The sequence below is a fragment of the Pinus tabuliformis genome, chromosome 5_1 (assembly GCF_031772625.1).
Source record: "Pinus tabuliformis cultivar Carrire ecotype Pingquan chromosome 5_1, CPIR1, whole genome shotgun sequence".
Taxonomy (NCBI): Eukaryota; Viridiplantae; Streptophyta; class Pinopsida; order Pinales; family Pinaceae; genus Pinus; species Pinus tabuliformis.
Window position 1 is genome coordinate 581,763,878 of NC_142305.1, and position 72,089 is coordinate 581,835,966.

Genomic DNA, 72,089 nt, shown 5'->3' on the forward strand with positions numbered 1-72,089 from the left:
ATAAAGACATGCACAAATAAATAAGCATAGACATATATATATATATATATATATATATATATATATATATATATATATATATATATATATATATATATATATATATATATATATATATATATATATATATAACCTAACACCCCATTTTTATTTATGTTAAAAAAATTAATGATATAGTCTTACATGAAAAAAAACAAACTAGTATTACATGAACCAAATGATATAAAAATTTCTACAAATACAGGCCTCATTTCAAAATGAAATAGAAAAAAAACTATAGAAATAGAATAAAACTGTGGCCGATATTCAAAAAATGACTATTGGCCATGGTGATGGCCAATATTCAAGACCTCCATTTTTCATTTCATGATGTAATATGAATCCACAATATTAATGTCAATATGAACTAGTTATAGAAATGATTTGGAATAATTGATTCATATAACTCATTGTTTATGTTTGAATGGTCTGTTGCAAAGAAAAGAGAAATGAGCACTTAAAAAAATAAATAATTAAAATGAACAACATGAAAAACGATGTAAACAACTTTCTCAAATATTACTATGAATATGATGAATTTATTAATCTAATAAATATATGAAAATGATTATTATATTAAAAGTAAATCAAGAGAGTAATAAAAGCAATTCAAAAACAATACTATAAAGAAGGTCACAATGTTATTAGTTGTATTTCATAGTGATATGGACTTCAAATGCTCCTCTTCCTTCTTCCTAATTGTAAGATATGTGCTATCTTTCATCCTCGCATAACCTTGGAAAGAAAAAGGCGGTACAATGCGTAAACCATCTATTGATTTCACTCTTGATATGGTTGTGAAGGTAAGGCCTTGCTTCTCTTTATTCTAGATATCAACTAACACTCATTCTATAGTCAATCCCCGTGACTTGTGGATTGTAAGAGCCCATGCCGTCTTCAAACGAATTCATTTTCGATTTTCTCTTATCACTGGGGTGATAGGGACAATGTTTGGATTGCTTTCATCAAATGGAACACCAAAATACTTATCAAAAACAATAGTTATGAACATTGGAAGTTGAGATGGCTTAGAGGTAGGCGGATAGAATATATCCATAACAAAACCAAGTGCACCATTCACCAAGCCAGCTTCAATCCATAAATTACATGTCAACATAACACGTTGACCACGACACAATAAAACTTCACCGTCCAATTGATCATCATCAACACCACTAATTTTTGAACGCCTTGAATGCTCAGCAACACATCATGCAATTGGAGAATTTAATGATTTTAACATATGCCTATTATGGAAGGAGACCAAATTATTTGTTGGAAACATGTGAACTGTTGCATTAAATAAATCTCTTTCTCTAGGATGCAACCTCATATCAGCCCGTGACATAAGAAACTCCCAATCTTCAAGAGCAGGTTCTACATTTCTTATGTTATTGAGGACTCTATGAAAACAATATTGTTTCTCATTATTCCCTTGTTGGTGAAAGATTTTTTCAAGAGTGACAACAATGTTGAATTTATTCCACAAGACTTTCCCTATTGTATTACCTGCATACAAAGTCTTATCTCTAACAGGAGGCAGTTGGCCAAGGTCACCCATAAGGATGATGGATCTGCCACCAAAAGGACAATTCTTTTTCTCTGGAAATGCTTCTCGTAATCGAGCATCTATTTGCATAAACAAACTTGATCCTAGAAAGCTCATTTCATCAATCAATATATATTTAACATGTTACATTTATTCTTGGAATACTAGAAGTGAGCGCCCCTGTAGTGGCTCAATATCCTTAATTGGAATTTTTAGAGTTGAGTGTATTGCTTTTGCATGTATATGAAAAGCAACTATTCCTGTTGGGGAAAGAAGAAGCAAAGGGATTCTTTAATTACTTGAAAAATTAGAAAGAGCTTCAAAAATACAATGGATAAGGAAAGACTTCCCAGTGCCTGTAGTGCCCTGAATAATCATAGGAAGAGCTTCAAGAATCTCATATTCAGCAAAGTGCCTTAAGACAATTTCAAAAGAAATTTGTTGATTTTCCGACAAAGAATCTGGAGATGCAAATGTTCTATTTGAAAGGTCAACAATATTACCTGTTGATTTTGCATTCCTTATAAAATTAATTGCTACTTCTGCAACATCATTAGAAATAGTTGTACTTTCCCAGTCAAAGGATATATCAAAGTCCCTTTGACCAAGGGTGTGAAGATCAAAAACATTCACATCATTTGGTGGAACCAAATGAGAGAAAATCTACCATTCTTGAAAATCATCTTCAAGATTAATTTCCTATTTAAAAAAATTACCATCTTCTTCATCTTCAATATTGTCTATAATTGATGGATGTCGATCAACATGCCATGCTCAATATTTAAAATTCCTCCAACTTTCAATAATAATTTTAGTTGAAAGGCCAATTTTTGCAGGAATGTCATGAAATGGCTTGTACAATAGCAATTCTATCCAGCAAAGGGTTTCAAATTCCTCTAAAGCCTCACGAGGAATAGAATAAAAATGTGGACAAACTTGAACAATAGCATGAACATCTCTAGGATTCCATGGATCTTGTTTACGCTTGCTATCAAATGTCCAAGATCTTGTTGTTTCTATCAAAGATAGATGTTCAAAGAAAAAAAGACTCTTCTAATAATGTTGAACAAAAGTATTCTCAGATGAACCTTGCAAGCCATCCCTTGATATTTTCCTAAAAGCCTTTCTTCCAGCATTTAAGGAAACAAATTTTTTACTACAAACAACATGAGGTAGCTTAAGCAACATATGGCATGTTTCTTGTGCTCCAATGTCATGGTCAACAATTGTTTCTGCAAGAAACTTTCTATATGCACATAAAGCATGATCCTCAGAGCCAATACAATTTTAAATTCTAGTTAACATATGATGATAACTTTCAGAACTTTTTTCTGATTTTGATGCATACTTAGCAATGTATTTCAACATAGCATAGCGATAAAGCACTGGTTGGAAATCAAGGTTTTCACACCACATTGTTATAACGTCAATGTTATGTACATTAAGCTTGTCATTATTTCTTGTTGGCTCATATTTTTTTTCCTCCTTGAGCATCTATGAACAATCTTGATTCATCACAAAGATCCCATTGAGCATTGTACAAACATGTTAGAATAGTGCCCTTTTTGCGTAAACAAGAATCTACAGTACACTTGGTGTGCCTTTGGACATGGTTTAACAATTCTTCGTAATCATTATGAGGATTAGAAGAGAAAATCTTACCAGTATTCAATAGGAAAGGGTCATCATTGAGGCTTCATGGAACCATTATGTTGCGATGATGTATGCTACGCGGATTCGATGCAGTTACAAACTTATCAAGGAGTATATTTGCAAGTCGTACATTAGAACTATTTCACCAATCAAGTATTTCCATGTCAGGAGCACCTTCCAACCATAGGAAACCATGGATATGTGCTGAACGTCTATGTTGCCACTCATATCTAAAATAAATGAAGATATAGTTACTACAAACAAAATAAATAGAATCATAATAAAAGTTGGACAAGTATAGAAAAAAAGTTGAACACAAACCTGTACCAAAATTCTTTAGCTTTAAGATATTTTTGATAACTTCCTCTCAAAAAATATTGAATCTATGGTGCATAAATATTGCAACAATATGAGGGTACTGGATAACATTCTCAATTTTCATACGATTCTCATTTGAAGAACGAGAATGTGAATGTATGAGCATGAGGTTATGTAACTCTGGCCACTTTGTGTCAGCTGCACTCAAAGTAAAAAATAAAGATGGACATCCTAATTGAGTAATCATGTCCTTCAATTCAGATTGAGACTTAGTCCAGTATGCCCTTGTACCTCTCAGAGAAGAACCAAACCGCATAAGATGCTCATATGACTTATTATCTGTTAAATCAGAGAGTTGGTGATGAAACTCCTCAACTGTTGTAGGTGAGTTATCATGTAAATGTTTCTTTGAAAAAACTACAGCACTTGCTTGGCTCTGATGCCGCATTATCAAGTTTAATAGGTAATATTGAAAGTGAGGATGGATTCCAAATCTTTGATCACAGTAACTAAGAAGAAGCAATGCATACTCATGAGGTTCAACACTACAAATACGTGGTTGCAACCAATCAGCATCACCAGTGGGGAACAATGTTGGGAATTCCATATCTAATAACCCCTCTGTATTATATTCATTCACTAGAGAGGTTCCTATATAGGGTCAATCCATGTCTTGAACATGTAGAGGATCAACATTATCAAGAAATGATCTAATTTCTTCCACTTGTCTTTGTTCATTCAGTAGGCAAGCAACCAAAGAAGAAGAATGAGAGGGAAAACGCTCAGCATGAAACCATTCATTATTAGTTTCATTGATCTCAGATTTTTCAATATCACAATCAACAAATTTTCACCTCGAGGAGACATCTGTTGATCTTTCGGGCAGAGAATTCACTGAATCATAATCAATTACAGCATCTCGATAATATTAATCATGTTGGATTTTGAAAAGCAATGCAGCAATCACTCTAGATCTTTTGACATAACATTCATAATATTTAGACTGAGCACCATGTCTCCTCACAATTCGAAAGTCAATATCTTCAACATGTCAGGGAAGGCTTTGTACAATTGTTGAAATATCTTGAGGAAAGCTAATTGTATGACCACTATACTTATGTTGCCCACCTCGAGCATGTGTCACTTGCAAAATAGGATTCACATGTGTTATTAGCATTTCTTCGACCTGACTAAGAACTCTTAAAATATGAGGTTGCTCACCAGGATCCATGTTATTATATCAACAAGAATGATGGGCTCCTCTTTCACTCTTACATCATCTACAAACAGGTCCTTCAGAATGTCTCACAACATGGATTTCAAGATATGGTTCTTGGCAAATGTGGAACATTTGGACAACTGACAAGCTACCTATCTTTGCTCGAAACCTTTTATGCATTGCAATCATTTTTTCATCAAAATGAATATGTTATCTACGCACCGAACCATGTTGAAAACCATTTGTATGAGTAAAATCTCTTCTAACATTTACTTCATCTTCAAGAACATGAGATTCCCTTCACAAATTTGAGCCTTGTGGAATGGATCTATGAGAATGTCTTTCCAAATTTATGGTGTGCATTTTGTGAACCTAAGAGGATGTAAAGGTATCTTGGTCATAAAAGACTTTAAAATTTAATTTCCAACTAATTATAAATGAAGAAAATGAAAAAGAATCAAATGCATTCAAAATTTACATTTGTGTCTTCAGTGGATGAGGGTTATGAGGTGGTTGCTCTTGGATTCTAAGATCAGTGGATGGAACATTTCTTATGTAGTTTCCTTGCCTCTATTCAAATGAGTTGTTTCCTGTTTCAAAAAAGTAAAATACGTTATAAAACTAAATGTCCAAAAAAGAAAGATTCAAAAATTGAAAATAAATCAAATACATTGAACATCTACATTAGTTTTACAATTTGATGTTTTTGATTTCAATTCTCCAACCTAATGAGATGAGATCATGGTTTCTCCATGAAAGGTTACAAAACACAAATTCCAGGCAATTGTAAATGAAAAAATGAGAAAAATATCAAATGCACTAAACATTTACATTTGTTTGGCAATGTGGATGAACGCTATGACATGGTTCCTCTTCACTTCTGACATCAGTAGATGGAAAATATACGAAGTTAATTTGTATGCTTATATTGAAATGACTTGTGTCCTATTCAAAAAAAATAAAATATGCCATAAAATTGAATGTCTAAGTAACTAGAAATTTAAAAAATGAAAAGAAAATAAAAAACATTGAAAATTTACATTAGTCTAGCAATTTGATCGTCGAGGAGAATGCACAGGAAGATTATGACATGCTTCATCTTCACTTCTCAGATTAGTAGATGGAACACTTTGGGAGTTAATTTGTAGACCTCTATTAAAACAAGTTGTATCCTATTCAAAGAGAATAAAATAACATAAGATTAGTAAACAAAACTTTGTAAATATAGGAATGTAATAGAACAACCACTATTGCAGCGAAAATCAAAATATAATTGTGTTACCTCCATTGTTCCACAGAAAATGCTATTAGGGATGACTAATTCTCTTGGTGAGACCACATTACTTTGAGAAGTGGTATTTGAAGATATGATATTTCGAGCAACTGGATCCAAATTATCAAACAAATGGCCAAGTAAACTATCATCCAAATCATCACAAAAAATGTCATCATTACCTCCACCATGGATGTTGTGCAACCTTTTGCCATCAAAACATGCAATTGGACATAGAAGGGTTAGGGTGGACATTTTCATCCACAATATCAATGTGTTCTTCCTGATTGCAACATGTTTCCCCAATGTTATGAAAATTTTTAGAAGAACATCGAAAAACAAGATTATGTTGAGGAGGAGCGTATCCTGATAATGAACTATCAATAGGAAATGTTCTTTCAATTATATTGTCCATAGTATGATACTTACGAGGAATTATAAAATCATTTTAAAGAGTGGCTTGACTCGTTTTTCTGTTATATGTAGCTCTCCTATGCTCATTTATGGCATCCTTATTTTGTTGATACCATAAACAACAACTTTCATTAGACCTCTGATGTGATTTTGACCACAAATTTATTTTTCTTGTATGCTTGCTTATGCCTTCAGATGATATGTCTATAATGGATAATAAAATATTCATCATGGAATCATAAACATGGAACATAAAAAGTGTATATGTTATTTTTTTCCAACCATATAAACTTATCAAAATATATAAGGATTTTTCCAAATGGCTAAAAACAAAAACAAAAAATTTCAAAGTGGCAAAAAAAAGAAATCAATTCTTCCAAATAGCTTAAACAAAAAAGTCTAAATTCCATGTATCATATTATAATTAAAATGAAACCCATACTATTGGGACACAATAATCTAAGAATTATATGAATTGGAAGTATGTCTAAAAAATTGGAACTATATATACTATCAAAATATAAATATAAATATCAAAATGAACATAAACATATAACATTGTTTGAGAATCAATGACAAAAACCAATACCAATAATATGTAACATAAATCATAGAAATTATATTTATACAAACAAAGAAAAATGCATAACATCGAGAAACATTTACATGTAAATAAGAAAAATTAAGGGGAAACAATATTAAATATTTTACATCACAAAGATCAATGTAAACATAATTTTAAAGTATTACCATAAAGACACATAGTATGTATAGAGACAAAAATGGAAATATTTTCCACAACCATAGACAGTATATAAAATGGAAATATTTATAAGAACTCCTAAGAATCCATAGCCATATCAAATGGTTGAATTTTATCAACAGGATCCATATAGGGAGCAATTTCAAAAACATCTCCATACTGAATCAAATCATCGCAATCCTCCAATGCTAGGTACCAAAACCGATACATATACTCATTAGTTGAATTATCAATATCTATTGGAAAACAAATGTGAGTTACCATGTCATATAGTAGGAAAGGAACTTCACTACAGTTGCACATAAGAACCAGACCATAGATTGTTCAGAATGGAAGATAGCCAGGGCATTTGCTATTTATATCTATAGAAATTTCTTCCAACAACTGCCATCTGAAACTCCAATCATCTTCAAAGTAGTCAATTCTTCATTCAACACATGGTTGACCGAATTGGAAATGATCTAATTCTTCAATTGACCATACAGAAGTGGAGCCATCATTGACAAGGCATATCAACTGATTCATGTATATTGCTAACGACATACAACTTATGTCACTAATTGGAGCAAATGAAAAACCGCACTCATTTTTTATTACGTCAAACGAGTAGATTCTATACCCATACTGAGGATAATCTTCATACTCCTTGTCAAGATACAACCAAAACAATTTACTTTTATAAAACACTACATTCTTAGGGGGTGAAGTGCCACCAAATGGGACAACATCCCTTTTCCATACCCTATTAAGACTACTACAAACATAAAATTTAGACTGCATTCTATCATAGATATGTTTTAGAACAACCTAGTCATATTTTCTGCTGCTTACATTTTCCAATAATGAAAAGAATCCCGAGTCTCCAATTCGTATTGGCCCTATGTTTTTAAATGTCTTTGTAAATGGATTCGTTACAAAATAGTTGCATGTTTAGGAGAATTCTTTTGGTAAGGATCAAACCATCATTGGTCCAACAATACACTCTACTATGTATGTTGAATCTATGAATCCGAAATGAAATTAATATATGTGGCCATTCTGATCAAGGTATTGAGGAGCAAAACAATTGTCTTCACTATTGAGGAAAGGAACTAGAAATCCAAATTTGTTCGTAGAGACATTCTTGCAACATAAAAAGAAAGAAGGGTTTTGCAAAGCATTCTTCCATTTTTTACAAATAGTGCCAAACTTTATCACAGCCGATAAAGGGAGCGACAGGAAGACAAGTTCAAGAACTTCGAATGGAAGACAACTCCAAATAGCTAGATCCATGATGAAACAATGAAATCACCTAACAGTAAAAAAAAAGGCATTTGATATCATCAAAAAAATTTAATGTTGAATAAAATTAAAAGTAATATAAATACATAATTTACCATACACAATTTTCCATTTTGTTAAGGATAAGAAATGTTAATGGTTGTGTAAGAGTGAAATTTGAACTAATAAAAATAGTTGGTGAACAACTTGGTTTTTCTTCTAGCTTCAAGATCACATGGCTACCTATTTTGTATAGTATTTTATTTATATGTTCTAATTATGTATGTAATGTGAATGACGTAAATAATTTCTGGTTGGAATTTAATTGACTCAATCATAATGAATCAAAAAATATCAAATTAAAATTATATTACTAAATTTCTAAAACAACATATTAGTATATATTAATTTTTTTCATATTTAGAATTAATCTAAAATCACTTTACTTATTTATTAATAAAACAATAGATTGTTAATATGGTCAGATAATCCTTGTAATGGACTGCATTAATGTCACAACCTAAGCATTCTAATGGACTACATTAATATCTACACGATTATGATTATGTGGTATATGGACCTTAAATTAATAAATATTAGGAAATTTAAATAATAAAAAATGTAATATGTTTTATGTTTGTGAGATTTTTCAACATAATTTTATATATTTATAACATTTTTTTAATTATTTGGATTTCTTAATATTTATTAAAATAGTATTTCTTACTTAATAATGTAATTTTTAGCGATACACTAATCATAATATTTATAATTTAAATGTTCTTAACCATTAAGAAAATGTGTTTTCTAAAACAATTAATTCTATGTCTCCATTGTTTTAAAAAAATAATGATATATAACTTGATCTTAATCTTAAAACTGAATTATTATTTTTATTTTATGTGTTTATAAATATTTTTAAATGGTTGTCTAACAAGTAGATGTTAACCAATTTTTGGTTGGAACTAACTACATCTAACTTGTGATTCCAAACAATCTTTACTCAAATTTACTTGTATTTTTTTTTTGAATCAAATTTACTTGTAATTCCAAAGAATTTTGGCCAAATTAAAAATAATAGAAAATCTAAAAACACATGAATTTAAACATATATTAAGTAAGGTGTTTAAAGTTTCTTTAAAAAAAAAATTGAAAAGATTTGTTTTATTGAATTAATCTATTCTTATACATATTTTTATTATACAATATTTTTTTTTGGTAATTATAATTTATGAAAGAAATAATAAAAAAAAAACGTGTTTAAAGTTTCTCAAAAAAAATCAAAAAGATTTGTTTTATTGAATTAATCTATTCCTATACATATTTTTATTATACAATGTTTTTTTTTTAATTATAATTTATGAAAGAAAAAAAAAGGGTTACAGTAAGAGATTTAATAACACTTTTTATAATATAATTTTATAAAATCCATATCTTATTTTTCTAACATATTGTAATATTTATGTAATATAATGAGAAGAGTTTTTCATTATTCTGTTATATAATTATATTATTATATTTCTTTCCAAAAAAATGTTTAAACAATTCTTAATAACATATTAAATGTATTTATTATTTAAATTAATACATTCGAGCTAAAGACATATACATTATACATTACCCATATTACACATATACATCATGGAAATTCCTACAATATTAATGACAACCAATTATTTTTAAATACACATGTAAATATTCATAATTATACCTCACACCCTTTTTTTGAATCCAACAAAATTTCCTCAAGCAACCACACACACATAAGATTTGACATTATCAATTAGCATGAAAGTTGGGTTTCTTTATCCACTTGATTATGATTATAGGGTATATGGAGGTTAAATTGAAATATATTGATGGCTTGCTAATAGAGGCAATGTGAGAATTTCAAGAGTAAGTGTAACATCCCTACCGCGTCGTAATAAACCGTATGAGATATTTACGGGTCAGTTGTAAACCGAAGGTCCGTAGTAACTCAGCGTAAAATAACAACTATGAATAGTTACTAGTGCGTTCGGAACTAATTCTTGGTATTTTGGTCCAAAGGGTGAAAACGTTGGACGTAGAATGGTTTTTTGGAGGAAAATGGTGGGTTTTCTCTGAAAGGTACAACGTTTTCTTCCATCAGAGTTCGGAATGGACGTCGATCGGATGCACCATGTTATGGAGCCGACAACTTATTATTTGAACAGAAGAGGCAAGTTCGGCGTGCAACGGAAGCCGCAAGGATTCCGTATACATACGTCTCTGCAAACTGTTCGCAGGCTATTTTCTGGCGGGGCTTGCAGTTTTGGTTTGGCGTTATACATATTCCACGTCGGATAGTTTGGTGCCACACATGTCATATGCGTGGCGGAAAGAACTTGGCGATAAGACGAGTATACCTGTTGAAATGAGAAAATGACAGAATGCCAATTTGACCACAAATAAATTTGGCGATTGAACGCTATTGTTTCTTGGTAAAAACAGTGCCACTCGTTTAGTTAGCCAAGCGTTAACTTAATGGTGTTTTAATGGTGACTCCTGTCTAGGATCCTAGGATCCGTTTTTTTGGAGATGGTGGGCTATGTGTAACCCGCTAGAGTCTCCACGGCAACAAAGAGAGGAGTGCCGTAACAAAGTTCGGGAGAGGAATCGCTGAGAAGGAGGCGGTTATTGCAGCTTCTTCTGCTCATTCGGTTACAACTATTAAATGAAGGCAGTTGTGAAGTGACAGGTGGGAAAACCCTGTAATGGGAAGCGTTAGAATAGTGAGAGGAGGGAAAAGATCCACAGGCGGGGTTAGTGTGTACATCCTGAGACCATTATTCCAGTCGCAAGCAAGCTTGTATTTCTCTTCTTTGCATTGTGTGTCTGTGTTTTGAGAGGAGGGAATGAGCTTGCGGAGCGCAAGAACTCGTCTAGGACCTCAGCATGCGCTATGGCGACCAGTTCCTGAAGAACGTGGAATAAACGTGTGGACATAAAAGCTAAGTATATGTAGCTTTTCTTCTAGAAAATTACATGTGAATCTTGTGTTAAATGCTTTAAGAATCTAGTTAACCATCGATGTTTTGAATATGTCTTACATGCTTGAAGCTATTCATGTAATTATGTTGTTATAGTTCTGTTTGCAAGACCATGGGAATACTCGTGTACGGAAATTCCGACTTGGTTTTAGTATGCAGTTTAGTATACAAGAACGACCATGTTTATTCACTCTTTTGCTGCTATTTACGAAGATTTTATCTTGGAAAATGGGAATCTGGTTTTGATTCTTTTCTCGGTTTTACATGAGCTAATGAGTTAGAACTCTTAAAGAGAGTTATGCATTAGTAAACATTGTGGAGGTCAAACAGTGTTATTTGGGTATATATATATGCTAGTTAAATAGTAAGTCATGCTTGCTCATGCACATGAGTAGATATTAGAAGATCTCTTTAGATGTTGATTATTGATTAAATAATATTGTAATTAATCTTGTTTCCAAGATTGTTATTATGACATGCTTGCTCATGCATATGAGTAGATATTAAAAGATCTCTTTAGAGGTTGATTATTGATTGAATAATATTGTAATTAATCTTGTTGCCAAGATTGTTATTATGACATGCTTGCTCATGCATATGAGTAGATATTAAAAGATCTCTTTAGAGGTTGATCATTGTTTGAATAATATTGTAACTAATCTTGTTGCCAAGATTGTTGATGACTGCATTGACAGGAAACGATGGCAGATGGTGCCAAGGAAAGTGATGTTTAATATTATGGCAGGAAAAGGATTATTCGTCCATATAGATGAGTTCAAGCTGCAGTATTTTCCATTGCTAGAACAATTATGCCACAAGGAATGATGCATGTGGCGGTATGTAAGTGAAATATTACATGGAAATTCTATTAGCTTTAGCTAGTTATGTGATGACATAATGATAACTTATTGTAATGATTTTTAATAACAATGGTTAAGGGATGGAATCCCTTATAAGCCATTGAGTGAGGGGTGAAAACCCTCACGAGCGTTTAATAATAAGATTAAACGTTTGCTGGTTTTCACCCTACGGGGTTTCTAGGGTAAATTGGTGTTCAAATGGTGTGATTGCCTTTTGTGTCCATTGATAATGATGAGTCCTTGATGATGATGGTTCTTTATTTGATGTGACAACCATAATGTCTTAGTACATGTTTTTCTAATATGTTTAAGGATATCAAGAAATGGATGCAAGGATTCATGAGACAGTTTACGTTATTACGGTAGTGGTTAAAGGTTATGCAATGGTTATGAAACTACTCTCTTTGTTGGCAATTTACTTGTTGTACTAATGAATAGCTTATCTACGGTTAATGATGATTTGTGGAGTTGTGAATTTATTAATTACGTGTGGTAATTGTATAAAAACTTCTAACTCCCTACTTTTACATGCGAGGTTATCGGGGTATGTGACAAGTGGTATCAGAGCTAAAGGTTGCAGTACTGGCGCCTTTGGGAATTGGTAAGCGGAAAAGAAATTGAGGTACGCTGTTAGTGGGCATTAACTCAGGTATGAGTTTAACCATTCACATATTGATTTACATAGTACACTATTTTGGCATGATATGTGTGATTCATATTTATAACTGCTTGAGTAGTAAGTAATAAAGTTGTTGCATAACTACGTTCATAACGTTAGATTCCTGATGAGGATAAAAGACAATGAAACTTTTGTCACACTTAAGAACAAAATTGAACACTCATTATTGAGGGAAGTAACAATCAACTACCAAGTTTTGATTTGCACATATGGCAATAACAATAATGCATTTATTGAACTAGATTGAAATTACAATGAACGAAACTTAATGAGCCAATGCATGAATATAAATTAGGGGAACATCCTTGAATAGGATGAAAAATTGCTTTAAAAAGGACATTAGAAGAACCCCTTTAGATATTGAAAAACATGCAATGAGTCAAGCAGCGAGACTTGATTGTCATAACTAATTTTTGATTAAGTTTTGCCATGGTTTCATTAAGATGATTGGTAGTTGAGATTGGTTAGTGTTGTATGACTAACCCATAGAACTTATATGCATTAATTGAATTGGACTAAGATTGTTACAATTCGTAAACAAGTGAAGGTTGATTGATGTCACATGCATGGAATGTGTGTATGAAGATTCTTACTCTCTCTGTGCTATAGTTCCAGTTGGTTATGAGAAGAGTTCTTAATTTTATTCACCATGAAAATGCATGATGAATAGTATATGCTTATGTCTTAATAGATTTAATGATGTTACCCTCTAATTAATTGAAATCCATTAGCATGGTATGTGCTTATGTTAATCATTACTTGTTGGGAGATAAAAACCATTGGAGCCTTGATTTAATGATGGTTGAATTTATCTCTACTATGGGAATGATGGATTTCTTATGCATGTTGCATTCCAGTGTGAAGTTAATTGTAGAGGCATGTTCAGTGGGTAACATTTCTAGGACCCATTCATGGTATAACAACATGTGATAATTATTCATAAATAGACTACCTGTGTTAATACAGTTGTCAGTAAACTCTAACTACCTTCCCCAACTATAGATGCTTCCAAAGGAAAAGGAAGCAAGGAGAAGGAAGAAGACCGTGCTGTAGGGACAGACGGAGATGGGAAAAGAAATCGCTAAGTCTGGTGATGACCAGATAGCGCAAGCTTTGGGTGTCAGAATCTTGCAGAAGACTATAAGTCTGGGGATGACTAGATAGCGCTTGATGTGCATGTGAGTATTCCTTTGACCATGCTTAAGGAGTTGGAAAATGATAACTATAGTGTGTTGATGTTAATGATTTTCGTAATGTCTCCTTGAAGTCATTATCCTGAAAAAGTCACATAGTAGGGTTATGATAGTTGTTGCATCTAGCATCAAGCGGTAACTCTGGTGCATGTGTGACACTTAGGAGATTATGCTTCTAATTGCATAAGTAGAGCAATTGCTTCCGGTAAGGGTGGTTTAATTTGTTAGTTATGCATGTTGATCCAAGGATAAGATAAGTATCTTGCTCACTTTCTTGAAGAACATGTATGAATGTTTTATATGATCTCTTAGTAGAGAAAGTATGTGAATGCATGCAGTAAAAGAATGGTTCTTTTATAGATTTTCTTGGTAAAGAAAATGCGTTAATGCATGCAGTTCAAGATTGATTATTTTGTATGTTTCCTTGGTAAAGAAAATAGGTAGTTCCTCCTAGTAAGACTACATGTGAGTCTTGTGAGAGAAATGTTTGTCTCTTGTCGTTTTTCTTGGAATAAAATCCTTGCTAAATATAGCCAAAGTATCTTCTTGAGAAAAGAAGATGAGGCATATAAATGTCCTGAGGACATAGCATGGGAAGTGGCCAAGTTTTCTTGAATTAAAATATATATATGTGCTAATTGCATTATGATTCTAGTTAGTTTCTAAGTTCTAGTGTAATGATTATGCAGTACATGCATGATAAAGATAGCTAAAGATGTGCTTCTAGGCACATAGATATTTATTTCTAACTCTTTGAAGAAAGAGTATATTACATATATACATAAATATAGTTTCATTCTAAGAGTGTGCATACTTCATTTATGAAGATAAAGGAATTTTATGAGAGTTTTCTTGAAAATAAAAATAGAGGTTCTTTCCTTTAAAGACACATTAGAATAGTGTTCATACAAGAAACAAAATCCTTACTTGTTTCATGGAAAGAACTATGTGCATTGAAGTAAAGTAATTGTGTTAGGAGAACACATGTTGCATAATGGTAGCTATTGTGACTTTGGAACTATGACTCTGTGTGTACATAGAGAAAGTGATCATGTTAACTTTCTTGAAGACAATAATCTTTTGAAGAGATTGTCTTGCTAGATGAGTTGTGTTGACTTCTTGATTTTGGATGGATAAGTAAATCTTGTTCTGTATCTTGATTTTTATACATAAAGATGGATATCTTTGATAATTCCCTGAAAGGGAAGATAGAAGAATGAGGTTAAAATGACTTCCTTTAAGAAAGAGGTATGTGGTTTGTTGTATGAAATGATGGTAGCCTTCTAGTGAAGGGAATAGGTGTTGCATACATTAAAGAAGGGCTTATACGATAAGCAATGGTATGCACAAAGATTAGTCATTGTGATATAGAGTTATGATATTTGTATGTTAGAGAGATTATGTTTAATTACATTAACAATGCATAGTAAACGTAAGATAATACTCCATTAATGATGATTTGAATTGGAACAACAGACTATGGCAAAATTGGGAATGCTGAGAGTATTAACTCAACTGTTGTTGACATTTATACATTAATGAGTATTTGCATATGCTTTTATACATGACAACATTGTATGCATGCACATTCTCGGAAATTGAATATGTGTTAACTGATGCATATTTATAACTAACATTGCTGATGGGATTAAGTAGGGGTAGCTTAATGGCAACAAGAAAACTCATCACATAAATTGCTGCAATGTGAAATGCAATTATAAATGAGGAAGAATGATGTTATATGATATGCATGAATTATGTTATTTGGAAAAATTTGCATGCATACAACGTGTATGATAGATATGTTTCCCATCAATCTAGATGTTGTGGACCCATGTTGAGGGTTAAGTGTAGATGCATGGTATACATGCATGTTTTTTGTGCTAATGATAATGTTCATATGGTTCATTGTGTAAATTACTTTGAGAAAGAGTAATAAAAGAAAAATTTAACATGCCAAACAGTTGCGGATAGTTGGGTTGATGACAGTTACCTGCCCGGAGGGGTTGATGGTACTTGTCTGCTCGGATTGTGAAAGGCTTGAATGCCTTGGGTTGATGACAGTTACCTGCCCGGAGGGGTTGATGGTACTTGTGTGCCCGGATTGTGAAAGGCTTGAATGCCTTGGGTTGATGACAGTTACCTGCACGGAGGGGTTGATGGTACTTGTCTGCCCAGATTGTGAAAGGCTTGAATGCCTTGGGTTGATGACAGTTACCTACCTGAAGGGGTTGATGGTACTTGTCTGCCCGGATTGTGAAAGGCTAGAATGTCTTGGGTTGATGGCAGCTACCTGCCGGAGGGGTTGATGGTACTTGTCTGCCCAGATTTACTCTCCCTGGAATTCTTGAGCTGGTTGGTCAGTGGAATTCCATGTTAGACCTGGTAAGGTCTCTATCAAAGAAACTGTCTCGATGTGAAAATGACCGGATTTGGTTGTGGGAACCAGTTCCCATGGGTTGGGAATTCTTTAGTCCATTGTGGTCTCATGGCTAAAGGAATTAACTAATCAGCTATATGTTATGTTAAAATGAATTTTACATATAGTTATGTAAAATATGTTATGCGCATTTAACAAGAAATGAGCTTAGTGCTCAATAAGGAGTAATTGGAAATTTTAATTCCTTTATTGTATTATTAATTTTGTGAACATCTTAGTGGGAGCTAAGACAGTTTTTGCTTGATGCAGTGATTGACTGTTTTGATGATTAGAGAGCTAGGTGCTCTTTTGGTACTTTTAGAAGTACTTTGCGGATGTCTTTAGTGAGAATTCGTTCAGTGTGCACGTGAGCAGTGATTTATCATTTGATAATTAGTGTTAGTGCTCTTTAAGTACTTGTAAAAGTACTGTGATTTAGAAATCATTTAGCATTGCACCATTGATGGATAGTCAAAAGTATTTCATTGACTCAAAATACAGTGACTAATGCGATTGAATTTGTCAGTCATATATTACAGGAATTACTTACCATGGAGGGATGAAGAGTTGTCCAACCACTATTAAAAGGCTTACATGAAAGTATTCATGATTTCCAAGAATAGATGGTAAGTAACGGTAAGTTGACACAGAGAATTGGTTATTATGAATGAATAAGGGCCAAGTGGTGGCGATTAGAGGTCGCATATTTCTGCAATTATGAAAGCTTATGACTATTGATGTTTATAACTAATGATCTTTCTTATGATTATATCATTACTATTTGGTGTGGATTCGATGGTGGTACCATGAGTAAAACCTCAAGTTCTCAATGAAAGATGAACACCGAGGACGGTGTTCCTGTTAAGGGGGGGAGTATGTAACATCCCTACCGCGTCATAATAAACCGTATGAGATATTTACGGGTCGGTTGTAAACTGAAGGTCCGTAGTAACTCAGCGTAAAATAACAACTATGAATAGTTACTAGTGGGTTCGGAACTAATTCTTGGTATTTTGGTACAAAGGGCAAAAACGTTGGACGTAGAATGGTTTTTTGGAGGAAAATGGTGGGTTTTCTCTGAAAGGTACATCGTTTTCTTCCATCAGAGTTCGGAATGGACGTCGATTGGATGCACCACGTTATGGAGCCGGCAAGTTCGGCGTGCAACGGAAGCCGCAAGGATTCCATATACATACGTCTCTACAAACTGTTCGCAGGCTATTTTCTTGCGGGGTTTGCAGTTTCGGTTTGGCGTTATACGTATTCCACGTCGGATAGTTTGGTGCCACACATGTCATATGCGTGGCGGAAAGAACTTGGCGATAGGACGAGTATACCTGTTGAAATGAGAAAATGAGAGAACGCCAAATTGACCACAAATAAATTTGGCGGTTGAACGCTATTGTTTCTTGGTAAAAACAGTGCCACTCGTTTAGTTAGCCAAGCGTTAACTTAATGGTGTTTTAATGGCGACTCCTGTCTAGGATCCTAGGATCCGTTTTTTTTGGAGATGGTGGGCTATGTGTAACCCGCTGGAGTCTCCACGACAACAAAGAGAGGAGTGTCGTTACAAAGTTTGAGAGAGGAATCGCTGAGAAGGAGGTGGTTGTTGCAGCTTCTTCTGCTCTTTCGGTTACAACTGTTAAATGAAGGCAGTTGTGAAGTGACAGGGGGGACAACCCTGTAATGGGAAGCGTTAGAATAGTGAGAGGAGGGAAAAGATCCACAGGCGGGGTTAGTGTGTACATCCTGAGACCATTATTCCAGTTGCAAGCAAGCTTGTATATCTCTTCTTTGCATTGTGTGTCTGTGTTTTGAGAGGAGGGAATGAGCTTGCGGAGCGCAAGAACTCATCTAGGACCTCAGCATGCGCTATGGCGACCAGTTCCTGAGGAATGTGGAATAAACGTGTGGACATGAAAGCTAAGTATATGTAGCTTTTCTTTTAGAAAATTACATATGAATCTCGTGTTAAATGCTTTAAGAATCTAGTTAACCATCGATGTTTTGAATATGTCTTACATGCTTGAAGCTATTCATGTAATTATGTTGTTGTAGATCTGTTTGCAAGACCATGGGAATACTAGTGTATGGAAATTCCGGCTTGGTTTTAGTATGCAGTTTAGTATACAAGAACAACCATGTTTATTCCCTCTTTTGCTGCGATTTACGAAGATTTTATCTTGGAAAATGGGAATCTGGTTTGATTCTTTCCTCGGTTTTACATGAGCTAACGAGTTAGAACTCTTAAAGAGAGTTATGCATTAGTAAACATTGTGGAGGTAAAACAGTGTTATTTGGGTATATATATATGCTAGTTAAATAGTAAGTCATGCTTGCTCATGCACATGAGTAGATATTAGAAGATCTCTTTAGATGTTGATTATTGATTGAATAATATTGTAATTAATCTTGTTGCCAAGATTGTTATTATGACATGCTTGCTCATGCATATGAGTAGATATTAAAAGATCTCTTTAGAGGTTGATTATTGATTGAATAATATTGTAATTAATCTTGTTTCCAAGATTGTTATTATGACATGCTTGCTCATGCATATGAGTAGATATTAAAATATCTTTTTAGAGGTTTATCATTGTTTGAATAATATTGTAACTAATCTTGTTGCCAAGATTGTTGATGACTGCATTGACAGGAAACGATGGCAGATGGTGCCAAGGAAAGTGATGTTTAATATTATGGCAGGAAAAGGATTATTCGTCCATACAGATGAGTTCAAGCTGCAGTATTGTCCATTGCTAGAACAATTATGCCACAAGGAATGATGCATGTGGCGGTATGTAAGTGAAAGATTACATGGAAATTGTATTAGCTTTAGCTAGTTATGTGATGACATAATGATAACTTATTGTAATGATTTTTAATAACAATGGTTAAGGGATGGAATCCCTTATAAGCCATTGAGTGAGGGGTGAAAACCCTTACGAGCGTTTAATAATAAGATTAAATGTTTGCTGGTTTTCACCCTACGGGGTTTCCAGGGTAAATTTGTGTTCAAATGGTGTGATTGCCTTTTGTGTCCATTGATAACGATGAGTCCTTGATGATGATGGTTCTTTATTTGATGTGACAACCATAATGTCTTAGTACATGTTTTTCTAATATGTTTAAGGATATCAAGAAATGGATGCAAGGATTCATGAGACAGTTTACGTTATTACGGTAGTGGTTAAAGGTTATGCAATGGTTATGAAACTACTCTCTTTGTTGGCAATTTACTTGACGTACTAATGAATAGCTTATCGACGGTTAATGATGATTTGTGGAGTTGTGAATTGATTAATTACCTGTGGTAATTGTATAAAAACTTCTAACTCCCTACTTTTACATGCGAGGTTGTCGGGGTATGTGACAGTAAGACATCCATCCAATTGAATAGAATAGTGTTTAAGAGCTATATCTATTTTTTTTCAAAAAAATATTTTACAAGGCTTTTAAACAACTAGAAAAAGCAATGACATTCTTTACAATGAACATTTAATAGAACAACATATTCCACTTGTTTGAGTGCCAAAGTTAATTTATACTACCACATAGTTAATTTATAGGGAAAAAAAATTAGGTTAATTATGAGTAATTTAGATTAATGAATAATTATGATTAATTATAAGTAACTATGGTTTACTTTCTTATGAGTAATTCACTAATTCTATGTTTTATTTAGGTTTATGAGTAATATACTAATTCTATGTTTCAGTTTTTAGGTTTATGAGTAATTTCTAGTAATTCAGGTATACACCATTAAATAAGTTAATTAATAAATAGTTATGATTTAAATATTTATTAATTATTTGTGATTTAAACAATTTCTCATTTAATAAATATAGTTTTAATCATTATTGCAAAACTTATCTCATTTCATTAGTATAAACATTAAGATCATTGTCAAATTAAATCATGAATTATAACTAACTTAGATTTATGACTAATTATCATTAACTATGAGTTATTTAGCTTATGAGTAATTGACTAATTGTATGTTTTAGTTTTCAGCTTTAGGAGTAATTTATACTAATTTAGGTATGTGAATAAACAATTTCTGATTTAATAAATAATTTTGATATAAATATTTATTAATTATTTAGAATTTAAACAATTTCTCATTTAATAAATACTTTTTTAACCATTATTACAAAGCTTAATTAATTTCATTAAAATTAGTCTAAATAATTATAGTATTAAAAGATTTATTAAAAACAAAAAAAAGAGTAATCTAAATAAATTTTAAAAAATCAATAATTATATATATATTTTTACTTCGAAAACAAAATTGAATAAATTTAAAAATATTTTACAGTAAATCACTTTCTCTTTTAAAGAAAATAATTGGTATCATATTTGTTCAGCTATTAATATTGAAATTAGTTTAATTATATAAATCAAATACCCAATATTTTTTTTTATCAAAATCTTTTAATTTAAATTTTTTTTTAATATATTTTATATTAATATCTTATTAACTTATCAAAATCATAAAACTACAAATTTATTGTCATAAATTTATTAAAAAATTTTAACAATACACCTCATAAAGTGTAACCTAATCTACAATGAGAAATATATGATGAATGATGTTAGAATAAATTTGAAATGACCAGAAAACAACTTGATCAATTTTCTTGGTTCGATTAAATTGACTCCAGTTCCAAAATATTCTGTTAATTATTGGCTGCGGCAGGTGCCTATTGGTTCGATTAAATTGACTCCAGTTCCAAAATATTCTGTTAATTGTTGGCTGCTGGCAGGTGCCTACCTTGAGATCCTTTAGCTCTCATATTATAATTATTCATAATAGTAGATTATATATCAAAAAGAAAAGAAAAATGTTAAAAGAGAAAAAGATAAAAACATGTTTATGTTAATAATTATTTGTGATATTTTTGAATTCTTATAATTCTTGTTAATATTTTTAAGTTCTTTTTTATATTACTTTATTAAACAATTACCAAAACCAAAATACAAAGATCAAAGATATAGACCAAGACCTAAGGAGGCCTTCAGCAGAATGGAATTTGCTAGAAGATCTGGGCAGCTTTACCCCTATTTTGCTTTCTTGTTTATTTCTCAACTATGAAATTACTTTATTAAACAATTACCAAAACCAAAATACAAAGATCAATCGGCTACCAGTAAACTTAACAATCGGCTAGGTAGTTGATACCAGTAAACTTAACAATCTGAATGTGATTTTTACTTAAAACTTTCTTGATCACCTATTCTATTACTAGTCTCACTAATTCAGTTACTTGTTTGGAAGTGGATGTAAAATTTCATCAAAAGAACGACCCAACTTGCATCAAAATAACAACCGGAATCTTCTGACAAAGTCGATACCTCTACACTCATATCTTAGTGTCTGTTTTCGCCTTTAGCATAACTCTTCTTGCTGCAGTGATGTAAAGCAGCTTATATGAAATAATTTATGGCGTAATTTTGACTCAATGGCTGGTTGGGCCTCACAGTTGCTTTTCTCTAACAGATTATGTATTCACTATTATAATTATTTACGACCCGAATCTGCTTACAGAGTGTATAACCTGAGATCTAGCGGTCTGCTCTCTGCAGTATAGCTAGTCCACATGTTTTTCTATGAAGATTCCCAAAACAATCTCTATTTTTTTTCATTCAAAAATAATTTCGTTGTCATCTTCTTTTCTCTTTGGTCATGCATCACGGTTGACCACTGATTCAGTTTGTTGCAAAATATTTAGTCTTTTCAATGAAGCTTCCCAAAACAATCTCTATTTTATTTCATTTTTTTCATTTAAAAAGAAAAATCGTAATCATCTTCTTTTCTCTTTGGTCATGCATCAGTTTGTTGCGAAATATTTTGTGCAGGTGTTTGACTCGCTCCATATGAACTGAAGTGATGCGTTGCTCCATTATGTTGTTTAATTGCTCGATGGTCTTTCCACCTCTGGTTATATTAGGGTTTTACTCACCCATTTTATAAAAGATGGCGTGAGCAGTTTAGTTTCATTATAAAGAACTTTTACGCTCTCTCTATGTATTTCGGTTAGCTGGAATTTGCTAGAAGTCCTGGGCAGCTTTACCCCTATTTTGCTTTCTTGTTTCTGATTTATTTATGAAACCAAGGTGGAGCAATGGAATGCCTTCTCTGCTTTCATAATGGACGTGGAGGAGACTACAAAGGGATTTTCCTTGGCATTTGCTATTGTAAATCATTTTCGAATCAAAAATATATTTTTAAAATGTAAATGAACTACATAATCATACAGTACGATATGTTGTGCAAACATTAACGAAGATAGGCATGGTTTATATTTCAAGATCGCTATTTTCATATTTCTCAATTCATTTCAACTTACAATTTTTACGTTTTCATCTTGAAGTGCAAACATTAACGAAGATAGACAGGGTTTATATTTCAAGATAGCTCTTTTCATATTTCTCAATTCATTTCAATTTACATTTTTTACGGTTTCATCTTGAATCCATGACGATAATCAAATTAGTATGATAAAAACAATAACAGAGAAAGCAAAGGCAAGACACCTTTTGACAAGAAAAACTGTCTCATGAGTGCAGGGTGACTATTTACAGTGTAAGACAGTACAGGATTTTCAGGCGTAGCCAAGGAGGTGGAGGGCACTGAAGGACTGCATCCATTTCTCCTTTCAGAGTTTGAGGGACAGCAATAAATTCATTTTAGGGTAAACCCAACCCTAAAAAGAAATCTCCCACAAATATATATACTCAAACCTATCTCTCACATCGATTTGGACAATTATTCTGTTCGTTCTTATGTTCTTTCGGAGCGAAGCATAACTGCGGAGGCGAATCCATTAGATCTACTAAAAACCCATCTTACGCCTTTCAGAGCCAAGCGTGACTGCAGAGGAGAATCCGTTAGATCTACTCAAAAGCCATCGATTAGATCGCTTTAGGCGTTCGTGGGTTAATATAGTCATGATTATGCATGAAATGAGCACAATAGGATTCGGTGGAGTATTGATTGGGATTTTGAATAACTGAAACGCATTATCCAGGCAATCGATTGAATAGTTGACAAGAAAGTATTCATGACAGCATGGACCATATCGATTCTTGATGTTTTTAATTGAAAAGGCGACTCTGGTACTGGCAGAAAACCAATCAGACATGCATGGCATTATGTCTTGAAAAGTAAGATGCTGCCCAACATTTGGGCCCTGTGAGTTGTTCCCTTCCGCATTTTAGAAGTACAATCTACGATAAACTTTTCTCCGTGCTACTTAGTTATTTCCTAGTTCTAAAGCTGCTTCATTGTAAACTGAATGTCTATTTATTAATTGATCGATTCCCATCATCAATTCAATGGTTTTGCATCTGGTTTTTTTTAATAGGGTAAGGTTTTGGTCTTGGATTTATGTTGATTGTAAATTTTAGGAATATCTTAAAACTTGAATGTCACGAGAAAAGGTTAATTGTTTGAGGTACAACATATCAATTACTTAACCTTTCTCAATTCCAAAATATTTCAGATGCACTTGTTTTAGAAGATAGAATTAGAGAAAAGCTCTTTCAAATAGTTACAGTAATCTTTGCACAGATCTTTTTAGTATTCCTTTCAAAATTATAACAACGCAATCACTAAGAAAGGTTTATCGAATGGGGAAAAGTGAACAAATACAAGTATAGAAAAGGAAGGTTATGAAAGATTTTTCACCTTTTTTACTAGATAGAAGCCGAGAGAAGCTCTTCAAATCTTTAGAGTAATCCTTCTAGCCTTCCAATAATCCTTCAACAATTCCAACAACCCAAGTGCTAACAAAGAAATGCATACATCCAAGAAACTTTTGATTATAGTATATGGAATGGTAATGAATAATAAGTACAATAAATATTTAATAACAATTTGAAATGCTTAAGATGGAGTGGAGGTGTTCTTCTATTATTGCTCAAGGTTACAATGGGGCATGGAGTGGGAGAGTTATTCTATTATTCCTCCATTTTACAATCAGAGATGGAGTAGAGGAGTTATTATTAAGAGCATGAATGGTGAAATTGATGGACACCTGTTTTTTTGGAGTTATTATATTGGGCATGAAGTGGGAGACTTATTCTATTATTCCTCCATTTTACAATCATAGATGGAGTAGCGGAGTTATTATTAAGAGCATGAATGGTGAAATTGATGGACACCTGTTTTTTGGAGTTATTATTTCCATTGCAGATTAATAGAATGATGCGTGGAATGGTGAAATTGATGGACTTTTTTGGAGTTATAAAGACACCTATTGTTTTTTATGACAAAGTTAGTAGTGTGAATTCAATCCATTGATATTGTGGCAACTACGAGAATATGCTGGCATCTTTTAATTGAAACCATCCTATCAATTTTTTTATTAGTAAAATCATTAAAATGCCCTACTCCAATAGGAGGGATGCCTATCGCCTTAATTATACATTATTAAAAATTTAATATATAAAAATAAAAAAATAGAATTTCAAAAATATGTCAATAATTAAATAGAAAATTTTAATAATTATGAAATGTATATCTAAAGACTAAATATGATCAACATTACTTATTAGACTATTATCATTTGACATTTCTACATTGTAAATCTAAATTCAATTACTAAATTGAATCTATTTTTTGACATTATACAATGGTCCTTCTAAATTCATCACTTGATATGTTGCAAGATAAATTTAAATTAAATTAATCAATTCATCATTTGACAATTGAAATTATGCAATGATCATCACGTTATTTTGAAATCTAAAATAACAATAAAATACTAGTAAACTTCTCAAAAAATACTAAATAATATTAATAAATTTTAAGTCTTGAATTTTAATACACTTTAACATTTCTATTTTTGTTATTGTTGTGAAGGAGCAGCGTTTCCTCGCCACAAAAACGTCCCCTAGAGCTTTCCCTAGTTTCCCCAAAAATAAAGGCGTGGGAAAACATTTGCCGAAATGTTTTCTCGTCCCCGAAGCATGGGAGTGTGCCACGTGTCCTCTACCTTAAGAGACACGTCCCCATGGAACAATGGTTTTTCATTTAATAATTTGAATAATATTACACTTCACCTAAATAATAATAATTAAGGTATTTATAACTAATTTCAGGTGATTTTGACTAATTAATACCTTACAAATCAAACTACAAATTAGATAAATTAGTCATCTCAAAAGCAAAATAAATTATTTATAACAATTTAATCTTAACGAGAGGACACAAATTATGTTTTAAAAACAGTACTACTATTTAATTTTACCATGTAACATAGATGGATAACTGGAAGAACAATTTATTTTTGAAAAAGGATTTGGCCAATGGCCAAACCTTACATTATAATACCATATGGCTTGGCGATCCACATTCAGAACGATAAACGTTAAAAGCCATCAATTTCAACTTTGATCGGTTTTCAAATTACAATACCACGCGCCCGTCCAAAAAATTAAGCAAACACATGACTAAATACAACATAATCATTTGTTCTCACTGCGGTCAATTTGCTTATATAATCCATGTCTAAAAACAAACAGTGTGTTGCATGTGTTGCAAGAGCTCAATGCCTTTATTTTCGTGCTCAACAGATCGCCAAATTGAAGAAGAAAGCGCTGGCAGGTCACTTTCTCTTTTAGTGCATGGAATGATTCCACTTTATTTGTAAACATCAACTCCATGAAACAATCATTCCTATTTCAATCTTGGAATTAAAATTCTTCCTTGTGACATGCTATGCTGAAAAACACAAAACTGTGGGGTTTTGTCTCTGTGTTGCATTTATCACTCGATGAAGATTACAAACAAAGAGATGTTCTCCTCTGCTGTAAACTCCATGAATGAATGCAAATAGAGGGATGTTCTCCTTTGTTGTAAACACATCAGCGGGCTTACTCGCTTCTAGTTTTTGCAATAAACTTGTACAAAGATTATGACTTTACTATAAATTCATATGTAAAATGCGCATTCTCTAGAATTTAAATCCCTTGAAAAATATGGCAAAAAAAACCTTAAAAAATATTCCAAGAAACGTCCAAAACGAATACATTATGGCTGTAAAATTTTACAAGTCAACTTTGATGGCCGAAGATCTACTTCCAATGCAAACAACACGCTTGACATGGATTTACAAGCTGTCGAGCATGGATATTAATCGACCACAAAAATCCACCATTCTTTAATGTTACGGACTCTATTGATTTTTATCTTTGCTGCAAGAGTTATAAGGGTTTGAATCGGCCATTTATATGTGACTTCCTAGAACATGACTTAAATAAGAGTCCATGTCAAGTGAGATGGGTCCAACTTCTCAGACATGTCTCTCAGCGCCCAGCATTTCAATGACTTCTACCTGTCATTACGATGCCCGTGCCCAAGCGTGATATGTTTTACGTTACCGGAAAACATCGAGAAATTGTAATGGCTCACCATCGTATACATCAACATGGACATGCACTCAGGCTTAGTACATTGTCGTTATGAATTGCCAAGAAGAGATGAATTGAGGTGGGCAGCTGCGGGTTATATAGCCGAATGAGAATTCAGATTAGGGAAATTTCGTTAATTTGGCTCCTCGGAGGCTAGGATTTGGGCTTTTCACCAGCTATTTCCTGTATTTGAGGAATTCAAGTGGCCTGTTGTAGGTTCTTGGTCGCAGCATCTGGTGCGTGTTTTGTTGGGCAGTGGCATTGGCGTTTGGCTCGACAACATCTACAGTTAGAACTTGGGTTGTGAGTAAACATGGTTGCATATGAGTTCCCTTATTTTCTTGCTATTACCGTCAGCATTGGCTACAGTTGGATCATCATTATCCTCAACAGTCCTGATAGTTACACCGTGGGTGCCTGGTACGTCTGAGGTCCCTTGTTTGCCTGCTACAAGCCAAGAAATCAATCTCAAGGAGTTTATTATTCTCTTTTTTGTTTTCTTGTGATGCAATGATCACCCTATTAGAAAACATGTAAAATATTACGAAATTTTTCTGTGCTAATGCTAAATGTCCTGATGCTAAATCAGCATTGGCTAAATCAGCATTGCGTCTCAGTGCATCTCATTCTATAGAAATTTGATTTTGACTTTTAGATGGCAAAACTTGGGGTTTAGGTTTGACTCTGGTTACTAGGAGATAAAATGTGAATAGAATTGAAAAGAAAGAGATGTAGCTCTCAGGTGTGCCTTGCACCTTGGGACTACACTCACAAAACTTGAGAGATCACTCTCGTCCACTCTATTTATCAATCAATCAAAGATTACATCATTAAATAAAATACTAGGAAATAGAAAGTTGCACCCAAATCCCATAGCTATAGAAACTAATCCTAAACTAGCGAGAAAGTTACAACAATATAACTATTTTCTCCATTAATATCAAAATAATATTAATTATTCTCAACTCCCCCCTTAATGGAGAAAGGGTTCTCTGGACTCCTAGCATCTTTCTAAACAATTCAAATTTCACTCGTGCAACAGCAATTTCTTTTGACTGTATTTTCTCTCTAACAAAATGGAACTGAGTGTCTATATGTTTGGTGTTTTTGTGAAACACTAGATTGCATGCTAATTTGATGGTGCTCTGGTTGTCGCTTTTGATAGAAGTGGGTTGCTTCTGTTCTTTTCCTGCATCGTTGAGAAGTCTCCTCAACCAGATCGCTTCACATGTTGCTGCACACAATGCTTGATACTCAGCTTCACATGACGACAAAGCTACAGTACTCTGTTTCTTGCTGCTCCATGCTATGACCCTGGAAGCTATGTTGAATGAATAACCTATGATGGACCTTCGATCATCCAGGTTACCTGCCCAGTCTGAGTCTGAAAAACCTGCTAGAGTAACATCAGATACATCAGTGTATAAAATACCAAAACAAACAGTACCACAAAGATATCTCAACACGTTTTTTGTCGTTGTCCAGTGACTTTCACGCGGTTTTGACATGAATTGGCTCAATACACTAACTGAGTATGCCAAGTCAGGTCTGGTTGTTGTAAGATATATCAGGCTGCCAACCAACTGTCTGTACATTGTGGCATCTACCTCCTTAGTGCCATCGTCACTGCTCAATTTCGGATTTTGCTGCAAAGGTGTCGTTGTTGATCTACACCAATCCATCATAAACTTTTCCAACAGATTTCTAGCATAATTCCCTTGGGTAAGAAAAGTTTGCCCAGTATCTCTGAATACTTCTAATCCCAGACAATAGTTAAGGCTTCCGAGATTTTTTATCTCAAAGACTTGTGCCATGAGCCTTTTGATTCCTCTGATTAAGTCATCTGCATTTCCTGTTAGAATCATATCATCCACATATAGAGAAATCAAAATAATCTGCCCCTGATTATTGTACTTGGTATACAAATTTGGGTCATTTAAGCTTCTATGGAAACCATGCTCTATAAAGAAAGAATCAACCTTTTCATACCAAGACCTCGGAGCTTGCTTTAAACCATATAAAGCCTTTTTCAACCTACAAACAAGTTGTTCCTGCCCCTGCTTTACAAATCCTTCTGGCTGTACTAAGTAAATTTCTTCTTTTAAATCACCATTTAAAAATGCAGATTTCACATCTAGTTGGTGTAATTCCCAATTACATTTAGTAGCTAAAGCAATAAATAATCTAATTCAAGGAAAATTTTAAGCATGGAAATTTTTTTTGAAGTTTAAAACATTGGCGAATCTCACTAATCCCTAATATGCAAATTATAAATGTTTATTGATATATTTGTAAAAATATTCAAATTTATAATTATTTTATATATAGTCTCTATATAATGTTGGTGATTTTTAAAGTAAAATAATTTTACATTCTAAAATTTGGGCGAATCGTCTTTTATAAAATTGGAAATTGGCGAATCTTTTTTGTGGAAAAATCATGGAAAATTAGCCCACTGGGCGAACATTAGCCCCTAAAATTTTCCATGATCTGATTGTATTTAGCTTTGCTACAGGTGCAAAAGTATCATCAAAATCAATTCCTTCCTGCTGTGAGTATCCTTTTGCAACCAACCTAGCTTTTAACTTATCTATACTTCCATCTGCATTAATTTTGGGTTTAAACAGCCATTTACTTCCTATAGGTGTTTTGTTTTTAGGCAGCTCTACTAATTCCCAAGTATTATTTCTAAGAATTGATTCCATCTCCTCATTCATTGTAGCTCTCCATTCCTCAAATTGACTGGCTTCTTTATAATTAGAGGGCTCTATAATGTTCAAAAACTTTGACATCAACGCATAGTTTCTCAACTTCAATGGTAATTGAGTCTTCGTACCTGACCTCCTTGGTAGGGGACTTACCTCAAATTTGTTTTCCTCTGCAATAACTGGGCCTGCTTTTTCATCTTCTTGACGTTCTTCTTCATTCTCTTCTTTCTGCTCCTGTTCCTGCTCCCTTTCATCCTCGCTGCTTTCCTCCAACAGCAATGGAATGTGCCAATCATCTCCAACATCAGCTTTCCTTTCTTGTACCTGTTCATGAAAGACTACATCTCTACTTGCAAATGTCTTACGAGACTCGTGATTGAATAGTTTGTATGCTTTAAACTCTGTACCATAACCAACAAAGATGCATTTCACTGCCTTAGGGTCTACTTTCTTTCTATCAGCTTTGGGTACATGTGCAAATGCCTTTGACCCAAAGACTCCTAAGTGGTTTACTGCTAGTTTAAATCCATATATGGCTTCAAAAGGGGTTTTGAAGCCAAGAAACCTAGTAGGACTTCTATTTTTCAAATATACAACAGTATTTATCGCTTCTGCCCAAAAAATATTAGAAAGACCTTTACCTTGCAGCATGCTCCTTGCGCATTCCACCAAGGTTCTGTTTTTACGCTCTGCAACTTCATTTTGCTGTGGTGTGTGCGGTACTGTATACTGTTGAACAATCCTGTGAGATTTGCAGTATTTCATGAATTCCTTTAATTTGTATTCTCCTCCTTGATCAGATCAGAGAATTTTAATACTTTTTCCAAATTGTTTTTCCACCAGGGTTTTGAAATCTATAAAACATTGGAAAGTCTGACTTTTCTTGTTTAAAAAATAAACCCATGAATACCTAGTGCAGTCATCAGTAAACAACAAAAAATAGTATGCTCCCCCTAACGACCTTGTCTGCATGGGACCACATACATCAGTGTGCACTAGCTCTAAGATTTATGTTTGCCTCCTCCTATCATGCACAGGGAATTGTTCTCTGTGCATCTTTCCTAAGGCACAACCATCACAGTTTAACTGAATGTTACGAAAGATGGGGAGAACTTCGACCATACCTTTCTTTTGTAACAACATGAGATCCTGCAGATTTAGATGACCAAACCTCTGATGCCAGAGTTGTTCAGCTGTCGACTCTCTTGCAACCATGGCTTGTTTTGATATACTTTTTGCATCCAATCTGTATAGGCTTCCAACTCGCATGCCTGTTGCAACAATTTCATTCCTGCAATCCTTTATCACACAATGAGTCTTGAAGAATTCGACATGCATATCTTGATCAGCCATCATGGATACAGATATCAGGTTTTTCTTTATTCTAAGTACATATAAAACATTTGAAAGGTGACTAATTTTTCCATTTGGTAACTTAACTTAAATCACCCCATGACCTTTAATCTGATATCCATTATCATCCCCTAGATATATTTTTGATCCGTTTATAATTTCCTCAAGACTATCAAAAAATTCCTTATTACCTGTCATATGAGAGGATGCTCTGGAATCGACATACCAGATGTCATCTCAACTGTAGGCATCCGCGTTGTCACCATAGGACCGACCAACCTAGGAATTTTTAGATCATCATACAGTGTATAGGGTCCACTGTTTGTAGTAAATTTTTCCATTCACTGTAACCACCATTCCCCTGTCTTTTTCCCTTTGCTTGGTAGTGAAGCAATGAACCACTATGCTCCTCTCTCCATGATTGTCGAGCGACTTTAAATATCCCTCATTTCTTTTAGAAATGTTTTATCAATAAAGACCTCTAAATGCATAATTAGGCCATTGTCGGGTGTAAGTAAGCAAAAAGCACAACATCTCAGATAGAAGTAGTTCATAAGTACGTTTTTTCTGTAATTAGCCTTTAGCTTTCTATCAGTAGGATACCTTTCCATGGTTACACGTGTCTTACAGAATTGGGTAAGCGTTCAATTTTTATCCACCTGTCCTTCTAAATAGATTTGATTTTAATACTCTTGTTCGTCGCAGGAACTTCCGCATTGCATGCTTGATAAAAAGTCGTTTTACCTCTGCCACCCTATTTGATTGCAATCACCTCTTACTTATTTCTTTGTCGGGGTTGCAGAGAATTTTATGTTGGAAAGATAAAAATGCCCAGTATTAAGGGTTTGCTGAAGGGCGAATTAGCTACAGAGTAATTGTCATTACAGAGGCCTTCACAGCCCGCAAACCCTCAACACAACATGTCTAGAGGCATAGCTAGTGGCCATATTGCTAAGGAGTGAAAGGCCTAGAGGACGAATATATATGCTATAGAGGCCATATATGATATATGGTTTTTTTACCCATTTCCTCTTTAAAATCAATTAAGTTTTGGTATGTTGGTATCCAGTTAGAGGCTGAGTTGGTGTTTTTTCTTATTTTGAATTGCATGTTACCCATGTTTGTTCTCGGCTAGGTACAAAACATTGAATTATTTAACTTCTGTACACGTAATTGAAGTAGCTTCTATTTGTTTTCGTTCGTGCGTTAATATTATTTCAAAAGATAACATTATATTCATAAGGGTTTATGTATATAAGTTTTTATGATGTATGACTATATTTTCAAGTGTTTTGAAGAGTTTTATGATGTAAAGGGCCATAAGAGTTTAAGATGGCAAGCTATATACGTATTAGTTCAATATCATTACTACCATTGTGGAGTGTTTTGGATCCGTTCTGCGAAGGAGTGAGTAGAGTTTGCGTTTGAATTTTAATTTGATTAAAATTTTGTTTGAACTTTTCTGTTGTTATATGTTATAGGAGTTTGCTAGGTACCTTCCAAGAGTTAATGGGTATGCACAATGTGCGAGTTGGGCATTGAGGGGTGCATAATATGTCAAGGGAGTTGGGCATTGACAGGCTTTATAACTTGATAATCTAGCATTTGGATACATATAAATCCACAGGGCATAAACTTTTTCCAACTATACTTGCAACCAACAAACCATAAGATTTACCATAAGATTTATAGAACACTATATAACACACAAAGAGTGGTTTTTTAAATGTAGATTTTGTGTACACATGTGTTTTGTGTTTTGTATGACCAAAAGAAAATAAGGGAGTTTGCTGGGAGCTTAGAATTCTCAATTCTTAGAAGATTAAAAAAAAAAAAGAGTATAGGTAAGTCTGTTGGTTTCAATAGAAGGAATTTTGTTTTCTGATGTGTTCAAATCTGTTGCATTACAAAATTTCAATTTTTGAGTAGATCCAGTAAAAAATGAGGATAGTCAAACAATTCAAAATTATAGTGTGACTCTCGTGAAGATGTTTATAGTGTGAATCTCGTCAGGATGTTAACTTATGCATGTATGGTGATTCTATTATGGTTATGGTAAGAAGCATGCTTAATTCATCAAGATATGTAACAAAGATTATAAACATTTGTTGTCTAAAAAGTGTTTAGTGTTTAAGAGACATCTCACAAATACCTTGATGTCACAACTTAAAATGTTGTATATCAAAAAAACGTTGTAATAGTCATTAATGGTCAAAGTTGCACTCATCTACTTTTACCCTAAAATATGTTTATAGCATTTGGATACATATAAATCCACAGGGCATAAACTTTTTCCAACTATACTTGCAACCAACAAACCATAAGATTTACCATAAGATTTATAGAACACTAGATAACACACAAAGAGTGGTTTTTTAATTGTAGATTTTGTGTACATATGTGTTTTGTGTTTTATATGACCAAAAGAAAATAAGGGAGTTTGCTGCGAGCTTAGAATTCTCAATTTCTTAGTAAATTCAATCAACAAAGGAGCTTAGAATTCTCAATTCTTAGAAGATTAAAAAAAAAAAAAGAGTATAGGTAAGTCTGTTGGTTTCAATAGAAGGAATTTTGTTTTCTGATGTGTTCAAATCTGTTGCATTACAAAATTTCAATTTTTGAGTAGATCCAGTAAAAAATGAGGATAGTCAAACAATTCAAAATTATAGTGTGACTCTGGTGAGGATGTTAACATATGCATGTATGGTGATTCTATTATGGTTATCCTAAGAAGCATGCTTGATTCATCTAGATATGTAACAAAGATTATAAACATTTGTTGTCTAAAAAGTGTTTAGTGTTTAAGAGACATCTCACAAATACCTTGATGTCACAACTTAAAATGTTGTATATCAAAAAAATGTTGTAATAGTCATTAATGGTGAAAGTTGCACTCATCTACTTTTACCCTAAAATATGTTTATTAATATTAAATATGTATCTATTAATATTTAAAAAAGCTTATTTATTATTTAATTTTCTTTTGAAAGTTTATCATTACGCCATATGTTTTTTTAAAAAGATATTTATCTTTTAAATAATAATAATAAAATTTTGTATTTGAATAAATTAATTAATAATGTTAAATTCAATAGTTATTTTTCTATATTATATTTTTCATTTTATTTACATTTTTCATTTAATAATTAATAATTAAATATATAAAATATATTTTGCGTAGATACCTTATAATATAAAATTATAAGTAATATTAAACCATTGACAATAATTTAAATTTATTTTAAATATAAATTTATTAACTACTAAAATAAATTTAATTTTAAATTATAAACTTTTATTTCTATATTATATTTTAATAAGTTTCCAAATTAATAAATTCAATTTTAGAATAAATTTAAATTAATTGGCATATTGGTAATAATTTATTATTTAACGCTTTATTTCTTAATTTTTTAATATTATCTTATATAACAATATTCCCTTCGCACTGAATCTCATTCCTCTGAACGTAATGAAATTAAACATGAAGAAATAATTTTATGATATAATTTTAGTGATGTGTTCACAAAGCTTGATAGAAAGGATAGACCAAGTTAGTATTGGAGAGCATATTTGGGAGTTAAAATCATACCATAACCCAATTTATATAAGGTTATCATGGTTAGAAGAAAGGAAGCATATGAGGAAAAACCAATGCTCTCGACAATCACTATCAAGGGGAAAATTTCTTCTAACACAAGAAAAAGTACTATCTTCAAGACAATGTTAGAGATATTAATTCAGAAGGATAAAATTGGTTTCAAAAGCTTTAAGAGTCATGAGTTAACAAATATAATTCAAAGTGCACTTGAGAAGTGCAAAAGAGCAAAAAATAGAAAATCAGAGTCAAATTGTTTTTTGTAAATGCTTAGATTGATGAGGAATGCAAAATGGCAAGTAGAACGTCGAAGCAGGCAGGAAAGGAGAAGATGAATGTAAAGTTATATAAGAATATAATAAAAAGGAAAAAAGATGAGTTCATGCAAACAAGGAGATAATAGTTAATATAGTTAAGCAAGAATAATCCAATGCTTTTCTCAGAGGATCTGCAACCAAGGAAGAAGAAAATTGAAAATAATATTACAGCCAATCAATGGTTTGAATATGCAAGGCAACTCTATGAGAAAGAATCTAAGGCAGATCCCCTCCCCCCGACGATCAACACAAATTCAAATTAAGAAGCTGAAAAAAAGAAAGGAAAAGAACTTGGTTGAACTTTAAGAAAAGTATCTAAAATGGGGAATGAACACTCTTGAACCACACATCATGGAAATATTCAACAACATCATTCAGAAAGGATTTCCAGGAGACTAGACTACTGGCATAGCAATGCCCCTTTTTACAAGTGGATACATTAATAATCCATCCAAATATAGAACAATTATGCTCAATCCTTTCTTTGCAAAGCTTTTCAGCAGTATGGTAGAAGACAAAATTAGTAAGTGGGCAGAAGTAAAAGAAAAGAGGGCAAGAGGACAAGTAGGTTTTAGGCCGAAAAATTCTACAGTGGATCATGGTATCACGTTGAGACACATTGTTGAAAAGGTTTGGGAGGACAAAGAAGAAGTATTTTGTTGCTTTGTTGGCTTCAAAAAATCATTTGACACAATCCCTAGGGATAAGTTGTGGTGTAGAATGGAAGAACTTGAAATTCCCGTGCATTATAGAGTTGTTTTCCATAGACTTTATGAAGAAGTGAAAGTCAAAATTAGAACCTTAACAGGTATTTTAGACAACTTTAGAAGTGACAATGGAGTCACGCAAGGTTTCCCTCTATCCCTTAATCTTTTTGGTCTATATATTGATAAAATGGAAGAGTGGCTAAATCTACAAGGCAGAGATTGTGTTTAGTTGGGGGATTTTGTGATAAAGCTTCTTTTGTATGCTATGATATTTTATTGATTTCTAAATTGACCCATGGACTGCAAATGCACTTATATGCACTTGAAAATTTTTGTGTAGAAGTGGGGATGCAAGTTAATACTAGCAAGAACAAAAAAGTTATTTTCTCTAATAAAAGGAAGTCGAACCAGCATACTTTCTTCTTTGAAAGACACAATCTTGAAGAAGTAAATGAGTATAAGTACATTGTTATTGATTTCAACAACAAACTCAATTGGGAGGACTGTATAAAGAAGAGAATTTTGGGAGGGTGGAAAGCATTATATTCTCTTCAAAAGTGATGTGGAGAGACATAGTTACGGGATTGGAAGATGATTGAAGTTCTTCTTGCACGCCTAGTTTGTCTAGTGATGCTATATGGGTGTGAATTATGGGCTAACAACACTCCTATCTCAAAAGGGAAACAAATTGAGAAAATCCAAAAATGCTTGATCATGAGCAAGTTCAAGATAAAAAGTTCAGTACCTTATGAGATAATGTTCAGTGAAACTCCCATTGAAGCAATTGCTATGGTGCACCTTATAAGATATCTAAAAAGAATTGAGCAGACGAGAGTAGTGGATGACCTAATTTTATCTTCAATGAATGCATGAGTGAAAGAAAGAAAACATGGTTGAAACAAAAACTACACATGGATGCAAAAATGAAATATCTACCTCAATCTCTGTCCCACAAATAGAAAGGAGCTAAAGGATTTTGTTATGGATAAGTTTCGTAGAAGGTATGGGGAAAAGGGTTGGGTAGAAAGTGAAATATTACATTGAGGAATTCAAACCTATGTGATCTGCAACAAAAAGAGTTCATTGGAGCTATCATTTCGTTGGGGGGGGGGGGGGGGGGTGGGCGGGGGGCGAGGTTCTTATTGCTCAATTAAGGACCAACTCACATCAACTTCAGTGTGAAATAGGATGCTGGAAAAGGCCCAAAGAAGCTTTGGAAGAACATGTGTGTACATTTTGCATGTCTGGGGCTGTGGAATCGGAAAAACAATTCATTTTGGAATGTGATGCATTCAAGGACATCAGAGAAAGTTATGAGAACATGTTAACATCAATTTCTTAGCATTGTCTTTTTAGAAAGGGGTTTGTTGGAAGGTTGGGCCAACTCATCATCAATTTGAATCGGAAAAAACATTGAATTGCAAAAAGTAGAAAACAGGGAACTAGTGATCTCATATACTATTTTTAGTCTCATAAACCTTAAAATATGATTTCATTTCATTTTAATATACTTACAAAAATTTAATCCGTCTCCAATCTTAAAAGATAATTTAAAATATATTCCAAAATATTAATATTAATTATAATTATAGAACTTTAATCCCTCTGCTAGCCTTGATGTCCGGAAAACGTTTGTTTTTCGCGAAGTATTGGAAGATTAGGAGCAACAACCTTGGCGGTTACGATAGTGCCGTTAATAATGAAAGGGCACTGGAAATGCACGGTGGTGTGGTGTTAGATGAGTTTTTGGATGACAATAAGTTGTAAGGAGTTTTGAAATAGACGTGTGTTATATTAATAGTTATGTTTATAATTATATTTGAATTTTTAGGATTGTTATTTTTTATAGAATATTTTTAGTAGGGCGTAGTCTAAAAATAATTTTCTTCATTAGAATTTATTAAAATGGTAATACAATTTCAAGATTTTTTTGTTATTTAAAATATATTTTTGAATACATGATTGATCTAGCACTTTGAAAAAAACCTTGGTCACTGGAGTTTCGAATTAAACAGAAAAAAATGTCATGAAAAATGTCGTTTCTTCTATAAATTAGACTACATCTTTTTAGTAGTATATACAAATTAAAGGTTTTATTGTGTTTTTTTTATTTTTTATTTTTTCATTTACATTTATTAGTTTAAAAAAATTCCATATACAGGGGTTTACTATTTTTGGGGCACCCTCTATATTAGTAAGCCATAATATTGCATTTAAGAATCTTCATAATAAAGTGGGACTATGGTTAAAAATCGATTTATGTGTTTTTTAATGTATATATATTTAACTAATATATTAATTATTTTTATCATTAATAATAATTATAATTTTAAATAAAGCTATAGTTAGACAATTCTTATAATTTTTTTTAATTTTTTTCTTAGCAATTTGAATAGATGTTTATTATGGATTGATTCTTATCCTCATTTACAAGTCACCTTGCACTAGTTAAAATATATATTAAAATAAGTAAAAGGTGTAATATATATATATATATGTATATATATATATATGTATATATGTATATATATCTATATGTATATATATATATATATATATATATATATATATATATATATATATATATATATATATATATATATATATATATATATATATCTATATATATATATATATATATATTAAAAGTAATAAAAAAAATATTAACTTGAGTATGGTAATCATCGAACCCAAATGTTTGGAGGGTCAACCCACTACATGTCATGATTCACTATTTTTTTGTTTACAGTGCTAACTGAGTCTTTTGTTTAGCTATCTTCTTGTATGTCAAGGTGTGGTGCAGCCAATTTATTTATATGAGGTTTCATTTACAAGATGCCTTAGTTAGGGGAGGTCTTAGCAAACTCAAAATTTTGAACTTATGCTACTAGTTATTGGAAACAAGACAATAAAGAGAGAAGCGATGGTGAATTAGTAGTGTAACCAAATTATATTTCCAAATTAGACTTTTCAATCTATTTGAAAACAATTCATTTAATAAACATCATAAATCAATAATGTGAAACAACATAATCATTAACAAACACATATGCAAATTTAAAGACATAAATATTCTTCTGTATTCGTTTGGTAGAGGTCAACTACAACTTGTTATTTCATCACTCTTTGCAATATTTTACATGCAAGTTTCTTATAATCCAACCTTAGGGAAGATACCACTCCCCAATTTATGAAATACCAGTAAAAGGGGTTACTACCCTTGATTTATTAGGTACCACTGAAAGGAACTACTATCCATGATTTATCATCCACCACTGAAAGGAGCAACTACCCAGGTTTATCAAGTACCACTAAAAGGAGCTACTACCCTTCATTTATCAATTCCTACTGAACGGTACTCCTAGCCCTCATTTCTTAGCAACCATTATTTGAAGGAGATACAACCCCTAAAATGTAATCTACCACTTGCTAACAATGGAATACCCCCCTCTCAGTGTCTTATTCGGTGCAACATTGGAATAACTATTTGCATCATTTCAAAAAGGACACAAGTTTTATTTGTACATTTTTTAATACATTATTGTAGAAGATTAACACAAAGTTGAAGAGGTCTACAACATTCCATCCACTAATAAATGGGGGAAAAAAGTAGTCAACAAGACTTTGGTGCAAGTTTTGAGAGAATTAAATTAAAAGCATCTGAAAAGCTATGACTAAAATATGATACATACGAGGGTTTTAGAGTAGATAAGTCCACACTTATACTTGTATATCCCCACTTGAAACTTGTTTTAGACACTTTCCACATGAACTTTTGGAGATTCCGCATGGAAAGCAAGGAGGATGCATTCAGGGTAGAAAAATTTGATGATAAGTTCAAGAAATTCCATTTATAGGTACGGGAGACACTATAGAAGTGATAGGAAAAATACTAGGCTAGGGACGATAAACATAGAATAAGGAAGTCAATCAATATGGGGGGGGGAGTACAATTACAATTGAGAAAGAAGATGCTATAGGGTACTAGTAAGAAGATCAAGGTGCTATGATATGGGTGCCTTAGAGATATTGGAAAAGGTGGGAGATAACACCTATAGACTTTGTCTACCCCCATATATGCACATTTACTTAGTGGAAAATGTAGAGAATCCAAAGCTTTATTATCCTTCTATGTTGGATTAGAAAGGGTAACAAGTACTACCTTCTATAGAGGATTTGGAACTAGATGCTTAGCCAAAGTTGACCAAAAATACACTTTTTGCAGAAGACTACAAGACAAAGGCTACATTCCCTTTCGTTTATTGGGTTTAAAAATTATCTTATAAAGAAAGCTAAATGCTACACTAGAGAGAAGGTGGGGGGAAGCTTTCTTCACCTCATTCAAAAGAAACTTTTGGGGACCGAAAGCGTCAAAAAAAGGTGAGGTATGATACAGATTGACTCAATATCTTATTTTCTTTCATATTGATTTTAGAGTGGAAAATTTGAATAAATATTTAACCACTCCCCCCACATTTAGTCAATTTCACCAACCTACCCAGGTAAACATAAGATGAAGATTTACTATGACATGCCATAACCTCCCAACTCTAGTTAAGGAAGTGGGGCCAATAAATGACAACTCACAAAGTTCCCTCAAGGCTTATAGGAAATTCAACGGCCAAAAAACCACCCAAAGTAACCAAAACTTGAGTTGAAGCTATTTTTCTCCTACCTAACCCCCAATCTCATGAAAAATCATACAAGGGTGCAATTATGACCCTCCAACTACACGCACAACACTGCCTCCATGCAGTTGCAACCCGAAATATCTAGTCCAGAGAGTATGGTCTCAAGATATGAGCCACAATTCGAGGGCAACCTAGAGGCGACTATGTAGAATTTTCTGAGACTTTCCAAGAGCATGATTAACATGAAAATAAAGCTAAAAATTCAAACTCAAGTAAAAATTTTGACCTAGATTTCCTAGAACTCACTAGACATTTCATTAAACACGTAGCAAACATGTCAGCTACAACTCATGAATGTATATCTGATCATAATAGTCTGAGATTAACCTAAGAATCACCAAGAAGGCCCTATTTCCTCTCCACATAGCTACAAAAATACTTATTATTCCACACATTCATCAACCATTCATTTAATCATCAAAACATGAGAAAATCCATAGATAATATACATCATATAACCATCATATAACCAACAAATAAACAACATAGAAACCATGGCAACATAGCCATAACATCACCATCATATTCAATGAATATGCTCATAGATCACATAAGGAAATGTCTTATATTAATATATGAACATACCAACCAAGTAAGGGACTTCCACATACAACTTGACCATAGATCGGGCTTAACTAAATATCTCTTTCAACCAATCATTCACATGCCACATTCCAAGCATGAATGTGGGATCTCATGGAATAAACCAAAAAAAAACAAACAAGTGATTCCAGAGGCCAAACCACCTCAACCATCAACCACAATTATTCCACCTCTAAGTTTGGACATCACTAACACCAACTAGATTAGTATCTACCCAAGATATCTAAGGCTATAGGAACCAGTAACTCAACCCACAACCTTCTAGTGCTCTAGATCATTTTTCCAACCCAACTCTAGGGACGAGTAACCCAGCCCATCAAGGACCCCAAAGTGTTTGTCCCAACCTAGGCTCAGGGACTAGTAACTCAACCTAAGCTATTCCAGGGCTTCCAAAGCGTTTGTTCCAACCCACGGCCATAAGGAATTATGAGCACCAATCAGAAAATAATCAAGTGGAAAAACAAAATACACCATGGAAATCCAGGAAATGATAAGGAAAGCCTAAAACCATTTCCAATCCAAGGAAATATCCATGCCAATGACAACATATAACAAAGAAATCACATGAATATACCATGTATCCATAAAGCAACAAGAAAATTATACATGAAACCTATTACCTACAGAGAAATCCAATTGTAGTTTCCTTTCCATGTGTTCCCTTTCACTTTCGTTCTTTCCTTTGCCATCCTTCTCCAATCCAAGTGAAGCTATAAGGATCCAAGCATGCTCCAATAATTCTCCAAGTGTGCAAGTGTATTAGATAATGAGAGAATAAAGGATAGCTCCACCCAAGACTATTAAAAGGCTATGGACTAATCCTCAAAATCCTTTTTATCATAGATGCCTCTATTTCTTTTCATTTTCTTTCATTGTTCCTCCACTTTCCCTCTCATGAAAATCTATGTCTCTTCACCTTCCTTTCTCCTATTTTTGTTTATTTCGTAAATAAACGCCATTTATGCCTCTTTGCCTTTGCCAATGCCTTTTCTAATTTCCTTAGCTATTAATAAACTGAAAGTGACACTCATTAGGATGTTTTTCCCACCATTGAACTTGGAATATCTATCCCATGACCTTGGTCTTATATTTTATTTACATGGAAAATCAACTAAGGATTGTTATAAACCCCTCCCCTTGGGGGAACACTATCATCAGTGTTCTATGAAACCTATAACCAACAACTGCTCAAAATAAAACATACTCCCTATGGAGCTTTATGCCAACACTTGTTGCAGTATTTACAATGACCATTACTGAAAACTTGACAATCACACTGTTTAGTAGAGCTTTATAACACAACTCATTATGGTATTTACAATCATAACAACATATACTTATACTCATTTTATTTAAGTAGAAAATAACCATATTGTCTATGGATATTTATAAGGACATCTCAATATAATATCTATAATGATATACACATATACATATGCACATTTCAACTAACCAATAAATAAAAGGATACAATTCTTGCATTAGCAAAAAGGGAATCTAGAGATTAACACTTCCACCCTCAAAGTAATACTAGGATTGACATCCCTTCTAGGAAGTCTAGAATTGACTCCCAAAGTCAAACCTGCATTTAGTGTCTAGCGTTATGATCCTTGTGCTACTTGTTCTCTCAGTGAAAATTTACCGACTCATTGTTCCAAGGAACACTCCCAATGTGTTTATGATTCCATCTAGCAATCATAATGACCAAAAGAAATGTACTTCTGACCTTCCCTTCTAAGCTGGGAAATCCAGTCACCCCCTTTTGTGTAGTCACTCACCTTCAAGGTTGATCCAGACTTGTGAAAGAATGAAATGAAATACAGATATAAACATAAACACTGAGGTGAAAAATAAATAAATCTTCATTTCATTAATATCAAAGAAATGAAATATGCTTACATACAAAATGGAAATAAACTAGCTCAGGTGATGGTAGCTTATCTTTGAGAAGAGATATGGTGAGTACATGTCTCTGAACTGCGTTACAATGAGGCTCAAAAGCATACTTATTATTCAAAAATAATGGAAAACCATAAATACTCAAAACCCTAACATTAGGGGATGAAGTGCCAAAATTATGGGCTTCATTGGGGTAAATTGTTACTGTTATCACTCAAGTTGTCCCCCAGGTCGGAGTAAAGGGATACGGCCGAGGTAATCACAAACCAACTTTGGACTGCAGGTTCTAGCCCACTTGCAGTCACAGAGGGCTCTCTCTTTATGATTTAGCTTTGTTGATGATGATTTTAGGCTAGCTATTGAGTTCAGGGATTTTTTGTGTTTGTGTTTTGGTGGGGAAATTGATGTTTTCAAGTAAAGAGGCAAGTGTAGTGTGAAAGTTTCAAACCATTGGGCATGGAGTCAAGGGAATAAGACTTCCAGTGCGTTTTATTGGTCACAAGAAGAATTAGGAGCAAGGTAGCTTCACATGAAACAATTTTCCAAATTTTAAAGGATGGAAAGAATGCTAAGGAAGGAGAGGCAATTAAGAATCTCTCAGTCAGATTAACAGAGAAAGTGGATGATCTCTATTTAGGGGCAGTAAAGAATCCCTAGATAACTGTCAAACACATGTGAATAAGAGTAAATATGAGCCACAAGGAATTCATATTCATGTCCAGTTCATTTTAGATGAAGAAACATAAAGAAATAGCAGAAATTGAGCATAGAGTGCAGTTAAACAAGTTCTAAACTAATCTTTCTTTTTGCTATTTAGATGGTGAAAAATGAAAACAGAGGTAAGAGGCACTTATTGATTCATATTGCAGCACAAGAATTCCATCATTCTGTCTCTAGAGACCAGTAAAAACACATCAGGCAGTCATTCTTCCAATCTCTTCAGCAATCTTTGATTAAAGAAAAGTATCAGACATACAGTGCAAGTCTCTAATGAAAAGTTATCAATCAACCAACCCTTGAAACAATACAGTGGGTGGTATATATAGGGAAGATTATCCAAAATTGTTTATTACAGCTGTGACCTAAATAGGTCTGAAAGTGAATGATTACTTTAACCTAAACTTATAAATGCAAAAAATATCTTTGAGCTGCACTGAGGGAAGCCGTATCAGAACAGAATCAATGCGTTGTCCTTGGTGGCTTGGTGCAGTGCTTCTGTAATAACTGCGCATGGACTTCTGCTCAATTGTAGTTCGGTGGCTTTAAGTGCTTTAACTGTGATTTGAGAGCTGGGATGGGCTTACACCTCCTGACTTGACTCTGCTGGAGGCCAATTAATGCTGACCTGCCTTGGGAATTGAAGATTTCCATTAAAAAATTAACTGATACTCTTTGCCGCTTCATCTCTCCTCTGATGCTCTTTGACAAATGAATTGGGTTGGTTTCTCTCTCGCTGCGGGTCAAATCAAACTTAATGGCCACTGTTTGGCCCTCTGTTTTCTTTAGAATCATCTTTTGTTCCTCTCTGGATGCCTCGCGAAGAAAAACGGGTCATTCGGTGCCTTTTGGGCTTGCTGGGGGCTGCGCAATGAGGGATTTTACACTTTGGCCCTTTCCTTGTAGCCATGCACGATTAGCGCTAGGCGCTAATTGCGCATCAAAAACTGCCTCGAAATTTGAATCCAGGCCTCCTAAGCACGATTTTCGCCTTTCGCCTCAAAAATTGTTGATGATGTCAGCATGACATCAGTGGGTGGGACCATGGTACAGCGGATGACGTGGCAGGGTGACGTCAGCATGTACAGTTGATGACATGGCAGGGGTGACTCGGCAGAGGCCCAACGTGTGCAGATGACGTGGTGAAGGTGACTTGGCAGACACGTGGAACTGGACAGGCGACATGGGGCGAGTGTACAAAAGGTGGAAAGCAGTTTCATCGGACCACTTTCTGTATGGGGGCGGTATCCGTGAGAGACCCTCCAATGCAATAGGAAGTGGACAAGTGTCTTTGGGTATGGCGGAAAAACCGCCTCGCTATCGCAAGCTAACGACCGAGCAGCGGGGCGCCTCCAAAATCACCAAGAGCCGTCAGATGGGGAGGGCCCGATCCGACGGTGGACGGAGTGCGGAGCTAGCGGGAGAATAATGGACGGATGTGAATATTCGATTTTTGATATAGTGCGGCGGGGAGGGTGAAGACTTAGGAAAATGCGGGTTTTCGTGGGTGTTAAACGAGCGGGGTTTGAATATATATGAACAAAACCTTAGGATAAGGGCAAAGAAGTGGGTTTTGTAGGTTTAGGGTTAGGGGAAAAGGTTGTTAACATGACCAGGTGTCACACCAACTCCTGTTAGGACACGGATGGGTTCATGATAGTCCCAAGTGGACTATTATGTCCCAGAACTGATAAATACATAGCTATAGTGCTAGAGGGTGGGGTATGTATATAGGGGAGTTATTTAGTATAGATTTAGTATGGGAAAGGGAAGTAGATAGGGGGCTATATAATATATTCAGTAGTTAATATGGAGATGATGAGAAAACGCTAAGGTAAGGAACCTTAGGCCATTTTTTGGGGAATAGGACTTTGTAACGGAAGAATGGAAATCCTTGAGTGAAGCAGATCTTCCCCAAGGCCAATGATGTGGAAAATAATGACTTAAGAGGCATCAAGCAGATCTTGACCTCTTTTGGGAAAATTAGTGAGTGATTTGGGGAATAATAATGAATAGGGTATTTAGTTATGCCCATCTTGACTTCCTCTAGATGAAAACTGCATCATGACTGTGATCTAAAAAGATATAACACTTAGAAACACAAAATTGATCATGAATCATCATTCTACAACCTCAAAACTACCTACCCAGCCTAGCATCCTAACATTTTTTCTTCTCTTTGGTTTGGGTGCACTTAGACTTGTAGACCCAGCTTTACAAATTTTTTCTTTTTTCTGTTATCCTATCTAAGTCTACACTTATTTCTGCCAAGGGCCCAGATTAAGCAGTTGGGCTCCTTTGATTCTCTACCTATCTACAAATCTGCCAAGATTAAACTGTTTGCACATATATCATTCTCTATATTCTAAAACGGGAAATTGAAACCTAGGGAGACTAAGTTTAAGCTATTTGGCCCTCCCTTTTATAGAACAAAATGGTTGAGTCATCAAAATTGGAATTCAGCAGTGGCATAAGGATTGGCACACTTTCACAGTGTCTTCTTTAACCTCTTTTTGGAAATATGGAACACTGCAACATGCGAAGTATGACATATTTGGCATGTAAAAATTGTCAATCATGAAAAATGAACACCTGTCGCAACAGGAGGCTAACAGGTACATCAATTTCCTAGGGTTGTAATTTTTTCATATGATCTCCATTTGATGTGCACGATACTTTGTTAGAAAGATCCATCCAAGGACTATAAATTTCAACTACAAGTGTCAGCAATACAATTTCCCATTTTCCAAAAGAATGTCATTTAGGGCCTCAAAACAACTTGAAAAGTTCAAGACCCTAAAAACTACCAAAAATAGTAAGTTTTGCTACAATTAAGGAAACTGAATGAAATAATGGTGGGGGTCCAAGAGGAATAGTTGGGAGGCCACAAATATCTACCTAGATGATTCCTCGCCCCTTAGGAAGCAATGGTCCCCATTGTGTTTTGATTTCCTCTGTGCGATGGGGAAACTTCTGCTAAACTTGGTCCCTGGGGAGCCACTTGCCTTGGTGTAGGAGTTGGGTAGTTTTAACAACCTAATACATTTGGATCTTATACTATCAAGCTGTCTTGATCTGTGTGTCCAAGATCCAATCGATTGTGGTATGTTCTATGCAATTTGGTCTAGATTTATTGGTGTGAGTTGTTTTGCAATCTCTGATGTGTCTAGCAATGGTGGAAAGTATGGCCAAAGGTGGTCCACATTGAAGATTGGGTGTAGGCAAAGGAACAATGGAATGTTGAGCTTTTAATAATTCTCACGTAAAACCTTAGTGATGTTGTAAGTCCCATATTGGAGCATGAAAATATGCGGTGGGCCCTATTGAGGTTCTCCTTCTGCAAATCTTAACAAACATTTTCACACACCTGGAACTTCTGTGGCAGCCGATGTTGATCATGATGTTGTTTATACTTAGCATCATCTGTCTAATTTGTCATGGACATGATGGAGGATTTGCTTAATGAGTCGCAGACTAGACACATGTGATCCAATCTACTTGAGTGGCTGAAAGGGGTATGACAACGTCGATGGGACATAGTGGCTAGAATCCCAACACACATGCAAGGGGTTGTGGCTAGTTGAGATGTGTATAGCTCTACTGTATCTATGTTGGACATAGTGGAGGCTTTCGTCCCATGTAAATGGATGCTTTGAGTTGTACATGCGCATGATGTGCATGATTATATTTTTGATGACCTCTATTTGGAAATCAATTTGGGTGTGGAAGGTCATGGACTTAGTGATCTTGGTAGCCAACAATGACCAGAGTGTAACAACACTGGTGAAAAATGCCTGTAATAAAAGTTAATAAAGGAAAAATAGTAGGTGTCCATCTTGCCTATGTCCAGCTAGGTGTCCATCTTCCCTGTGTCCAGGGAACCACAGACAAGATTGCGTCGATTCTTAAGAAGTATGATATTCCTTCAACCTTCAGGCCCGTCAACACTATTCACAAATCCCTCTGATCAGTGAAACATCCCATTGACCCTAAAGATATGAAGGGTGTCTACTTGATACCTTGTTCTTGTGGGACCCCTTATATCGGGGAAATAGGGTGCTCCATCCATCAAAGGATCAGCGAACATGCAGCTGACCTAACACATGGGAGAACCAAGTCTTCAGCGCTGGCAAAGCATGCAGAAAAGATCAAGCATCAGGTGTGTGTTGAGGAGGCCAAGGTTATTGCCAAGGTTGCATAGTTCCATCACCGTAAATTCAAGGAAGCTATTGAAATTGAAAGAAGGCCGAGCAATCTCAATAGAGATGACGGCTGGAAGATCAATAGTTGCTAGATCCCTGCCCTTTCTTCCTAGTCTCGCTTTTTCTGGCTTTCAATGTTTTTCTGAATTTCGCGGATCTTTTTCCTTGGAACCTTGTCTTTTCCTTCCTCCTAGGGTTTCTCCTTTTGGCTCTGTAGTTTTCTTTTGATCCTATTCTTATTCTTCTTCTTTTCAGAATGTGTCGCTGGCTTGATTTATTTATTATTTATTTATCTTATTATTATTATTATTATTATTTAAGTTAACTTTATTTTCTCGTTCCAATATTTTTATTAATTCTAACTAACTTTTATGTATATTACTTTATATTTATATATATACACATATAATTTATACATGTATTATAAGAAAATGTCCTTTATATAACTAATTCCGATTTAAATACTAAATAACTTATAATTTTAATTATCAAACAATACCTTTTTAACTAACCATTAACACCATTTAAATTATTTTATATATTTATATATTTTTTATTGGTCACCTAATATAACTAATTTCCATTAAATTATAATAATTTTTATGACTTTGGTCCTAAAGTAAAAATTAGTCGTTGGTCAAGATAGCCATTGGAGGCTCTGCTTGGACTATTTAACATGTTAAGATGGGTCTGTTTCTTCAACTTGTCCTAACGATGAACCACACTAGTTGGTTCGAAACACATCAACAAATGATTTATCTTGTGATTTATGCCGAAGAATTTCTCTTAAACTTGATATGGATCACAGAAGCCTCAAATCAACAAAGGAAAAATAATAACCACGGTTAAGGGGACACTTGCTCCAAGAAGAATGTTGGGAAAAACATATGACTAAGGGTGTTGATTGGTTTATTATGGCTAAGGAAATTGGAAAAGGCTTTAGAAAGGAAAAATGGAATTTTTGGCACATTTATTTATGAAAATAATGGAAATTAGGAGAAGAGCAAGGTGAAAGGTAATTGGTTGCATGTGAGGAGGAAAATGAAGGAAAATAATAAAAAATGAATAAAATACAGGCCTAATTGATAAAAAGGTTTCCGAGGATAAGTTGTTACCTTTTGTCAGTTCAGTTTTGGATCTCTCTCATTATTCTCCCTCTCTCTCTCTCTCTCACTCTTGGACACTTAGAGTTTTCTTGGAGCATTTTGGTAGTGGATCAAAAAAGGAAAAGAAGTCAAGAGGAAGGAAGGAGCAAGCAAGGAAGGGCAGGATCAAGTAGCTAAACAATATTTTTTTCAGGTATCGATTTGCATGTGTGTTCCCTTGGTAGATATAGCATGCATGGTATTGCATGCGGTTCTTTATTGTTATTGCATGGGTTTTTCCAAGTGTGGAAATTTTATTAGAATTGCCTTGCCAATTCTGGATATCCATGGTGTGATGGGTTTCTCATGTTTTAGTTGAGTTGGATTGTTGAACGGATTTGAAGTTGAGTGAGGTGGATCTCTGAATGATAGAACACATGTCCTAGTAACCCCTCAATCAAATTGTGGGTACCATAAAGCCACATTTTGTATTTCCTTAGTGGGCCTAGGAATACTCTACTGATTAATGGTGATATATATGGCAAATCCTAGAGGTGTTTACCCTTGATTAAGCCTAGGAATCCTTGTGGGTGAATGGTGGGATATACGGTAAAGCCTAGAGAGTGTAGTCTTGGTTTATGGCCTAGTGATCCCTAGATCAAATTGTGGATTGCGGCATAGCATGAGAGACTAGGAGACAGGAAAATTCGTCATGTTTTAGGAGGAAAAATCTAGTGGCATCCATTCTTGTGTTGGCCTGGTGATACATGATGGATTTCGGTAGGCCTGGTTGTTATTGATGAGGGTGAGGTGGTTCAGCCTTGGGATTCCCTAGTTATTTCTTTTAGTTTGAGTCCCACATTCATGCTTGGAATATGGAACAGAAATGAATGGTTGAAGAGAGAATTGGTTTAACCATTCTATTGTTGGGTGGAATGTGTTAATCCCATCGCAAGTTGGATTTTTCACTCATTAATAAGAGGTTATTTCGTCGATATCCTATGTATAAATTTATTGGTTTATATTTGGATTCTATGGCTGATGTATCCTTAATATTTGTGTTGTCATTATGTTGTTTATAAGCATGTATTATGACAATGATCTGTTAGGCCCCTACACTAGTAGTATAGGGGCCTAACATGGCCCCTATACTACTAGTGTAGGGGCCTAACATGATCATTTATGGCTCTCCTCATGTTTTGATTTGTAAATGAATGAACAATGTATCTATGACCTAATATATGATAATGTAGCTAATGGAAGAAAGGAACAATGTTTCTTAGCGATTCTCAAATAAGTATGAGACCCCTATTCTCAGATATGTTATTTACACTTGTAGATTACATATTTGTGAAATGTATAACAAAATGCATGTCATGGCTAGTAGGGGTCCAGTCACGATCTTGTTCAAGTAATTTCATTTGCATCATTATTCATTGTTATTTTTCTATTCCAAAGGTGTCATTTAGTTCTAGGGAGTGACCTAGGCCTTGGGCCTGAAAAAATGGTTGAAATCTTAGGGACACAAGCATAACATTGGGTAGAAAAGTGCCTGGATGCTAGCATACCATGTTGTGGGAGAGTTTGAAGCCTTTTGGATGCATCCATGCCCATATCATGGGATCCTTCGAGAGTTAAATGTTCTAAACATCAGTTGGTCATAAGGGTTGGTTATATGAGTGTTTAAGTTCACTCATGCAAGTTCTGTTGATGACGAGGAAGCTCTATATGGTGTGTTTCTATCGATTCCACTTCCTGAAGTTCAGTTAGGAGGTTGAATTCGATCATAGTAACCTCTCATCACATGTTTACCTTGTTTGGATGCTTAATTGGGTAGATGTGGGAGGAGGGTGTTACAGAGTGGTAACAGAGCATGGTTAACCCCTCAGACTAGACGGGCAGTGTGTGTTGGTCATGCATTGATGTCAGTTGCATGTATGGTACTCATCCTTGTGTTCTATATGCTTCTTGCATATGCATGGTTCCTGTCATGGTTATAGTGATGCCACCATGTGGAAGAGGATGTTGTTGTTGTGAAGTGTGTCATCATGAGTGTATGATTGGTTACATGATTTTTATGATTATGTATTGTCAGTGTACGTAGCTGTGGTTGTTGTTGTCAAGCATGAGACATGGTATGTGTAGTTGATATGGTCATGCATTGATGATTGGGATGTAGCTAGAATGAATGTTACATGGTTATGTGCTTATGTATTATATGTATATATGATGTCATGATTATGTGTGTACATGTATTATGATGATTTGGATGATGTTACAAACGAGATGTCCTCCCAAAATTTTGCTAAGGTACATTGGTTTATTGTGATTTGGTTTAGCTGAGATAGTATGCCTTGCAGGAAAGAGATCAAAATGACTAGCAAGATGGTAGACTACCAAAATTATCATTATGAATCATATGAGCAGCGTGGTGTTGGGAACTCTTCTGACTTAGCTGACACATTGAGAAGCCTGAAGGAATAAATAAGGAGTTGTAAGGCAGGAAATGACAAAATCATGTTAGCACAAGAGAAAAAAGCATAGGTTAATGCAATACTCATTCAGAGTCTGTCATAATTGTAGCGAAAAGGGCCACTTTGAATCAGCCATGTAAGGGAGGACAAAACTAATGGGGTATATGGAAGTAGGTCTCATGGTGGTCACATGTCAGATAAATATTACATGGCGAGAGATGGTAGGTTGTTGGATACTCTAGATAGGAGAGGTGATGGATACGTTTATTATTATAGTTCTAATTCTGATAGGCATCATGATCGTCATCATTATCATCCTTGCAGGAGGAGTGGGAGGGTATACTTCCCAGAAAATTTTAATAAAGCATAGCCACCTAATTTTGACGGAGTTTTGAAGGAACTAGAAGATGCAAAATGTTGGATACTTGGGATGAAAGGTAAAGCAAATATCTGGTGGGAAGATGTGAAGTAGATGAGTGACATCAGGACAAAGGAATTGATTTGGCATTACTTCAAGAGGTTTTTCAGGAAGAAGTGCTTGTCAAAAAGGTACTACGACAGTGAGGCCAAAGAATTCTATGAGCTAAAAATGGGATCAATGACATATGAAGAGTACATGACTAAATTCCTAGAGCTCTTTAGGTATGTACTCTATCTTACATATGAGAAGGCTAAAGCTCAGCTCCTTTCTAGTGGTTTTCCATTATCATTCAAAGATCAGATTGAGTATGATGAGGCTAGGTCACTTGAGGAAGTTATTGGGAAATTCAAGCATTTCTATGAAAAGTGAAATTGTAAGAATGAATCTCGACAACGATGGAAAGGGAAGGGTAAGGATAAAGTTAAGGGTAAATGGAAGCCAAAAAGAGCAAGGCCTTAGAATGCAAAAGAGAAATAAAACGTAGCACCACAAAAGAAGTTCAATGCAGCTAGACAGGAACATGGGTCACAGTAGCAACATAGAGGTGATGGTACTGGATGGTTGGACTATTGGACATGCAGTAAGGAACACCTTAAGAGAGATTGTCCACATAATCATGGTGGTATGCCTCAGATACATAGTGCAAAGGAGGCACCGATTGTTTGCGATGTTGGTCAGAGCATTCCTTCAATCTATGTAGCACTAGATAACAGACAGATAGACCATCAAACATCTATCATTGAGATGGATGGTAAGCTTTGTGATCAAATTTTTTCTATTTTGATTGACTGTAGATCTAATTATAAATAGGTTTGTCCTGACTTACTGGATAAGTGTGGTTTGAATAGAGAAGTGCATGCAGAATCTTGGTGAGTGCAGTTTGCTACAAGTACAAAGAAGTGATTTCATCATTGCATAAGAGCATGTACATTTGATTTTAATGGTATTCCTACCACAACACATTCGAATATATTGTTGTTGGGATCATACAATATGTTGTTGTGCATGCATTGGTTTTATATTCATAGAACCAATGTGGATTGTTATGACAAATTAATTGAGTGTGTGGATGATGTTGGTGAAGTAATATTTTTATAGGGGAATAAGAAAGCCACATCAGTTAGGATGGTGATAACGATGTAGGCAAAGCACAGTTGTAAAAAATGGTGTGTGTTATTTGTAGTGCATATCTCTAACGATACAGTAAGGAAGTTAAGGATGCATATGTTTTGAGAAGGTACCCAATTCTAAAATAGTTTTAGGTTGTGTTTCCTATAGATATTTTAGAGTTTCCACCTCACAATGATCCAAGATTTTTTTTCTTATAGATGCATCAAAATTGCATATAACAGAGCACTTAAAAACCATGCCACTGGTACTTTTTAGAGATCTAACTGGATCAATCCTGCTGGATACTCCTAGATCAATCCTCCCCACTAAGAGAAGATTTTGGTCCACCGAAAGAAATAAATAATTTGTAACTACTATGTACAGTGTTTGCACCACAAGTTTCCTAACAGGTCATCCTTCCTTCTCCTTCACCTTTGTCCTTCAGAGCCATAAGCGATGAACCGACACCTGCATCCCCTGCAAACCTGTAGTAGAATATCTTGAAAATTACATGTTTCTCTTGTAACACACACTCTGTGGTCATGTTTACATAAAAATGAAAACAATACTCAAGCTATCAATACAAGGCCAAACATCATTGTTGCTTCAACAAGTGATGGAAACACATCATCACTTTCATAGTTTAAAATGAAACATAAAATTAGGCGAGATAGTATTGTTGTTGCAACAAGTGATGGAAAACACATCATCACTTTTACAGTTTAAAATGCAACACATGATTGGAAAAAATAAGGCCATGATATTCTACCACAGCTAGAAGAACCATCTCTCACTTATCAAAGTGAATCGGTCATCTCCTTGTGGTGCATTTTTTGGTAGAACAACTAGTTCCCCTACTTCATGCACGGATGCTTTGTCCTTGTGACACTGCTCTAGATGGAGCCTCCAACACATAGCTCTTTGGTGATCACCTCTATCACAATTACTAGAATAGGACTTCTTTCTCTAGATCTACTTTACCTTCTTCTTTTCCTGTTGTTGATAGGGTCTTTCAGGCCTCATCCTTTTTCATGCTGCTACTCTATTCCAACACTTAGCAAACACACGATTATGAAATCCACAAAAAATACAAGTTCTTCTATGCCATGATTTTGTTTCATTATTAATAATACGGTTGTAATCAAATGAACATTAGAATACTGAGACTATTTATACCTTTCCTTTTGGTATTTGGTATGATCATGGAAACGAGAGCTTGCCTTAGCTCTTTCTCTACAATGCATACTACCATAGGTTGATGGTGATGTGTTCCTATCATCTTCTTTTGTTAACGGTTTCAACAATGTCATGGAAGCTTCTAACATCTTTAAGCATTGTCCTTCAGAGCACCCCAACCTTATGAATCAAGGTCTTTTCTCAAACTCCAATGGCTAAGTTATGCCTTGGCTATTAACACCAAGTACTTATTCTTCCTTATACCTCATCTCGGTAAGGAGTCTCATGTTTGTCCCTATAATGGGTACGTCCACGGTTCCAATAGAAATTTTATCATGCGAAGACGAAACTGAAGAGAAATCAACGTCTTTTACCTCGACTATTGATGTGAAAAGAACTAAGGAGGGCTTCTCATCATCTGTCCTAGGTGGTTCGCTGGTTGTTTTGGCACATTCCCTAACCTCGTTCCTGACATACCCAAGTCCTACCCAACGGGGTAATTCATCTACTTTGACGGGGTTTATGATACCCTGGACATTACTGTCGAGGCCTACCAAGACCCTTCCCCACATACCCCATTCTCCTTACTAGTTTGGAGTTGTTTCCTATGGCATGGTTTTCAAAAACTGAGAAATCATCATTAAGAAAAATACATGGAGTCAAAGAATTAATCTTACCTCGTGAACGTCACGTTGTAGCTTTTCTAAGGCCTCTTCCTTGGCTTTCAACTGGCATAGCGACATTTGTTTCTCCTCTTTCTCTTCTCATAGTAGCCTTCTTAATTCAAAATTTTCTTCATCAAGTCTCTAGTTAATCTCCTCATTCAAGGAAGGTGATGAATAAGATGCATAACTGCCAGAAGATGTGGATGACACACCACTTTCTGTTCTTTTTGTCTCCTCCTCTATTCTCTTCTCATATGCTTCATACATGAGGTCCACCATTTTGGACATTCGCATGAAGGACTCGTGCATTTCTTTATCATTCTCCATGGCTTCACACTCGGTAATTCGTGCTCACAATTCTTAACAGCAACAAGACCACTTCTCTTCCTAGTGAGCTTTAACATCCGCCATGTATCCTCGTCATGGTGCACGTCCTTTGAGGCTTACTTCTAGTTAGTGTACTCACACAATTCACATCAACTAATCCCTGCTCTGATACCACTTGATCTAGGATTTTTTTTCTTATAGATGCATCAGAATTCTATATAACGAAGCACTTAAAAACCATGTGACTGTTAGTTTTTATAGATCCACCTATATCAATCCTCTTGGATCAATCCTCCTTGATCAATCCTCCTAGATGCTCCTATATCACAGAAGGAGGTAGAATTTTCTATTGATTTGGTGCTAGGGGAAGCTCCAAAATTAGAAGCACCTTACAGGATGCGCACGCCTTAGCTGGAAGGGTTAAAGTTGCAGTTGAAGGAAATGTCAGACAAGGGCTACATTAGGCAAGGTTTATCACTTTGGGGCACATTGGTATTATTTGTAAAGAGTATTAGATAATCAAATAATAGAGGATAGCTCGACCCAAAACTATTAAAAGGCTATGAACTAATGCTAAAAATCCTTTTTATCATCGATGCCTCTATTTTTTTCATTTTCTTTCATTGTTCCTCCACTTTCCCTCTCATGAAAATCTATGTCTCTTCACCTTCCTCTCTCCTCTTTTCCTTTATTTCATAAATAAATGCCATTTATGCCTCTTTTCCTTTTCCAATGCCATTTCTAATTTCCTTAGCTATTAATAAATTGAAAGTGACACCCATCAGGATGTTTTTCCCACCATTGAACTTGAATACCTATCGTATGACCTTGGTCTTATATTTTATTTACATGGAAAATCAACTAAGGCTTGTTATAAACCCCTCCCCTTGGGGGAACACTATCATCGGCTTTCTATGACACCTCTGACCAAAAACTGATCAAAACAAAACATACTACCTATGCATATTTATACGAACACTTATTGTACTATTTATAATGACAATTGTTGAAAGCATGACAAGCACACTGTTTACTAGAGATTTATAACACAATTCATTATGGTATTTATAATCACAACAAAATATACTTATACTCATTATTTTAACTAAAAAATAACCATATTGTCTATGGATATTCATAAGTACATCTTAATATAATATTTACAATGATATACACATATTCATTTGCATGTTTTCTCTAACCATTAAATAAAAGCATACGATTCCTGCATTAAAAACAAGGGAATCTAGAGGTTCACACTTCCACCCTCAAAGTAATACTAGTATTCACATCCTTTATAGGAAGTCTAGAATCCGCTCCCAACGTCAAACCTGCATTTAGTGTCTAGCGCTACGATCCTTGTCCTACTTGTCCTCTCAGTGAAAAATTACCGACTCATTGCTCCACGAAACACTCCCAATGTGTTTATGATTCCATCTAGCAATCATAATGACCAAAACAAATGTACTCCTGACCTTCCCTTCTAAGCTGGGAAATCCAGTTACCCCCTTTCGTGCAGTTACTCACCTTCCAAGTTGATCTGAACTTGTGAAAGAATGAAATGAAATACAGACATAAACATAAACACTGAGATGAAACATAAATAAATCGTCATTTCATTAGTATCAAAGGAATGAAATATGATTACATAGAAAATGGAAATAAACTAGCTCCGGTGATGGTAGCTTATCTTTGAGAAGAGATATGGTGAGTACATGTCTCTGAACTATGTTATAATGAGGCTCAAAGGCCTGTTTATTATTCAGAAATAATGGAAAACCATAAATATCCAAAAACCTAACCTTAGCGAATGAAGCGCCAAAACTATGTGCCTCGTTGGGGTAAATTGGTACAGTAATTTCCTAGGGTCATAATTTTTGCATACGATCTCCATTTGATGTGCACGATACTTTGTTAAAAAGATCTATCTAAGGATTATAACTTTCAACTACAAGTGTGAGCAATACAATTTCCCATTTTCCAAAATAATGTCATTTAGGGCCTCAAAATAGCTCGAGAAGTTCAACACCCTAAAAACTACCAAAAATAATAAGTTTTGCTACAATTAAGGAAACTGAAAGAAATAATGGTGGGGGTCCAAGAGGAATAGCCGGGTGGCCATAAATTTCCACCTGGATGAGTCCTCCCCCTTAAGAAGCAATGTTCCCCATTCTGGGTTTATTTCCTCCATGAGATGGGGAAACTTCTGCTAAACTTGGTCCCTGGGGAGCCACTTGCCTTGGTGTAGGAGTAGGGTAGTTTTAACAACTTGAGACATTAGGATCTTCTACTATCAAGTTCTCTTGATCTGTGTGTCCAAGATCCAATTAGTTGTCGTATGTTCTATGCAATCTGGGTGTAGATTTATTGGTGTGAGTTGTTTTGCAATCTTTAATGTGTCCAGTAATGGTGGAATGTATGGCCAAAGGTGGTCCACATTGAATATTCAGTGTAGGCAAAGGAACAGTGGAATGTTGAGCCTCAAATAATTCTCACGTAAAACCTTAGTGACGTTGTAAGTCCCATATTGGAACATGAAAATATGTGGTGGGCCCTATTGAGGTTCTCCTTCTGCAAATGCAAACAAACTTTGTCACACACCTGGAACTTTTGTGGCAGCCGATGTTGATCATGATGTTGTTTATACTTAGCATTATCTATCTAATAGGTCATGGACATGATGGAGGATGTGATTAATGAGTTGCAGGCTACACATGAGCCAAATATACTTGAGTGGATGCAAGGGGTATGACAACATCAATGGGACATAGTGGCTAGAATCCCAACACACATGCAAGGGGTTGTGGCTAGTTGAGATGTCTAGAGCTCTATTGTAGTTGTGTTTGACATAGGCGAGGCTTTCATCCCATGCAAATGAATTCTTTTAGTTGTACATGTGCATGATGTGCATGATCATCTTGTTGATGACCTCTATTTGGCATTCAAGTTGGGTGTGGAAGGTGATGGACTTAGTGATCTTAGTAGCCAACAATGACCAGAGTAACAACACTGGTGAAAATCCATGTAATAAAAGTTAATAAAGGAAAAATAATAACCACGGTTGATGGGACGCTTTCTCCAAGAAGAATATTGGGAAAAACATATGACTAAGCGTCTTCATTGGTTTATTATGGCTAAGGAAATTGGAAAGGCTTTAGAAAGGAAAAATGGCATTTTTGGAACATTTATTTATGAAAATAATGGATATTAGGAGAAAAGGGGGGCGAAGGGTAATTAGTTGCATGTGAGAAGGAAAATGAATGAAAATAACGGAAAATGAAGAAAATAGAGGCCTGATTGATAAAAAGGTTTCCGAGGATAAGTTGGTACCTTTTGTCAGTTCAGTTTTGGATCTCCTCATTATTCTCCCTCTCTCTCCCTCTCACTCTTGGACACCTAGAGTTCTCTTGGAGCATTTTGGCATTGGATTAAGAAAGGAAAAGAAGTCAAGAGGAAGGAAGGAGCAAGCAAGGAAGGGCAGGATCAAGTAGATAAAACAATATTTTTTTCAGGTATCGATTTGCATGCGTGTTTTCCTTGGTAGATTTAGCATGCATGGTATTTCATGTGGTTCTTTATTGTTATGGCATGGGTTTTTCCACTTGCGAAAATGTTATTAGCATAACCTTGCCAATTTCGGATATCCATGGTGTGATGGGGTTCTCATGTTTTGGTTGAGTTGGATTGTTGGATGGATTTGAAGTTTAGTGAGGTGGATCTTTGAATGATAGAACACATGGCCTAGTAACCCATCAATCAAATTGTGGGTTTCTGTAAAGCCACATTTTGTGTTGCCTTAGTGGGCCTAGGAATACTCTACTGATTAATGGTGATATATATATGGCAAAGCCTAGAGGTGGTTACCCTTAATTAGGCCTGGGAATCCTTGTCAGTGAATGGAATGATATACAGTAAAGCCTAGAGAGAGTAGTCTCGATTTAGGGCCTAGTGATCCCCAGATCAGATTGTGGATTGCGATATAGCATGAGACACTAGGAGACAGGAAAATTGCTCATGTTGTAGGAGGACAAATCTGGTGGCATCCATGATTGTGTTGGCCTAGTGATACATGATGGATTATGGTAAAGCCTGGTTTTTATTGATGAGGGTGAGGTGGTTTAACCTCGGGATTCCCTAGTTAGTTCTTTTGGTTTGAGTCCCACATTCATGCTTGGAATATGGAACAGGGGTGAATGGCTAAAGAGAGAATTGGTTCAACCATTCTATTGTTGGGTGGAATGTGTTAGTCCCATCCTAGGTTGGATTTTTCATTCATTAATAAGGGGTTATTTCCTCGGTATCATATGTATAAATTTATTGGTTTATATGTGGATTCTATGGCTGATGTATCCTTAATATTTATGTTGTTATTATGTTGTTTATAAGCATGTATTGTGACAATGATCATTTATTTCTCTCCTCATGTTTTGATTTGAAAATGAATGAACAATGTATCTATGACCTAATATATGATAATGTAGCTAATGGAATAAAGGAACAATGTTTCTTAGCAATTCTCATATAAGTTTGAGACCCCTATGCTCAGATATAGCTTTTACACTTGTAGATTACATATTTTTGACATGTATAACAAAATTCATATCATGGCTAGTAGGGATCCAATCATGATCTTCTTCAAGTGATTGTATTTTCACCATTATTCATTGTTATTTTTCTATTCTAAAGGTGTCATTTAGTTCTAGGCAGTGACCTACGCTCTCATCGTAAAAGAGTGGTTAAAATCTTGGGGACACAGTCATTACACTGGGTAGGAAAGTCTTTGGATGCTAGCATACCATGTTGTGGGAGAGTCCAAAGCCTTCTGGACGCATCCATGCCCATAGCATGGGAGCCTTTGAGAGTTAAATGCTTTAAAACATCAGTTGGTCATAAGGGTTGGTTATCTGAGTGTTTATGTTGGCTCCTGGAAGTTCTGTTGATGATGTGGAAGCTCTATATGGTTTGTTTCCATCAATTCCACTTCTTGAAGTTCACCTAGGAGGTTTAATCTGATCATAGTAGCTAGTCATCACATGTTTACCTTGGTTGGATGCTTACTTGGGTAGTTGTGGGAGGAGGGTGTTATAGAGTGGTAACAGAGCATGGTTCATCCCTCGGACTGGATGGGCAGTGTTTGTTGGTCATGCATTGATGTCAGTTACACGTATGCTACTCATGTTTGTGTTCTATATGCTTCTTTCACATGCATGGTGTCTGTCATGGTTGTAGTGATGTCACCATGTTGAAGAGGATGTTGTTGTTGTCATGCATGAGACATGGTATGTGTAGTTGATATGGTCATGCATTGATGACGGGGCCCTAGTTAGAATGAATGTTACATGGTTATGTGCTTATGTATTATATGTATATATGATGTCATGATTATGTTTGTACATGTATTATGATGATTTGGATGATCTTGTAGACAATATGTCCTCCCAAAATTTTGCTAAGGTACATTGGTTTATTGTGATTTGGTTTAATTGAGATAGTATGCCTTGCAGGAAGGAGATCAAAATGACTAGCAAGATGGTAGACTACCAAAATTATCCTTATGAATCAGACGAGCAGCATGTTGTTGGGAACTCTTCTGACTTAGCCGACACATTGAGAAGCTTGAAAGAATAAATAAGGAGTTGTAAGGCGGGAAATGAAAAAATCATGCCAACACAAGAGAAGCAAGCAGAGGTTAATGCAATACTCCTTTAGATTTTCTTAGAATTGTAGAGAAAAGGGCCAGTTTGAATAAGCCATGGAAGGGAGGACAAAACTAATGGGGCATATGGAAGTAGGTCTCATGGTGGTCATATGTCAGATAAAGATGACATGGTGAGAGATGGCGGATTGTTGGATACTGTAGATAGGAGAGGTGATGGATACATGTATTATTCTAGTTCTAGTTCTGATAGGCATCATGATCGTCATCATTATCATCCTTATAGAACGCGTGGGAGGGTATACTTCCCAAACAATTGTAATAAAGAATAGCCACCTAATTTTGATGGATATTTGAATAAACTAGAAGATGCAGAGGGTTGGATACTTTCGATGAAAGGTAAAGAAAATATCTAGTTGGAAGATGTGAATCAGGTGAGAAACATCAAGAAAAAGGAATTGATTTGGCATTACTTCAACAGGTTTTTCAGGAAGATGTACTTGTCAAAAAGGTACTACGACAGTAAGGCCAAAGAATTCTATGAGCTAAAATAGGATCAATGACAGATGAACAGTACACAACTAAATTCCTAAAGCTCTTTAGGTATGTACTATATGTTACATATGAGAAGGCTAAAGTTTAGCTATTTTTTAGTGGTTTTCCATTAGCATTTAGAGATCAGGATGAGTTTGATGAGCCTAGGTTACTTGAGGAAGTTATTGGGAAATTGAAGCAATTCTATGAAAAGTGAAATTGTAAGAATGAATCTCGACAAGGATGGAAAGGGAAGGGTAATGATAAAGTTAAGGGTAAATGGAAGCAAAAAAGAGTAAGGGCTTAAAATTCAAAAGAGAAATAAATGTAGCACAACAAAAGAAGTTCAAAGGGGCTATACACAGACCTGGGTCATAGTAGAAACATAGATGTGATGGTACTGGATGGTTGGACTATTGGACATGCGATAAGGAAAACCCTAAGAGAGATTGTCCACATAATCACGATGGTAGGCCTCAAATATATAGTGAACATGAGGCACAAATTGTTGGGTATGTTGGTCAAAGCATTCCTTCAATCTATGCAACAGTAGATAATAAACAGATAGACCATCAAACATCTATCATTGAGATTCATGGTAATCTTTATGATCAATTTGTTTCTATTTTGATTAACTCTAGATCTAATTATAATTATGTTTGTCCTGACTTAGAGGATAATTGTCGTTTGAACAAAGAAGTGCATGTAGATTCTTAGTGAGTGCAGTTGGCTACAGGTACAAAGAAGTGAGTTCATCATTGCGTAAGAGCATGTACATTTGATTTTAATTGTATTCCTATAGCAACACATTTGAATATATTATTTTTGGGATCATACAATATGTTGTTGTGCATGGATTGGTTCTATATTCATTGAACCAATGTGGATTATTATGACAAATTAATTTAGTGTGTGGATGATGATGGTGAAGTAAAACTTTTATAGGGGAAGTAGAAAGCCACATCGGTTAGGATGGTGATAACTATGCAAGCAAAGCACAGTCATAAAAAGGGGTGTGTGTTATTTGTAGTGCATATCTCTAGCAATAGAGGTAAGGAAGTTGAGGATGCTTATGTTTTCAGAAGGCACCCAGTTCTACAATAGTTTCAGGCTATGTTTCCTGTAGATATTTCAGAGTTTCCACCTCATAATGATCCAAGATTTTTTTTCTTATAGATGTATAAGAATTACATATAACAAAGCACTTAAAAACTATGCCACTAGTACTTTTTAGAGATCTACCTGGATCAATCTTCCTGGATACTCCTAGATCAATCCTCCCCACTAAGAGAAGCTTTTGGTCCTCCAAAAGAATTAAATAATTTACAACTGCTACGTACATTGTCTACATAACAAGTTTCCTAACAGGTCATCCTTCCTTTTCCTTCACCTTTGTCCTTCGGAGCCATTAGTGATGAGCCAACACCTGCATCCCCTGCAAACCTGTAGTAGAATATCTTGCAAATTACATGTTTCGCTATATGACCATAAATGAGCCAAGCATCCCATACTTGCCACGAGTTTATAACACACACTCTATGGTCAAGTTTACATAAAAATGAAAACAATACTCAAGCTATCAATACAAGGCCAAACATCATTGTTTCTTCAACAAGTGATGGGAAATACATCATCACTGTAGCACATGGTTTACAAAAATAAGGCCAAACGCTATTTTTTCTTCAACAAGTAATGGAAACACATCATTACTTTTATAGTTTAAAATGCAGCATAAAATAAGGCGAGATAGTATTGTTGCTGCAATAAGTGATGGAAAACACATCATCACTTTTATAGTTTAAAATGAAAAACATGATTGGAAAAATTATGGCCATGATATTCTACCACACCTAGATGAACCATTTCTCACTTATCAAAGTGAATTGGTCATCTCCTTGTGGCGCATTTTTTGGTCTAACAACTATTTCCCCTGGTTCATGCATGGATGCTTGGTTCGTGTGACACTACTCTGGATGTTGCCTCCAGCACATGGCTCTTTGATGATTACCTCTATCGCAGTGACTACAATAGGACTTCTTCCACTAGATGTAGTTTACGTTCTTCTCTGCCTATTGTTGAGAGGGTCCTTCATGCCTCATCCTTTTTTGTGCTGCTATTCTTTTCCAACACTTAGCAAACACATGCTTATGCAATCCACAAAAACTGCAAGTTATTCTATGCCATTATTTTGTTTCATTATTAATAATACAGTTGTAATCAAGATGAACATTAGAATACCGAGACTAGTTATACCTTTCCTTTTGGTATTTGGTATGGTCATGGAATCAAGAGCTTGTTTTAGCTCTTTATCTGCAATGTATACTACCATAGGTTGATGGTGATGTGTTCCTATCATCTTCTTTAGTCAACAGTTTCAACAATGTTGTGGAAGCTTCTAACATCTTTGAGCATTGTCCTTCAATGCACCCCAACCTTTCGAATCAAGGTCTTTTCTCAAACTCCAATGGCAGAATTATGCCTTGGCTATTAACACCAAGTACTTATTCTTACTTGTACCTCATCTCAGTAAGGAGTCTCATGTTTGTCCCTATAATGGGTACTTCCATAGTTCCAATAAAATTTTTATCATGCGAATATGAAATTGAAGAGAAATCAACATCTTTTACCTCAACTATAAATGTGGAAAGCACTGATGAGGGCTTCTCATCATCTGTTGTGGGTGGTTCGCTGGTTGTTTTGGCACATTCCCTAACCTCCTTGACATACCCAAGTCCTACCCAACAGGGTAATTCCTCTACTTTGTTGGCGTTTATGATGCCCTAGACATTATTGTCAAGGCTTACTGAGGCCCTTCAACACATACCCCATTCTCCTTACCAGTTTGGATCCGTTTCCTGTGGCATGGTTTTCAAAAACGGAGAAATCATCATCAAGAAAAATACATGGAGTCGAAGAATTAATTTTTACCTCACGAGCATCATCTTGTAGTTTTTCTAATGCCTCTTCCTTGGCTTGCAACTGGCATAACAACCTTTACTTCTCCTCTTTCTCTTTTTGCAGTAGCCTTCTTAATTCAAAATTTTCTTTGTGAAGTCTCTAGTTAATCTCCTCATTCGAGGAAGGTGATGAATAATATGCATAAGTGCTAGAAGATGTGGATGACACGCCACTTTCTGATGTTTCTATCTCCTCCTCTTTTCTCTTCTCATATGATTCATACATGAGGTCCACCATTTTGGACATTTGCATGAAGGTCTCGTGCATTTATTTATCATTCTCAATGGCTTCACACTCGGTCATTCACGCTTGCAATTCTTAACAGCAACAAGACCGCTTCTCTTCCGAGTGAGATTTAACATCCTCCATGTATCCTCTTCATGGCGCACATCCTTTGAGGCTTATTTCTAGTTAGCGTACTCACACAATTCACATCAACTAATCCCTGCTCTGATACCACTTGATCCAGGTTTTTTTTGTATAGATGCATTAGAATTATATATAACAGAGCACTTAAAAGCCATGCGACTATTACTTTCTAGAGATCCACCTGGATCAATCCTCCTCGACCAATCCTCCTGGATGCTCCTTGATCATACAAGGAAGTATACTTTTCTATTAAGTTGGTGCGAGGGGAAGCTCCAAAATTAAAAGCACCTTACATGATGAGCACGCCTGAGCTAGTAGAGTTAAAGTTGTAGTTCAAGGAAATCTTGGGCAAGGGCTACATTAGGCAAGTTGTATCGCTTGGGGGCACATTGATATTAGTTGTAAAGAGGAAAGATGGTACTCTCAGATTATGCATTGACTACAAGTAGTTGAACAAAGAGACCATCAAGAAAAGGTACCCATTGCTAAGGATTGAGGACTTATTCAATCAGTTGAAGGGGGAAGCAGTGTTCTCGAGTATTGATTTGAGATCTAGATATAATCAGGTATGCACCAAAGAAGAGGAAATTTACAAGACAACTTTCCTGACTAGGTATGGGAATTATGAGTTTGTTGTAGTTCCATCCGGTTTGAATAATGATCCAACTACATTTATGTGCTTGATGAATAGTGTGTTGGATCCCTATTATTCAAGTTTGTTATTGTGTTTATTAATGACATATTGGTATATTCTAAAAATGAAGAAGAGCATCCTGTGCATTTGGAAACAGTGTTGAAGTTGTTGAAAGAGCATCGGTTGTATGCTAAGCTCAGCAAGTGCAATTTCTTTTATACCGAGGTGCACTACTTAGGGCATGTTGTCTCCACGAGGGCATAGTAGTAGATCGAGAAAAGCTAAGAGTTATCATGGAGCTAGAAACGATCTTGACCTAGCAACGAACATACATGCATTGAAGATGTGGAGGCACTATCTTTTGGGCAGGAGGTTTGTACTAATGAGTGATCATAGTGTGTTGAGATACTTGTTTGACCAACATAATCTAGTGTTAGATAAGCTAGATGGTTGACCACAATCAATGAGTTTGATTTTGAGATCAAATACATCAAAGGAAAGGAGAATAGGGTCATAAATTCTCTTAGCAAGTGGATATAGGTAAATCATATAGTAGCTATGAGATCCTATGGGATAGACCTACATGATATGATCTTGTACACAAGTCAGTAGGATGTCAGGTATCTAGAGATTGTGCATAGTTTGTAGTAGAGTATAGGTGCAGGTACATGTAGTGGTACACGTATAGGTACTATAGTAGTACAACCACAGGTGCAAGTGCATAGAATGCGGACTATTATCTTGTAGTAGATGGTTTGGTGAGGTTTACAGACATGATATATGTGCTAGACAATAGTGAGCTCAAGAAGGTTATATCGATGAAGTTTCATGTCAAACCATGTTCAGGTAACATATGCTATTAGAAGACATTGAGCGTAGTGAAGAAATTTTATTATGGGCTAAATCTAAGAATGATGTAGCAGATTTTGTGGCTAGGTATTTTGATTGTCAGAAGATGAAGGCAGAGTGTAAGTACCCAGGTGGACTTCTACAATCGATTGTGATTCCAGAATGGAAATGGGAGGAAATTTCCACATAGTTTATCATAGGTTTTTCCAATGATAGTGAGAAAGCATGATTCCATCATGGTTTTTGTAGAGAGGTTGACAAAGGTTGCGCAATTCATTCTAGTGATGTCTACATTATCAGCTAGTGATGTAGCACAGGTGTTCAAACCCAAATATTAAAAAAAAGAGAGTTAAACAAACTTTAAGTGCAAGTTTTAGCTTTTTTGTAGTCATGGTATTTAGTTTTTAATGTCATGGTTAAAAATGCTTGAATTCTAACCCTAAAAAAATAGGGTTATGTTGCATCATCACTTTTACATTTTTATGTGTTTTTCTTGTCTTTCATAGTCATGATATTTGGCCTTCAATGCTATGATTGAAAAATGTTTGAAACAACCCTGAGAAAAAAGAGGTGATGTTGATTCACCACTTTTTCATTTCAATGTGGTTTTTCATATCTTTTGTAGTCATGATATTTGGTTTTTAAAGTCATGGTTAAACAATGTTGGAATTTTAACCTTGAAATGAAAAAAAGGTTATGCTACATCACCACTTTTGGAAATCAACATGGAAATCATGATTTGATGCAACCTCCAAAAAATCAAGAACTCAATAAAGTTCTCATTAAATTAATATTATTATTTGCAATGAATACACAATTAAACATGGCTATTAAGGGCCTACAAAACACAAAGGGAGACCCCTCACCACTCCCTATAGTTCCCTCGAAGATCCTCCGTCTTTATAGTGTTTCATGTGCACAAAAAAAAAAAAAACCAACAAATAATATAGTTCCTTTCAGTCTAACTTACTTAGGGAGATGGCTCTCTCATTAGTTTCTTCATCTACCATAACTTAGGCCTTAACTCAGCAGTCAAGATTCTATTCATAGATTTTACAGGTTCATAAAGTTATAGGTTTTTGGTTGACATGTTGAGAAGGGTTCTAGTATTTTCTTAGAAATTTCAAGTCTCTATCTCTAATTGCCACAATATTTCTCCTCCAAAACTAATTCAACACTTCATTTTTTCTCCCCACAAGTATTGTCTTACACAACAAAAATTTGAGTCTCATTCTTGGGCTGCAAAGTCAAAATCGCTTTGTCATGAGGTATGTGTCCTAGGATTGGGTGGATCTAGTACCTCCATCCCCATTACCTCGTAACTTCTTAGGAAACATTACGGGATCAGAACTCTTGCGACATAAAATAAACTCACCAAAATATTTTCCACTCCTCACAAAATTTGCATAAACTTCAGCAATCTTCCATTGCCTCAAAAAGTTTTATTTGGATCTTTCTCATACTTTTCCAACCCATACTAGGATGGAAACCGAAGAGGCACATAACGATCTGTGAAGAGTGCATGTTTCCTACTTCTTTTGATGATTCTTATGTTGGGTATTGTAAAGGACTAAATTGTGTTGTTTCATTGTTGTTGTTAGTCATGCAAAATGAAAAAGATGTCGGCCATGCTTATGGAGAATGTTTTTTTCAATGGTTGTTATGCAAAAAAAATGTTATGTCCTCTAATATCACAACACACTTTGGAGAATATAAATTTAATATTTTTATTATGGTAAAGAAATAGTTTCTTTGTTTATTTGTGAAGAGACTATCATTCAAAATAGTTATGCAAATTAGATTCTATAACAAAAACATCTATCAGAAAACATTTTCAAAAGCAATAATCTACAATCGTGGCAGAGTTGGAGATGGCTAGATCTAAGGCAGCAAAGAAGTAAATTGATGGTTATAATTGATTTTGGGACCCCCCCCAATATGATCAATAGTTAGAGAAGGAAGGATGGGTCTTATGGAATGGTCTATTGGTTTTGTTCTGGGCAATGTGGCAATTGATGTATAGATTCAAGCCCCCTCTTGTTGGTATATCAAAACTATTCAAGACACCCCCACCAAAAAAATTGTTGTTGGAGATGAAAAATCGTGAATATAAAATTAGTATTTTGGGTGCTTTTTTCAATTTGGATGTGTAACCCTCATTAACTATGCCCAACTATGTGAAACCTATAATGAATATCGATGTTGATGACTAAAACAATACCCTAGTTGATGCACTTAATATGGTGATGATCTGAATGAAAAGTGGCATCCACCCATGGTATTTATCACCCCCTAGAATTTACCCATGGTATTGTAAATGGAATCCACCCATGCTATTCATTCACCCATGGTATTTACCCACCCATGGAACTTAATTGTGGTATTGTAACTAAAAAGGCTATAAGTAACAAGCCACATTTTGTAAAATGATAGTTGTCCACCACAATGTAGCTTTTATAGTTATTCTCTATTTTAATAAAAAAGATCTTTGTAGTTTTGTTTACTATGTGTTCTCCTATTCTTTTGGAATTTCAATTTTTTAGATCTTGGGGGCCTCCCCCAAAGATCTAGATCAATGGTATCATAGTATGTTATGACTCCAAGGGAATGAAGATTTGAGGCATATTTCAGTTTCAAAGTATTGTGGCAATCTGTAGCCACCTTTTTCATCTTTGGAGTCCATTTTCTTGGCCATACATTGTAACTATCAAAGTTGGCCCACAAGTATTATAGATTTTTCTACCCTTGGATATTCATTCACCATTATAGGATCATTTTTACATGGATTCACTACATCCATTGGTCTGCAAAATAGAGGCTCTATGACCTCTACAACAACCCATGTTTCTCTACAAACGCTTGGTGTCCGTTGTGGTCCTATTCATTTGGTATTCTTACATTTTTTATTAATGTAGATTTATAAAACCATGACACAAATTAAAAAATTGTATGCAACACATAGAATCTTGGATAGCCTCATTTCAAGTATTTATCATCTTTCCAATGGTGGTATGGCCACCATATAAGCACAATGATGGTTGAAACGCAAAGCAACAATCTTTAGCAAACTTCATGTAGGTTCTACGACATCCATAGATTATTTTGGAAGGTGCACGATAGATCATTTGAAGGCATTTTCTATTATCTCAAATATTTTTTCACTGAATTTTATTTCATTTCCCAATTTGAGAGATATGAGCAATTGAAGTTACACATGTCTGTAACAATGCACGACCATGCATACCATGAGTTTTAGGAATCATTTCATCACTCCATAGGTCATCAAAGTTCAAGTGTCTTATATTAATGGAAATATATATTCAATATCTCAAATGGGTCTTTGATGAAATTTGATTTTATCGCCTATAGCAGAAGTTATCAACAAAGTTGCAGCAAAAGGTGTATTGCTAGAAAAAAATCAAAAGAAATGAAAAAATAAAAAATAATAATGTGAAAGAAGTCTTTACAACATCTCATTAGACAAAAGAATCTACTAGATAAGGAACCATACTTTTACCAAGAAAAGTGACAAGAATCATGATTATAGGTCACCAGGAAACTCAAGGTTATGGGTCAACTGCACAAAACCCTTTTCATCAAAGTACATTTTCTGGGTCACACATTATTCGTATCATAGTTGGCCATAGGCATTACACAGTATCTCTATCTTTAGATCTTTGTTTCTCATGGTTATAGGTCACTCACAAACCCACGCTTCATCGAAGTTCATTTGTTAGGCTGCACACTGTTAGCATCACAATTGGTCATAAGCATTACAGGGTATCTCTATACTCAGATCTTTGTTCAACACAGTTATGGGTTAACCACACAAAACCCTTCTCTTCAATGACTCTTCATATTCAATAAAAGCTTCTCAAGAGGGAACTTCATGCAATAAGGACCATTTCTTCTTAAGGGGGGAGGAATGACCCGAATGTAAAGTGGCATCCACTCATGGTATTCATCCACCTAGGGTATTTATCCACAGATGGAATTTACCATTGGTATTGTAAGAGGCATCCACCCATGGTATTGATTCACCCATGGTATTTTCCCACCCATGGAATTTAACCATGGTATTGTAACTAAAAAAGGTTATAAGTAACCAGTCGCATTTTGTAAAAGGATAGATTGTCCACCACAATGTAGCTTTTACAATTGTTCTCTATTTTAATAAAAAGTTTCTTTGTGGTTTTGTTTGCTGTGTGTTCTGCTCTTTTTTGGAATTTCAATTTTTTGGGTCTTAGGGGCTTCCCCCCTGAGATCCGGAACATGTGAGATATTAAATAAAATTTAAATTGATATCACAATTGATATTCCTAGAGTATCAAAAAATAAAGTTTTGATTGCAGCCATGGAGGCTATAAAAACCCAAAAGAAATTAGATATTAGTTCATGGGGCTGAAAATATATCATGTAAAAGAGAATATATGAATTGAGTAATGCTAAGGGATTTTAAATCATGTTGGCTAAGATTAAGAGGGGATAACTCATCAGGTGTGAACATTCAGAGATGAAAAAGGAGAACCATTTCTAACAATGCTTTGCAAATGTTCAACTAATTTAGTAATTATATTTTTCAAAGGCCGCAAAAATTAAAACCTTAGCTGATGTTGGGTGTTTGGTCAATTTGAGCTTTTATTATTTATAATTTTGTTTATGGTATAGCAGATTTCACAAAAAAAAATTGATTTTTTTTCTAGTTTTAAACAAAGAAAGCTTCTCATCCTGAGATAAAAACCTTGAATCATAAAGCAAGAAACCACCAAAACCTTATTTTATTGATAGGTATTTATTGATATTGAAAGAAACATCATCATCTTTTCATTTACTTCCTATCACTATATTGTTCTTCTCCTCCTGTAACTAGTGAAAATGTCAAGATCGGTCAGACATGAAAAGGTAAAGATGAAGAATTTTCTCAGCAAGAGCATGAGATAGACAACGGTTTTGATGAACACAATTATCTTAATCTTATTTTCACTTAAACATTTTAGATATGTAAGTTGTTTTGATTACAACATGGAAAATAGTAATGGTTACATGAGTCAATGTGTGGACCTATATACGAATGGTCCATGACTTGCCTCATGGAATAATATCCACTCTAGGTTGGAACTTCCTGGTTGTTTGCTCGCGTCTTTTAAATGGTGGAACAATCAAACAAATGAGAAAGTAGTCCACGCATAAGGTATAATGTTTCATCAACTTTTAAACATAGAGACAATGTTTGATAACTGATTTTAATGTAAATATTTTTGGGTTTGTTTTAACCACCATTTTTGTACTATTGACATATCTATGAGATCTGTCTTTTGAAATCATATATGTCCATACCAAATCCACTTTATGAAAAATATGTTGAGAATTTCATGGATAATTTAAAGCATGAGAAGGAATAAAAGGCAAAGGAAGATGACTAAAGAGGGGAAGGTTATTCTTCGTAGGAAAGAAAATTGAACTAGAAGACTTAATTGGATTCATCTATCTAGCAAAAAGAGACTTGCTCCTCTTTCTTTTATTGTTTTAATTTTCTAGTTTCATCATATTATTTCCAATACATGAATGAAATAATCACAATTTTACACCAAATTCCTGACATTTCAAATATTATCAAAAATATTTTTTATTTCAAAATATTTTTTCAATTTCTATGCTTTGAAAACAATTTATACCATAACTACATTATTATAAAGGAATTCATGTCTAATTTTTTCTCTTTTGATACCATCAAATATATACATTTATGTTGATTCTATAAACCAGAAAAAGGAATGTGTTTATTAGATTTAGTTTTGTGCTCATATTTAATACTTTTTATGTTGGATTCATTAATCAATGCCCAGTAATACCATCTTTATTCATACCTGGTTGACAAATATTTCCATACTCCTGGTTAGACTAAGATTATATGGTTTTTCTTATTTTATTCTATGTTCCACTTATAATATTCATGTTATACTCTTTCAG